The 58,782-nt window shown below is 37.8% G+C and overlaps 1 protein-coding gene across 1 annotated transcript; it reads left to right on the plus strand.

Annotated features, from left to right (window-relative positions):
* The first annotated feature begins 8,216 nt into the window (after positions 1–8,216).
* Positions 8,217–56,314, plus strand: LOC136827821 (PAT complex subunit CCDC47). Its single transcript, XM_067085284.1, has 12 exons — positions 8,217–8,447; positions 15,965–16,192; positions 18,610–18,735; positions 23,868–24,042; positions 30,952–31,076; positions 34,119–34,271; positions 40,666–40,859; positions 49,670–49,838; positions 50,104–50,238; positions 50,971–51,060; positions 52,825–52,854; positions 55,824–56,314. Exons 2-11 carry the CDS (start codon positions 15,965–15,967, stop codon positions 52,828–52,830), a joined length of 1,401 nt encoding a protein of 466 aa, XP_066941385.1. The 5' UTR covers positions 8,217–8,447; the 3' UTR covers positions 52,831–52,854; positions 55,824–56,314.
* Positions 56,315–58,782: the final 2,468 nt, after the last annotated feature.

Genomic DNA, 58,782 nt, shown 5'->3' on the forward strand with positions numbered 1-58,782 from the left:
AGAACATTCCCTTAAAAATTAAATCGATGTGGGTTGCGTAAATAAGATTGGTGGTGTTTTTGATCTTCCTGTTATTGATGATTATTTTTGTTAGATGAAAGTATTTTAATGCTTGTCCTGTAACGATGTTCCGGTAATACATGATAAGCGATAGGTTTAATTTGATCTCCAGAGACAAATGGTTTGTTCTTCCCTAATCCTTATTAGATTGCTTCACAAGGAAATTTTATCCTCTTTATTTGAAAATTTACCCAGCAAGTTAATTGCATAATTAGTATGGTGGTATTTGAATATTTTGTGTATAATCATATAAAAAGATGTAACATGAATGGTTATAGAGGGCTGTTTTTTTTATCAGCAGCCTGAACTTTTAATTTGAGAGTTAGTATAGATATTTTTACCTTTATTTTTTTTTTCTCAATCATTGAACTGTCCTTATTCAAAGGGGTAACATTTTGAAATTTCTGTTTTAGTGGATTTATTACGTGGAATTTTTGTCTTGAATTGATTGTACTGTATTTCAGTTGAGTGCAAGACAAAGCATTTTATATTTGACTAAATTTTTGTTTATTTTATGGCTTATACAATTTCAGTAGGGATCAGTTGCAATTGAATCATTTTCCTTTGGGAGTAAAAATGACAATACCTGTGGGTATTGCAAGGTCATTGTGGAAGTTGTGAGCGCCATATCCTGTGCCCTGGTCTTCACATATCTTGCTCACTTGTTGTACCATATCGCCAGCCAAAAATATCATTTAGAATAACAGCACCTGCGGGGTTTTACCTTGTACTTGAAAGCATTGTGGAGGTTAGCTTTTGTTTCCCTTTTGAGGTATTTGTTCCTCAGCACAGTACACAACCTTTTTTTTTTTAATGCTTTATACAGTCTTTTAGCAATATTTTTTTTTTTTGTCTGATGCATGTATATCATCTGTAACAACTGAGATAGTGTATTTTGTATTTATTTTTGTATAATTTTAATGGGATGGGCTGTACCTTGCTGTTGGCTTAAAATGCTTTAAAAGCTACTGCACTGATCGTTTTTGGTTTAAAACCAAAAATTTTATCCATATTTTGTTTGGGGAATCGCCCTGAACACTGAAAAGCACTGTGGAATTTGCCTACAAAACATTGTCCACTTGTGGGAAGGTATTTATGATTACTGCTATTTCTTGAAGTGAGGTCTTCAGATTTCAAGTACAAGAAATGTCCCAGAATCAGATTTATATAATTCTGTTATACTTTTGGGGAGTAACATAGATGTTTGTGAATTCTTTTTCAGTTAGTATGTTTTACTGGGTAATCCAAATAAGATTGTCTACTTCTAAGGACGTACCTTTTCGCTTATTTATTTGTGGAGGAGGCATTATTTGCATATCTATGTTGTACTTCTTTAGTGGTTGGTGTCTCTTTAGATGAGTGTGCTTTAGGGGATTTGCATGAACTATTTTTTTTTATAACCTGTTGTTCCACAGTTTTATTTTGAAGTAAATATGGTTAGATAATAATTTTGCTTCCAGATATGATGATGATTCTACAAAATGTTGTTCGAGTGTGGCACTGTTCCATATTCATATTTAGTTTTATCCCATGCTAGCATATCATAATAGTTTATTGCATACATATCTACCATATCATATAATTTTGTATTTAGGAAAATTCAGGCTACCCCACAAAATAAAGGATTTAACTTCAATTACAATATTATATGTGGGCACAGGATATGATGGTTTTGGACAGAATGAATAAATTTGATTTTTTTCTCTTACTTGGTGTTTCATTTACCAAAGTAAGAAAATTGTTACCGAGGGAGAGCCATTTGAAAATTGCAAAGATAAGCAAATGGTTCACCAGGCTGCTAATAGATTAATTTTGTTCATTATCCTATGAAACAAATAATAGATGTGGAGATGTTATCAAATCAGAAATACCAAATACAATTATGGTCTGGTTTACTAAAAGTCCGGTTAAATGAATCAAAGCATTCATTGCGGAATGAAGCGGAGAGCAAATCCGATCGAATCCATTTACTGGTTATGTCTTGACAGCAATACTAAGAGATGCACGGAACTATTCAATTAAAAATTTGACAAGATTTTAATTACTAGCAAACAATTGCCATTGAACACATTTTGTCCATGCTTTCTATTAAGCTTTAGTGAAATAACCATTCGTAGGAGAACTGTTTTCAGTCTTTAATTTGGTTATAAAAGTACCATGTAAACATAGGGGTAGTCCCCTCAGTGAACTAAACACAGTACACCATAGTCATTGCTTAGGGTTCTGCAGCGTCTCTTAGGCCCCAAGCTGTAACCCCTTTCATTTCTCTTGCTGGACCTCCGTCCATATTCCCTTCCATGTTGACACCCACTAATAATTACTCTTAGTGCAACAGGTAGGATTTTCCCCTGTTACACTTTTCAAACCTTTTTACTCTTTAATTCCCATTTCAGCTCCGGATGACCTCATAGGTCCCAGTACTTATTCTTTGGCCTAAATTTTATATTCTAATCAAAAGTTTACCATCCCAAAAGTCGTAGCACTGTAGATAAAAAAAAGGTTTTGTAAATTACGTGAATCGGCATTGCTTGTCAAAGCTTTGGAGGAAGTGAGGGTGGGGGAAAATATAAACTTCCTATGAGATATTCTGTAGCCTGAAACAAATTTATTTTCAGTTTATCCAAGTATAAAATTTGTGAGGGGGCACAATATAGATTTTTAAAAGCACTAAGGGCATCTTAAGGTTCTTTGCAGTGTCCCGTAGCCGTAACCTCTTTCATTCCTTTTACAGTACCTCCCTCCATATGCCATTTTCTTCCTTTCGACTTTTGACCCCTCTAACAAGTGTTTCATAATGCAACTGCGAGGTTTTCCTTGCTGTCAATTTTCCTTTCAGTGTTGAATCACCTCACAGGCCCCAGCCCAAAAGCCTAAATTCTATTCCATTCTGTTACTGGTAACTGAATAAATATCAGTCCTTTAGGAAAAACGAAGTAGAAAACAACAGAACATAAAACATCTAAATTCACTGTAGGCATTACTTAAGGTTCTTTGCAGCGTGCCTTCGACACCTAGCTGCAATCCCTTTCGTTCCTTTTACTGTAACTCCATTCATAGTCTCTTTCTTCCATCTTACCCTCCACCCTCCTATCTGTCAATTTCCGCTTCAGCGCTGAATGACCTCACAGGTCCCAGTGCTTGGCGTTTGGCCTAAATTCTGTATAGTAAGTAACAATTTACTGTCTCACTGTAACTGCGAGGTTTTCTTCCCGTTACACCTTTCAAACTTTTTTAGTTTCAGTGTCCCTTTCAGCACTGAATAACCAAATAGGCCCAAGTGCCTGGTCTTTGGCCTAAATTTTATATCCCATTCCATTCAACATGTTAACAGTTGACCCTATCCTGGCATACTGAGAGGCATTCACTTTAAAAAATGTTTGTGTGATCATCCAGTTTACAGTCGGCATCGAATATCAAGCGTATGAAACAAAAATGTCAATTTTCGTGTTAACAGTATGTTGATTTTTTAAAAATTTATGTATTAGAGATTATTGAAATTAACAGGGACAACTTTTCTGGCCAAGCCTGTGAATTAATAATGTCAACCAGGTTATCTGGTTAAACTTTGATTTAAAAGATGGTCTAGGTCATGCTTGAATACTCCCATGAATGATTGTCACATCTCTCTGTCTAGCATTCTGAATAAATGGCAGAAGGATGTGGAATGACGAAACTAGTATTAACAAATTACACCAAACTCGTCTAAGAACTGGACAAGAACATTAAATGTGTTTCTCTGATAGCCTAAGCACAAGGTCCTTTAAATATACTCTAGTATATTTAATGCATACTTAAATTAGCAGATATTTGAGTACCTATTTGTGTACTTTTAGACTACGTTCATTGTTGTTCTCAATAAAGAGCCAAGCAAATAGTCCGAGTTCTTATGAACGCAGTTACAAGTGAGGACTGGGCATACTCCAGTCAAGATAGAATGAATACGTCAACGCAATAAAACTGGAAAGTAGAGATAAAGTCATACAGCTCCTCGAATGTTGTGACGGGACCCTTAGAAAAGAGCTTAAGTGCTCATCTGCAAGTTGAGTATAAGAAAGTTGGTTGCATGTGGAGCAGAAGGAAATTGACCAGCCGGCATCTCGTCTCGGCCCTGGCACTCGCCTGCATAAGCCACGCCCCTTTTACACCAGGGAATTAGTCTGCTAAACGGATGAAGACGTCATACACAAATTTCCTTATGTTTTTCTGATTTACGCGGCACGTAGCAATAGCACAAGACACCATAATTTAGCTGTGTTAAAATGTCAACACAGTTAAAAAGACCTCCTTCCCACTTTGACAACTGACAGATGACGAGCATGGTGTAAATGAGCCGGAGCTTAGTGACGTCACCAGAGTGACATCATAGATAGCTAATCGGGACGAAGAAGAAGTTTTTAATTACGGCTTGTTTTTTATTTGTTAACCATTGTCAGTATCAGTATCAGGAGTGCAACAAAAATCCCACACTTTCGTTTAAACTTTCGAAGTTATTTTTATTACTGTGAGACTTAAAAAACAAACGGGTAATAATCACATTTTGGTTTGTGTTACCACAGCGCTCAGTGTGGATGACACTACCTCTTTCTCTAGATACCTTGATCATCTGGAGATGCTTACTAAAAAAAAAAAAAAACGGTTGATGAAGTGCTTGCAGCCATAAAAACACTGGCTATTAAGGAAGAAAACCAAATGGTTGCCAGAGTAAATTTGGCAAATATGCGACAAGATCGTGATGAGACTGTACGAAGTTTCGTTGCTCGCACACGAAGCCAAGCCATTGTATGTAAATATATAATTCAGTGTCAGAACAGTAACACTGGCGTGAACTATACAGATGCCAGCCTTCGTGATGTTCTTACTAAGGGGCTCTATGACTGAGATCCAATTGGACTTACTCGGTAACCCCAATCAAGATATGAGTTTAGAAGAGGTATTCAAGTTCGTCGAAGCAAAGGAGGCTGGAAAACTCTCCGCTTCAAGTTTGCTTGACTGCGGCAGCCGCCAGCAGTACATACATCAGTTATCGTCAGTGGCCTTTCCACATAGTAACTGTTGCGCGGAAGTTGGGGTAAAACCCGTAAAACGCCTTACAATGGACAGTATGAGACTACAAGGAAGTCTTGAGACCAACTCCTTCCAATAGACCATTTACAGTATAGAAACACACCAGATAGAGACACCAAATTGTTCAAAGTAATGCGTGTATTCGGCCGTCCTATTCGGGACTTCCCACTAATCCCACCTGGTCATTATCAACTACACGCTACCTGGCAGTTGGCACGACACTTTGACATTGAGTGAGGCAGCGCCACATAAAAGTGGCAGAGAGTCTAGAGCAACATACAAAACGACTACCTGCGTTGATCGTAGGGTGTCATGTGCGTATCCAGAACGAGACAGGTCCACCCCCACTGAAATGGGACAAAACTGGAATTGTGACTGAGGTCCGTCAGTTTGACCAGTATGTAGTTCGTGTGGATGGATCAGGCCTGGTCACACTCGGAAACAGAAAATTCCTACGACGTTTCATCCCAGTGTACCCTACACCTTCACTGTCTGTGACAGTCTGTTTACAAGGACATCAGATCGCATAAGCTCCACACGCCTTGACCTATGGAGCAGGAAGACCATTGCACCCAAGGACAATCATCTAACCCAACGCCCTCAGCAACACCTCGGAGCACAGAACATAGATCAGCTAAAACAACTCCACCTAGTTGTGATGTCACCAGTTCTCCTCGTAGGGATTTGCCTCTTCTAACTGCAGACATGCCGATAGAGGTGCCACCTACAAGTACAACCACAGTACGTAATGTCTCTCCACCCACGGATCAGCTAATCCTTTGAGTCCAGAGCAGACCGAACCACCCCAAAAGATCAACTCAGCAGACCAAAAAGCCCACGTGGCACGCTGACTATGTTATCAAGAACTAATGTCCTCAGGCAGAGAATGCCTTGCTGTGTTTTGATTCAATCTTACGTTTCCTTTTTTTATATATTCCATGTCATTCGTGTCGAACTCCAGTCACTATCACTACATCGCATTTGTTGTTTCATGCCTCCGCAAAACAGCCTTCGTTCCATTGTATTACAAAAGATTCGGGGGGAGATATACGATTATGGGCAATGCTACCTGAACGGTTACTTCCCTTTATTGTTTATACAGATAACTATGTTGTGGAGTTAGTTCCCTTATTAAGAAACTTCATATATGTGCTTTAAACAGGTATGTGTAACTAGGTTACCCTAGATATTGGCAATTTTATCACATACCTGTTTAAAGCATATTATGATTGTAATTGATATTGACATAGAAACTTGTATGCATTAAGTGACTACATTTATCATCTATTCACTAACAATGTCGAGTTAATTATTTCATATCTTTAATGCATACTTAAATTAGCAGATATTTGAATACCTCTCATTTGTGTACTTTCAGACTCCGTTCATTGTTGTTCTCAATAAAGAGCCAAGCAAATAACTCGAGTTCTTATAACCACCTGTTTTTCATCCCTTCTCATCACGTGTCCAAACCATCTTGGTCTTTTTTCCAACTTCTAGACGCCATATCTATCGCCAATTCCTCATTTTTCGTATAATCCTCTCACTATACTCTGGACATGAATTTTGACACTATAGTCACACACATCTTTTCAAATTCTCCTCCATTTTCCCTGTCAGTACATCTGTATCTACTCCACAGATGATGTACCCATCATAAATCTTTGCTCCCTCTATCAATGAACATTTTTATTTACTACTGGTTTAGCTCCCTCTTGCCATTTCAGTCATGCTGCAATTAACCTCAGTGTGTCTCTAAGGTGAAAGAAATGTTCCTCCTCTTCCATTTCCTCGTGTAGTACAGGCATCTAAAATATATTACATCATTTCCACCACATTTTCCTGGTATTCTGCTGTTAGCCCAAAGTTCTCTGCAGAAAGTAGCTCGCAAGATCCTCGTTTTCTACACTCCATCGTAGCTTCATCCATTACTATGCTAAACAACAAAGGGCTCAGCGCTGATCCTCGATTGATACCAACATGTGTATGTTAATTTCTACTGAGACACCTGCTCTGTCTTCCCTCTTAATCTAGTGGTACGGTAGAGTAACACCACTAGCTTACTGAGTCTTCTTAGTACCTTCTGCGTTGTTAATACCCATTACAGTATCTGTCTCGGTCCTCAGGTCCAATACCCTTTCAAGATCCACACACAGATATAGTGTAACCTCCTCTTCATCTGGTATTTACCCTGTAGTTGCCTTATTACAAAGACAGCATTTGCAGTTGTTGATCTCTCTGACAGGAAGCCACATCCACAGTTATCGATTTTAACTATTTTTCTTAGCCTTTCCTTCAGTACCTTTTCCAATATTTTCACTCCATACTCTAGGGGTCGAATCACTCTATAACTTCCACATTTCAGTACATCCATTTTTGTTTTGTATACTGTTGCTGAGTGGCTGACCAGGGGGTATAAGGTGCGTCTGTCTGGTTGAGGAAAATGTTCAGAAGAAATGAGTTAGAGGAATTATTATTTTGTGCAAGTGTGAAATGATATAGGAGACTAACAATATAGGGGTGTACTATTACCCCTACATGATATGGTAGATTTTTATTGAGAAAGCAAGACAAGAGACAAATATTGAAATGGGAAGTACACCGTAGGTTTAGACAAGGGAAATGGTGTAAAGGTCAAATGTTTGCTTTGAAACACTTCCAATTTCCGTGGAATAAATAGTAATATACATACATAAGCAAGACAAGTGACAAATATTGAAATGGGAAGTACAATACATCGTATTTTTAGACAAGGGGAAAAGGTGTAAAGATCAAATGTTTGCTTTGAAACACGTCCATTTTCCGTGGAATAAATAGCATTATACACACATAAGCAAGACAAGTGACAAATATTGAAATGGAAAATACATCGTAGGCTTAGACAAGGGGAAAAGGTGTAAAGATCAAATGTTTGCTGTGAAACACTTCCACTTTCCGCGGAATAAATAGTATCACCCACACATTTCCACATTCCGTCTGGCGTCCATCCTAAGCCTACAATCAAACAGAACTCTGAGGATGAATAATAATTCGAGTCACGACCTTCCATGACTCGACGTCTGCGCCCAATTGCATCACCGGGATCGCCACCCAGAAAGGGAAGAAGAAGAAGAGGGTGAAGTTGTCTGTGGTGGTGGGTACAACTTTCATTTGTGTGTACATCTGGAAGACGGTGGAACTTGACCACGGCGGAGGTAAAACCCCGTGATAAGAAGCCGACCAAGTGTCAGAACCTAATTTGAGCGTGAGGTTCCAGTTGGATGTCGAACCTCGCCACCGGTGCGCAGGACTTGAGGACGTTGTGATCAGTCTTAATTCGAAAGGTTCGTTTTTTTTTTTATCTTTCAGCCCCGGGGAGGAGAAATCCGTCTGCACGTCAAGGTTTTCGTAGCCGTGATCGGTGCTTCTTTTTGTCTTACGCTTCAGACTTAACTCCACATTCTCGTAGATCTCAGTCTTTTTTTTTTTCAGGGACCAGATTTCTTTTTTAGGTTAAGAAAGCCGTCGGATTGGCCAGCTTAGGCCATTTTCCTGTCAGGGTAGTTGGCAGAATGACGGGACTGCCTCCGAGAGGAGGCTGTGCTGAAGTCCATCGTCTCCTGCGTGCAGTATTACTTACCGGGGGGTCCAGAAGGGGCGAAATCCCCCCGGCCAGGTCAGGGCACAGCGCCCTAAGTGAGGTTAGGAAGGTAAGGTCTGGTTAGGTATGGAGTGAGGTTAGGAAGGTAAGGTCTTGTTAGGTAAAGAGTGACGTTAGGTAGGTAAGGCCTTGTTGGGTAAGGAGTGAAGTTAGAAAGGTAAGGAGTGAAGTTAGGAAGGTAAGGAGTGAGGCTAGGAAGGTAAGGAGTGAGGTTAGGAAGGTAAGGGAGTGAAGTTAGGAAGGTAAGGAGTGAGGTTAGGAAGGTAAGGTCTGGTTAGGTTAGGAAGGTAAGGTCTTGTTAGGTAAGGTCTGGTTAGGTAAGGAGTGAAGTTAGGAAGGTAAGGTCTGGTTAGGTAAGGAGTGAAGTTAGGAAGGTAAGGAGTGAGTTTAGGAAGGTAAGGTCTGGTTAGGTAAGGAGTGAGGTTAGGTTAGGTAAGGAGTGAGGTTAGGAAGGTAAGGTCTCGTTAGGTAAGGAGTGAGGTTAGGAAGGTAAGGTCTTGTCAGGTAAGGAGTGAGGTTAGGAAGGTAAGGTCTGGTTAGGTAAGGAGTGAGGTTAGGAAGGTTAGGTAAGGAGTGAGGTTAGGGAGGCAAGGTTTGGTTAGGTAAGGTTCTGGCATACTATGAAGGGTTAGGTTTGTTTACGTAAAACTGCAGGGTAACTCCGCACAGACTATTACCTTCGAAATTTATTTTTCCTATTCTTTTAGTGTTGCCAATGAATGAGGTTTTGTTGTTTATTGTCTGCCAATTATCATTAACCTATCTCTAACCATCATGGGTGGGAAACCTTTGGGAACGCAGGGTTTTTGGTGGGGGAAATCGCAGGGAGAAAGAGCGGACTGCCATGTTGATGTTATGGAATGTTTCCGTGCATGCGCAAGTCATCAGGGAGCCGTATGTTTAAGAAGTGATTGGCTAAGGAAACCTATTATAAAAGGAACTATAGTAACCTAACTAACCTTAATCAAACCTAACCTAACCTAGCAGGCCGTGTCAATCTGCCCCGAACCCCTGGTGAAGGAAACTCCACTTTTTACCAAAGCTCCTCTATAGCCTACCATTCCAAGATGGCCAGCATACAAAAACATGAGTTATGATGTTAATTACAGGTTAATTGCAGTCGACCAACAAAAAGTAACGGTAAATTGTTAATAAGCAACCAAAATATTATAGGAAAAGTCAATTTTTCCGACACGATATACAAACCGTCGGTCGCTTTACATTAGGAATTACTTACAGCACAGCTGGAAACGGCCACTGAACTTAAAAACAAGGTGGTTAGGCAGTTAACTACCATCAGGGAGGCAGGAGTCCCGCCTGCCCGTATGTAAACATTCCAAATTTGCTTCTGGCCATCGTGTGGTGCAGAAGCGTTTCTTCCCTCTCTGCCCTGACATCCTTTGAGTTGTTTTTTCCTGACGGGATCTTTCTCTTTCTCCTTTGTATGTTTGGAATGCAAGCTCACGAAGGTAATAAGTCTTGTAAGCCCACTTTCCCCCAGTGCCTGTGCCTTGGGTTGGCAGGAAGAAATGTAGTAGCTTCAGATCTAATGTTGGCGTGGGCCCGTATGCCCTTTACTCCTCTTGAAGGGGGCATGTGTGTTTTAGAGTTTCTACTTGTGCCAAGTGTTGCTCCTGGTTGGCTGAGCAGTGGGTGAAGTTTGAGGGAAGGAACCCCTTCGATTTTGAACCACCTTGGCGTGGTGAGGGGGCTCTTGAACCCCAGGAATCTGTTCCCGGGTTTGAGTCCAAGAGTCCCATATACTATTATATATTTCTTTGAATTAATTTTTGTGGAATTTTCCACTTTTGCAAAAATATATTGGTCCTGATAAACAGGAAAAGATATCATAACTTGGGTTTATATCCAAAGCTAAATAGTGGGAACTGTGGTAGGACTATCAACTGCCCTATAATGTTCGGACCTGAGAGATATCAGGCGGAACTATTCTTTAGGTCTCGACCATGGACTCCAGGGGTGTCTGGTGTTGGGATAGGACTCTCGGCATTCTATCCTGTTTGCCCATGACATGATTAGAGTGGGGATGATAGGATTCTCGTAATACCTTCGCTCCTAGCAAGCGGGTCGGGCTTACACTTAGGCCACTCTAATCATGTTGTGCCATCCCCTGTGGTGTAAGGTAGGGACGCGACATTTGGGAGTCGGTTCTCGCTTGTGCCATTGATGGAAGAATAAAACCCCATGAAAAGCTGAAGATATCTTTTTAAGGTTTGAGGTTAATTTTTTTTTTTTACCTCAAATCTTTATAAGTGACAATAAAGATTCAAGTACCCCTGGGCCCTTTGATGGTAGCGACTCAGCACAGTTGACAACCGCTGGGACCTCCTCTAATAACCTTTCTTTAAAAAAATAAAAAATCCTAATGTAATCATACTGGAACCTTATGCTCCAGTACAAAACAAATCCAAAAGAAGTAAATATCGTGACGACCCAACCTTGACTCAATTCGACTCCCTCTTTGGGAGTGGAAGTTGGTCAAGGTTTCTAACCAGGGAAACAGAACTAACAAATTTCAGCCCTAAAGTTGGAAACTTCTCATTAAAAAGACACTCAATGGCAGAAATGTCATTCAGACAAATGACAATAAAGACATGGCTTATAGAATCCACAACAAAAAACCAGTCAGAAGACTATTTATCCATAAAAAGTATCAACAGTGTGAATGTAAAAGTAAAGAAGCATGAGACACTGTGAACAGCATTCAGGGTATTATTGTACTTCCTGAAAATGACAAACTGGTTGATAAGAATATGCTCTTAGACTCTCTTAAAATGAGATACAGTATACCAAAGTCCAAGATTGTGAGGTGTATGTAATACCAAGTAAACCAAATAATAAAGTATTTTCTGGATCGGGGACCCGTGTCAGCCGGTGAAATTAGCAACAGAATTACCTAGAAATAAGTGCTGAATGGATTATTTCACCAGGTGACACGGGCCCCTCCCCAGAAATAGATTTTTCCTTTGTCAAAATCCTTTAAGAATTGCAAAAATAAAATTTAAGGGTTAAGCTCTACCTCAAAAAATAAAAATTTTGGGCCAAAATAGAGAACTGAGACCTTATGTTCCAAAGCCACTACAATGTCAAAATTGTAGTAAATATGGACACACGAAGAAAAACTATCGAAATGAACCTATTTGTGCTTATTGTGGTTCTGATGAACATGCCACACAATGGAAATGTAGTGAGCCAAAATGTGTAAACTGTGGACAAGATCATCATGCAAGGTCCAAAGAATATATGTACTGTATATACAATACGGAATTGAAAATGTTACAAGAAAGAACTGGGATGTCTATAAAAGAGGCGAAGTTGGAATTAAAAGTGAGAGGAATTCAAGATCCATCCAAGAAATGTACATACTCTTCAATAACAGGAACCGACAATGAAACAAAAATGCATAGAAATAGGAGCAACGGAGCACGGAAAAGTAAATTGCAAGAAGAAATTAATGCTCAAGGGAAAAAAACTAAAGTGGTAAAGAATAAAGAAACAGGTACAAATGATATGGATAACATTTTATCAAATTCATTTGAAATATTAATGCAAATAACACAGAAGGATGCTGTTGATCGAGAAGTAACCACAAAATGAAACAAAATCCTTCAGGTAAATCGCCATAAATCCCAAATTACGAATTACAACAGAGGAGGGTCGTGATAGGCTGGAAATTAAAGATAAAAAAAGGCCTTTGGAAAGACCACCACCCAAAACAAAGAAACCAACAATTGTTAGAGAAACATCGGTCAAACCAAAGACAAAAGATATTAAGAAGCAACAAAAACAAGTTAAGAATATATCATTATCTCCTAAAATAATAGTCAAACCTATGGACACAGATATCCAAAACACTGAATTGGAAGAGAACAATTACCATAGATAACAATGACAATGTCAAGGGAGAAGAGATTACCCCATAACCAATAATTGGTACAACAAGAACAAATAAAGAAAAAATATACATAACACATGTGGATGTAATGATTGTTTCATTGCATTGTGCAATAACAACAAAAACATAACAAAGATAGTTTAACAGACATAAGAAATTTTATGAAATATAGAAAAAAAGAAACCACTGATTTAAGCACCCATGAAAAAGGTTGCATGTGCAACGAGCACTTAATATATTATGAAGATAAACAAATGAATGTTATGAGTAAATTGTTAGAAAAAACCAGGTTGATAATACAAAAAGAGCAAAACTCAACTGCTATAACAAAATATTTTCAGTAGCTATAGTATACAATGGAACGTAAATGGTCTACAGACCAGATTACACATAGGAGAAGTAGAACGGTTATTAAAAGAATACGAACCAATGATATTATGTTTACAGCATGCCAACAAAACTGTGTCAACAATAGGTAAATATACCGTAGCATCAACATCACGAGAGGAAGTAGGAAATTTAGGTACAGCCATGTATGTACATAAAGTAGTTTGTGACAATATACCTGTAAACATCGCTGACTTGCAAATATCAGGTATTAAAATTCGAATAAAAAATGATAATCATGTAATTTGTAATTCTTACAACCAACCTAATAAAAATTATGACATTGACAAACTTAAAGAATTACTTGGGACTGTAATTATACAGACTCAAATAGAGCAGGAAGTAAAATAGAAGAATTCATAGATTCATATGACATGTGCTGTATAAATGATAATGAAATCAACACATATTTTTCTAAAACACATGGAACATTTTCCCCAATCGACTACGCACAACAAACATAGTAGACAGGTTGGACTGGAATACAGTTAATGACTTGCATACAAGTGATCATTTCCCAATACTGTATTGTCAAGTACATTTCCACTTGAAAATGGTATTCCTCAAGGAAATGTCCTTAGTGGCACTCTTTACTTTAGCAATAAATTATGGCAGTAATAATCTACATATCAGAATTAAAAGTAACTTGTGTATGGATAATTTTGTCATATATTATTCAGCATCTTGCATAAAACTTGCAGAGTAATCATTGGTAAAACTATAATAAAAATAGATGAATGGGCCTCATCTGTAGGCTTTAAATTTTCTATACAAAAAACTCAAGCAGTAATGTTTTCTAAAAATAAAAAGTGGAAAAAAGGTGAAGAAATAGATTTAAAAATCAGAAATCTTTCCATTCCAATTTGCCAAACAGCATAATTTTTGGGATTAGTATTTGATACTCACTTGAACTGGAAAGCCCACATAACATACATGAAATCAAAATGCAAAAGAGCATTAAACCTAATTAAAAAACTATCGAACACTACTTGGGGAGCCGATAGACATACCCTTACCGTACTGTATAAAGCAACAGTGCTGTCTATCATTGATTATCAGATGCAATGCTGAAAACGTTAGACCCAGTTCATAATGAAGGCTGTAGAATATGTTCAGGAGCTTTTTGATCATCACAGAAGTCATCTTTACAAGGTTGAATTTGGTGAACTACCTCTCGCTCTCCATAAAGAACTAGTAACAATGAAGAGTGCCCTGAGAATTCAGACAAATGATTCCCCAACCAAAAAATTTTTGTATTAAGAGATGTGTTCATAAACAATCATCCATCTCCTTTCCCAATTAGAGCCAGAAGATTGTTTGAGTTGCTAAATATAAATATACAGTTACCTTTAATAGCAAAATTACCTCCTCCTTGGATAATGAATAAAATGAGAATTTGTACACCCTTAAAATATTTATCAAAAAGTTATTCATATACCCCAGAACACCATAGACAACATATAGTAGAACATATAATCCGAAAAGGTCCACATTACACAATATGCGCTGATGGATCTAAGTCACAATACAGAGTGGGATATGCTGCAGTATCCCCAGACAAAACGTATCAGTTCTCTTTACCAGATAATGGCCTCAGTATTTACAGTTGAGTTATGTGCAATAGCATCAGCCATAAAAATAATTAAAGAAGCCTCATTTAATAATTTTGTGATTTATAGCATTCCAGAAGCGCTATAGAAGCCATTCAAAGCTATAATAAAAAAAATATTAAACAACAAATTAAGTTTTCATTCCATAAATTGTGTAATAATGGAAAAATATTGAAATATGTTGGATCCCCTGCCCATGTGGGGATTTAGGGAAATGAAGAGGCTGATAAAGCAGCCAAAGAAGCAGTTCACATGATGAGCAAATGTAGACATCCCCATTAGTGACTATATAAGATATATAAAAAGAATCATTGTAAGTAAATGGCAAAAAATATGGAATGAAGAACCTGAAAATAATAAATTAAAACACAAAATCCAGTGTTGGAAAATGGAGTTCATCATATCAGAGAGAGAGACACAGATAATTCTGAAGTGTCTTCGAATAGGCCATACCCGTTTGACACATGGACACTCAATGAACAGTCCATGTGGCCCTCCTCCCAAATGCCCAGATTGCAAAGAGTTGATAACTGTCAAACATGTATTGTGTGACTGTCCAAAATGTAACCTGCAGCGATTATCAAATTTTGGAAATAGATCAATGAAGGAAATTTTGTCAGAATCTATTACATTTTCAGTAATACCAATTTTAATGTTAATGAGGAGCGGTGATTTAGTTGTTAAAATATAAAAAGTAAATAATGGAAATACGAAAACCCTTAGGCATCTAATGAATTTTAAAACTACTAAATTTTGAAGTTTTGCTTAATTTATTTTAAATTTTAGTGTACCCTTTTAGTGAGTATGTATGGAAACAAATGTATGAATGTATTTGTTGTGTGAGTGTGTTCCAGTATGAGAGGGTATGCCTTTGTGCAATTTTTAACTTAAATTTTCATTCATTCATCACACTACCAAATGACCTATTTGGTCCCGGTGCTAGGCTTCTAGCCAAGACCTGTCATTTCATCCAAATCCTTTGGGCCAGCCCTATGAGAGCTGATAGTCAGCTCAGTGGTCTGGTTAAACTCTTTTTAATAATAATAATAACGGGTAGCAGTTTCAACAATGAAAGAACAGAGCCTAGTATCAGATAGTTCAGTGTCTCCAGGTTTTGATGTACTTTGATTTTCTCCTGGTAAATTACCTAATACATTAATAACTTAAAATCATCACTCTTGTTTCCCCTTGTTTCATATTCATAGTTTGTGGTAAGAAAAATGTTTGTGTTCTGGCTCTTATGAAACTTTTTATACCATTTATATAGACTGTACTGTGCATATTTTTCAGATGAAATGTCTCATCAGATGCCTGTTGATGGCAAGCATCATATGCGCCGTCCTTGCAGCTGCACAAGAGTTTGAAGACAATGACTTTGCCGAATTCGAAACTTTTGATGAGGGTCAAGAAGAGGAAGAGGAGGAAGATGTACCACCGCAGACGGGTGGCGGCAGTTCTCCGACATTGAAACAGGGACTGGAAGAGGAAGATGACGAAGAAGAAGAAGCAGTTGTTGAGGTAATGGTTTCGTGGTAACAAAAAAAGTAAATAGAATTTTTTTAGAAATAAATGATGTTTTCATAGATAGATGTTGCTGTCTAGCAGAACTTTTTACTGATAAGAAAGGGTAGCTGTTTAGAATGTTTTAGGCCAGCTTTTTTCCAGGGCGGGGGTGGGAGTTAGTTAGGGGATGCTCTTCAAGTGAGGTGTATCCACTAATCTTTCTCTCGGTTATTCCCTCTGAAGCCTTAGTCAGGATGTGAGTGAGTTGGGGCTGTTTTTGTTGACTAATAAGAATGCTAAATTTAGGCAGTGAGTCCTGAAGAATGTATATATATATATATATATATATATATATATATATATATATATATATATATATATATATATATATATATATATATATATATATATATATATATATATATATATATATATATATATATATATATATATATATATATATATATATATATATATATATATATATATATATATATATATATATATATATATATATATATATATATATATATATATATATATATATATATATATATATATATATATATATATATATATATATATATATATGCATGCAAATTTTAGGTAACATATAAATCAAAGAGAGGACATTTCTATTGATTTTATTATATTGTAAATTTCAGGGCTTATTTCTTAATGACAAAATAGTTTTAGTGCAAAAATCAGCATTCTAACTCATAGTTTCATAGTTATTACAAAATAGGCCTAAGTTTTTTTTCTTTGTTGATTTTTCAAAAATAAATGCTTATATCTCCAAGAGGACAACCAAATTCGATGAGGCTTTTACAGAGTGTTGTATATATCTTGATTGTGTCAGAGGGAAATTAATTTTTTAGTGAAACTTATCTTTTTTTTTTGCATGTTTCTGAAAAATTTAAAGAATTTTTTTTAAATAAAAAAAATAAACTTAGAAGTCGAATTTTAAAATTTTAACTTTGTGAGAATTTTCAGTATTAGTTTAAGAATAAGTGGTAAAAATTTGAAGCAAATCCTTTCATTCATAAGGTGGCTATAAGCACTAACTTTATGATGGGGCCTTATGGAGTTAACTCAGGTGTAAGTTTAGTTAGGATTTGTTTCAGACCTCTGAACCTTTTAGGTTAATTCAGGTGTAAGTTTAGTGACCCAGTTCTTTTGTCATACCTATCTTTCGACCTTTCAAGTCCTTGACACATCCAAGCAAGGAAGAAAGAGACACGGTTTGGTCGTTTACCCTTGGTTTTTTAGCCTAAACGGGGAACCATCCAAGAACTGTGTCTGCTTTTTCTCCCTTAAGAACTTTACGGACATTCTTGACTTCCTGGATCGCCAGCCAGCCCCCCCCCCAGCTCCTAGCTCGCCCGGCAGCAGCTCATGCTCTGAGCGGCCAGAAGCACTCACTAACTCGGGGGAAGAATAGAGAGTTCTCTCTCCAGTTGGAGTTTTCAGGTATTACCTGAAAGGGACTGGAAGTTCAAGGGCCACCCGTAACCTATGGGGTTATGGCAATACCTCCTCTTGTCCTCCGATGAAGAGTGTGTTGTCCTTTATCCTAATGGACTTGATGTCTAAGACACTCAGATTTAGGAGAGCATTTTACCTCCTTTTAAGTGAAAGCTAAAGACATCAGAACAGCTTCTACCTCTTCACCCTTTAGGTAATATATACCCCTTACATCCATTCTACAGTCAACTTACTTGAAGTTTAATCGATCTTTGCCTCTCTTTGTTTTTTGAGGAAAGTTTAAAGTTAAAATCTTTGTATTACCTTGTGATCATTATTAATAACTGGCATGCTGTAGCGGAAAGAAGCATAGGATTTTCCCCTACTATCTCTTCACCTCGTAGTAAGGTGCCGAGTTGTTAGGAAGCCAGGGGCCACAATGTACCTGGAGTTCGAATTCATTACATGACTTAATGTTTTGGAATAGAATATGTCTATGTATCGCACCTCCTGCCAATGTGGAATTCAACTATGTAATTACTTGGTAAGTTACTTGTATAAAAATGACATTTTTATGATAAAATAGTTTTATGTATACTTACCAAGTAATTACATGATCGGAGCCCTCCCTCCTCCCCTCGGATGGACATAAGGCATAAACAGAAAGAGGTTGTCTGCTAAGCCGTTTCTGATATTCTCGTTAGTGGGCAAAACTAGTTGTCTGTACTGACACATAAGAAATGCTACTGCAAAATTTGAATTTAAGCTGCCGCACAAGTTTGAAACTGTAGCTATGTAAGTCTGAAACTGTAGCTATTTTATCATAAAAATGTAATTTTTATAAAATGCCTCAGTCATGTTGGTCGAGCTTGATTTGTGTTGGTGCAAGTTTTCTTATTATTTTTATTGAATAATGTTGATTGTCTATTTTCTCTAGTATTGTATTTTGCTCTATTTACTATATACAGGATGAAGAAAGCGATGAATTCAGCCATTTCAGTGATGAAGAAGAATTCATAGGCTATAACATTGATCGAATGCAAGGGTCACGGCAGTCAAAGGCTCAAGAAGAACCCAAGATTACTATTGCTAATGTAAGTAGGGTAGATATTTGTTTTTTTTTTTTATTTTAATATATTGAAGTTAGTTAAAAGTACTTAAATACTGGTTTTCTGATTTGTTCCCTTGCTTGGAGGTATGCTCAGAAGTACCGATTTGAGAGAATTTTAGATTTTTGTATAATACAGTAGTCTTATAAATCCAGTTTCTTAATATGAATTATTTAGGATGAATCTTACCTACTGTTAAAGTTAGCTTATATCTCCGCATCGATTGGCGAGTCGACATTCAAATGAAAGATCGAATGGCTGCCCGGATGACTGTCTAGTGCACCTGTTCTCCACTGGGTGTGTTTTGAATGTTTTAGCTCATGTCAGAATTCTCCTTTCCGCCACTGTGTATAGGCGCTTATTGGTAATTCATGGCTGTTTGCTGCTATCATAGTACAAGATAAATCTTCTGGCAGTAGCTGGAAACTGGTAAAAAACAATAGGAATTGTTTATGCAAGGAATTGGTGGCATCTGGCATCAGTCACGGGGAAGAGGGAGGAAGAGGCCAGCGACCTAATCTCAACCCTGTGACGTAGTTAGTTTTCTTCCAGCCCGGGTTAAAGAAACAGGTTTGTTAGCTATGCAAAATACACACCCAGGTTTTTCTTGAAAAATACACACCCAGGATTTCTTGCCTTATCATCTTTTCTCTGAACTTGCATAAGACAAACTGGAGAAGAAGGAACTATAGTAGCTTTCTTCTCAGAACAAGATTCTCGAAGGCGAGAGGCAGACGGGTGAGACACATCTCCAACGGGAACTTGTACATGTTCGGGAGAGTCACAGACATGGTCTGAAGATGAGGAAGTAGAGGCGATAGTCCTTTGCTTCTTGAGGCGAGAATCGGAACAAACAGGAGGAGAATACGAAGAGGATGAAGAAGACAAAAGATATCTTGCTTTCTCTTAAGAACATGTCTGTGCCTCTGTTGACAGACCAAGTCGACTGTGTCAAACATAGCCTGAATGAGGGAGTTCGCAGTTGGAGCAGCAGCAATTGACATCATAGCAGAACCCGAAAATAGCTTTGATGTCACAGGAGCAGACAAATTGTGAACAGGAACTGTTGGTACCGTCGTAGCCTGAACGGGAGGTGACCCAAGATGATGTGCTGGAAGGACTAAAGGCATTGCACGAGGGCAAACAGTGTGAGAACCAGCAGAGTGTAGGCCAAGAGGGCTAGGAACTGTCATGCCGGCAGACACGGGGACGCAAGAAGAGACGAAGTGGGATAACAGGCCATCTAAGGTTGGTACCCCTGACAAGCCTAATGAGGCCCAAATAACCAGCATCTGTGCATCTGAACCTGGAACAGGAACAAGATGGCACTCCCTTCACACTCCCAGGAGGGGAACACCCCCCTCCCCAGGAGAAAGAAGAGATTGCATGAGGAATAAAATCTCCTGAAACTTCCAAAGAAGAGTCAGTGGAAGAAAAGGAAGGGGAAAAACCTTCCAAGGAGGCAGAAGCAACTGGAAGAGGCCTAGGCAAAGGAGACGCAGAACAGTGAGGAGCCTGAGAAACATCCATCGAAGGAGGAGAGAACCCTTCCCAAGATGGCGCCTCCAACTTCCTCTTGTGGTGCTGCTTTTTGGCGAAGATCCTCCATTGTTCAGGAGACCAAGAACAACACTCAGGACAAGGGTTAGTTACGTTACAAGCATTAGATCTGCATCTACTACAAGTTGAATGGGGATTGGTCTCAAAGGGAGCAAGAAAATGTGAACATGGATAGTTGTCTACACCAGGACATTTCCTCTGAGGCCTAAGGGAACTCTTAGCTTGGTTTTGGGTGTGCACATCAAAAGCCAAAAAACACACACAAAAAAAAATCACTACAGGCAGTCCCCAGTTATTGGGGGTTTCCATTCTGACAGCATGATGATAAGCGAAAATCGTTGATTTTCAATTATCAGTGCCTTTGTTAGGTATGTATTGGCGCTGAAAATTGCTGAATTTTGTCACTAGACAAACATCAAAAAACTGGATCGCTGATGGGGACTGCCTGTATACACAAAAACCACAACCAAGAAACATGGACAATAAGGAAAAACTAGCTTTGGGAAAGGAGAGCAAAGAGTCTTCCTTCTCTTAAGGCAGTAGTAAGAAGAAAACAACCTCTTCCTCCCTCTCCCCCATGACAAATGCCAGATGCCACCAATGCCTCGCATAAACAATTTCTATTGTTTTTCACGGGTTTCCAGCTGGTGCCAGAAGATTTATCCTAATGTTAAGACTGCAAGTTTGTTAGCTATGAAAAATACAAAGTAATTTAAAAATTTGTCATTTTTCCTTAGGATGCCTCTGCTGGAATCAAGGTTAAGAACGTCATATTCTGTAGGAATGATTACTGTGTTAGCAAGATGATGATTCTTTAGGAGATACACACTGTTTATGCTGGATGCAATGGTATAAAGTGTGATCTTGAGAATAGGTGTGGGAAGTAAGGATTTTCAAAGGTCTTTTGGCTTAAAGTTTTTTGGCATAAGAAGAGAAGAGAAGCAGATTGGTTGCAAAGCAGTTACTGTAGTTAGGTCAGGTTATCCATACTCAGCCTAGGCTTTTTCCTTTGCTAATCCTTTAGTTAGTACTAAGGCTTCCTCTTTAGCTCTGCCTTCCGCTCTCCTTTCTGTTCAGGAAAAGCGTATTGAGAATTTGGAACAGGATGTAAACCTTATTTTGGTCAGTACAAGGTTTGTTTGAATTGGTTAGGGAACTGGTCCAGATCTCCCCATAGAGTGCGATCATTTTCGCATTCCCTTATAAGAGGCAAGATGTCGGTGCCCTTGCCCATCTGTAGCCTGATCCTAGGACTGCCCTGCAACAGTTGGAAGAGTCTGCTACCAGGGAACCGAGTCAGTTCTCTGGGTGATGTGTTTCTGTGACCTCCATCACCTGCCTCCATTTTTCATGCTCATAGTCTTTGTATGATTTAGTCTTGTTGATGCCAAAAGATCATTTTGGTGAACGTTAATCTTCATACATATGCGACTGCTGCTGTTGTCGGCACCTAGGATGAGGTTGTTAGCACTTATAAGACTAATTATATAGGCAGTAGTCCCCAGTTAACAGTAGGGGTTCCCTTCCGGCTGAGCGGCGCTAACAGAAAATCGGTGATAATAACACTAATACTCACTTAATGGCGCTGTTAACTGGATATCAGCGTCGCTGCTCAGCAGAGATTGGCGCCGTTAAGCGGAGATTGGTGCCACTAACAGGAGATCGGCGCTGTTAACTGGAGATCGGCGCCAAAAATCCAATTAATGGCATTGCTAGACAAGCGCCGTAAAACCAGATTGCCATTAAGTGATGCCGCTGGTAAGTGGGGACTGCCTGTAGGTGTAGACAGTTTTATTAAAAATAATGTGTCTGTAGCAAGTTTTACTAATTCTGATGTTTGTCGAATTCAGTCGATTGTTTAAGCAATCTCTTCATCCTTTGCTCATTCTAAATCCTTGTCTGCTAGCCTATTCCTCTTTCTGCGTCCAAATGCACTTTTTGTTCTTTACATACTTTTTCTTTGGTTGTTGGCAGATCTCTTACATATGTCTCGATTGATGTTTCTCTTTCCAAATCTACCATGGATATAGTATTGTCTGTTGTTTCCAAGCTAGATATTATTCTAGCTACATAGCTTTTAAAGGATATGTCGTATGGGAATGCTCTCAAGTATGTTAACTCGCTTTCAGATTAGGCAAGAGAGTTGTCGTAACTCCTCTTCCCCCCCTCCCAACATTTCCCATTTTCTTTTGGCGCCTCATTTTCTTTCACTCAGCAGACTCGTGTGGACTCGGCCGAGTTGCTTCGGACTACATTTCCCTGTTTTCCTTTCATCGATTCATGGGTGCGATGCAGGTACTCGGCTGCTGTCGCCTCCTGTTGCCAGATGTTGCTTTGTGTCGCCAGCTGTCTCCTCCTGTTGCCCCCTGGTGGAAGAAGAGTTTGAATCGGAAGATCTCCTTCAGTTTGATGAGCGTTTGCTGGAGCGTTGCGCTTCGCTGTATCCTCATTTAGTTGAGGAGAGGCCACATAGAGTATAGGTCTGACTTTTCTTCAAATATTTCGGTACTCTTTTAAGTATTTGGAAAAGAGAACCTAGGCTTTCTCCTTCAATTAGAGTGTGTTTAATGTTATGAAAATTTGTCGCTTCTGGATGGTATTAATGTGGTGCAGTAGAAGTGCAGTTGGGTTATGCCCATTCACTTCCTTTAGTATACAGAATCGTGTTTGAAAACAGGTAAGCCCTTTGACCGCTACTAGTAGCAGGTAGTCTTTCTCAACTGAAGAAAGAACAATCCTTTAGGCTCTTTGTTTCAAATCCCAGGTTTTAATATTTTGGGGAGCATGAAGGTACATATATTGTATAGGAACGTACCTTTATATCATGAAGGTATTTATTTTTAGTGGTTGTCATTTTATAGGGTTTTTGGACCCAGGGCTCAGGGGTTCCCTCAAACCACATCTGTTTCATTCTGGCTGAATTGAAGTGGCTTTCACCACACGGCTGCTCTTCGCTGCACACGTATAAGAGCCTTGCTCCCTGAATGGAATCCAACTTCTGGTGGCATTAAGAACCAGAAAAGATTCCAGACCAGGTAAGAATGTTTTGGGTTTCATGCAAGAAACCTTTAGCCTGATTGAGCGGATTTTCTAGCTGCACTACCCACCATCCTCCTCTCAATGTGGGAATCAGCTAACTTTAACAGTAGGTAAGATTCATCCCAAATAATATGAATTTTCATAATAAAGTTTATTATTTGGATACTTACCTACTGTTAAATTAGACACCACCCAGACTCCCCACAACTTCGTGGGCTGTCAAGGAGAATTTTGACCAGAGCTAAAACATTGGAAACACACTTAGTAGAGAACAGGTGTACTAGACAGTCATCCAGGCAGCCATTCAATCTTTTGTTTGAATTCCGACTCGCCTATTACCGCGGAGATGTAAGCTAACTTTAACAGCAGGTAAGTATCCAAATGATAAATTTTATCATGAAAATTATGTTTGTTAAATGGGCACCCCTTGTTGCAAGTCAGGACCTTTGGGTCATTCCATGAAATAAGTTTTCATTATAACTAATTATAGTAATGCACTGCTATATTTATCGTCTTAGGTTCCACCTCATCTGCGCAGCAACTGGGACAGTTTCTACCTTGAAATGTTGATGGTTGCTGGTCTTGTGATTTACTTCATCAACTTCATTGTGGGCAAATCAAAAAATCAAAAACTGGCAAATGCTTGGTACAACACCCATAAGAGCCTTTTGGAGCATAACTTCGCTCTCGTCGGTAGGTTGTGATTTTGTTGTGATTGTTGGTTAGTTTGTTTTAGAAAATGGATAAGAAACAGACTGTGTTCTGTACTGAATTTATTTGAGTTCATGCATAAGTGCAAACTTCAGTGTTGACAGAAATTGGATTTTCATTATTAGTATTGAATCTGAGGAATATTCTAATCCATGATACAAATGCAGGCTTTACTATTTGGAAAGGAAAAAGTAGTTGTATAATAGCATAATTAGTTATGTAGTACAAAAATATTGTGGATACATGTAGACTTTGAATTAATAACTTTTTAGTAGGTTAAAATCCTTTTATGAATGTAATCTTTCCAACCACTTGTAGCCACAACATTTGAGCTTTTAACAACAGTATACGAGTAACGTAAGACCAGGGGCAATAGTGAACTACAAATTCAGTTAGTATTTGTATTACATTGATAGTGGACTATGTATGTTTATTATATATATTATGAGAATTTATATACCGTATGTACTCGCGTATCATGCGATTTTTGAAGACCTAATTTTGAAGCCAATTTTAAGGGGGTCACATCATACGCGAGATATAAAATTAGCGTATGTAATATTTGCACATTAGTGTGGTATTATAAAATACAAACGCAACAAACATGCATCTCATCCATGGATCTTCTAAAAGTTATTATGCTTTACTTCACTGTACCCAAGAATATTGTATGTATTCTCATATTACTATTGTGTTAAAAAATACAAATGTAGTGATCAAGTGATCATTGTTTTGGTTTGGAAATCTAATTAATTTTTTTCATTGGGGCAGGGTTTTTGTTTACAAAAATCAACAGATTCCATTCACTATTTTCACTTGATGTCATTATAATATGAGCTTTACATATTTATCTCTTATTGGTGTGAAAACAACATTAAAATGTGTTCTTTCATGCCCAGTACTTTTAATTAAAATACTTTTCTCTCCAGTTTATTTACAGTCGAGCATATCGAAGTTTACGAGAGTTTCATCCATGTTGCCGATGCACAGTAATTTATAGTCTTTAGCAGCTTGAACATTACTTTCTCAGCTTCAGCTACAACTTGCAGCTTAAATTTAATAGTATATTTCCTTGCGGATCGTTTCTCCATAGCGAATAAGAGTGTAATGTAAAAATATCAGTCCAGTTGTACTTAATGTCATTTATAACATAACTATGGTAATTTACTATTGTACAATGCTTGAAATGCAAGCAAAACAGCTTATGTTATCCGATTCGGTTGTTCATAGCAAAACAGCTGTTTCTCGTTAGGTTGTTTATGGCTGTATGTGTTTATGCAGCAAGTATAACATTACAATATTTTTATCTTTCTCTTTTACTCTTTTAACGTATTTAACTAGAAGATGGGATAGATAAAGAGATGGAGAAAAAGAAGTTAGTCTATTGTAATTTGGTCTATCAAAAAGGAACTTGTATGATACGGGAGATACATGATAAAATAATTTTTTAAGGGTGAAAATTTGTGGGTCGCATGATACGCGAGGTCAGGCGTTACATGAGTTTACATGTACTGTATTTTGTAAAAGTTACCTGTTTTATTGTATAATACAGTAATATACTATTATATTAAGGAAAAGGGATATACTATGTGGAAATTAGTGAGATTAGTAATGCTGGAGTATTGGAAAAGGTGATGGAAGGAAGAGTGAGAAATATTGTTGAAAATCAACAATTGTCAGTTAGGCTTCATGCCAGAGAGAGAGATCAACAACGTATGCCGTCTTTATAATGAAGCAACTACAGAAGTACAGTCAAAGAGGCAGAAATTAACATAAAGACTCATGAGGCTAGTAATGTTACTCTGTCATAACACTAGATCCAGTTGAAGTTAGTTGCAGGTGAATTAGAAGGATTAGATAGATAAATGTTCGTGTTCACCAAGAGTCAGTGCTGAGGACTTGACTGTTTGGTATTATTGAAGAAGCTACAAGGGGTGCAGGAAAAAGGAGACCTTGGGAGCTGTTTTATGTTGGTGACTATTATTAATAGCAGAATCTGAGGAATAGGTGATGGAAAAGTTTAAAAAATGGAGAGTGGAATGGAAAGGAAATTACTGAAAATAATTATAAGCCAAATAAAACTTGTGTCAAGTGGAAAAGAAGCAAAGGAGAATGTACAATCAAGAAAGTGGCCATGTGGTTGTAGTTGAAAATGGTTTTGGGGGGTGAACCCTGTACATGTACCAAATACGACAGATGGTGTCATGAGAGGTGTTCAGGATTACAAAATAAACATGTAATCAGAGATTTTCAGGGTCCAAAATGTATTAAAAAAGCAAATGAGTAGGAAAGGGAAGTTGAGAAACCTCCTTTTGACAGATGGGAAAGTTTTAGAAGAGAGAGAGAGAGAGAGATATTGATTAATCAGTAAAAATTTCTGCAGTATGTTGCAGAAACAGGCACTGACAAGGAAAATGAAGATTTTTGAAATGTGTATCCTTGGAATGGTAAGATTCATAGCTGGAGTACAGTGGGAAGATCTTTTTATAAGTGAGGAATTGACATATGGATGTGGTATTAGCAGGCTTAAAAAAGCTAGTTGTTCCTACACGACATACAAATCCTCGGTCCTTTATGTTAGGAATTACTTTCAGCGAAGCTGGAAACGGCCATTAAACTTTCAAACAAGGTGGTCAGGCAGTTAACTACTGTCTGGTAAGCAGGAGTCCTGCCTGCCCGGATGTAAACATTCCAATTTGCCTTAGGCTGTTGTGCTATGCAGACATGTATGGTACCCCTCTGTCCTGACTGCCGTTATGTTGTTTTCCCGGTGGTATCTTTCTTGTTTTTGATTGTGTTTTGTATTTTTGTGTGTTTGATATTGTTTTTAATAATGAAGACCCATGAATCATCTAATCCTGTGCAGAAGGCTGTCACCCCCCAAGCATGTGTGCCGTGGGGTTGGTGGCAAGGGTTGTACCTGCTTCCGTTCTCCCTACGATGTTGACCCTCGTGCCCTCTGTACCACTTGCTTGACTGTAATCCTAATTCGACTTGTGCTGAGTGTTGCTCTTGGTTGCCTGCACAGTGGGCAAAGTTTACTGGGAGGAAACAGAGTAGGAGGAAGGCTGCCAAGGTGTCATCGGAAGGATATACGCCTCCAACTACGCCTTTGGTAGCTAACCCTTCTTACTCGTTTCTCCCCCTCTGGGGGCTGGGCGATCAGGACGACCTCTTCTCAGGGGCCTCCGCTCGCTCCGAGGGGTAAATTTTTCCCTTGGAGCAAAGGAGTCTCCCCTCACTCACCTGACTTTTGCTTCTTCAGGTTTGGCGGCTGAGCATCGTGAGGCATGAATTTCCTTAGGGCCCTCGGGCTCTCCATCTGTGCAGGGTATCTTGGGGCACCTGAGGTGTTTTCCGGTGGTCACACATGCTGCTGCCACCTCTACTACGATCAGAGTGACCATAACAGCTTTCGCCAAGGTCCCCTCCATGGTATCGACCCACTTTCCAACCTTGACGACTCCGGAGGTGGTGGACCAGTTGGCTATGCATGCTCCGGCACCCCAGTATGCAGCGTCCCTGCCCCCGGTTCTACCTCTGGTCCAGACTGCTCCTGTTCCTGCTGTGCCTCCTGTGCTGATTGCTCCTGCTGCTCCAGCTGTTTCTGCAGTCCCTGTTGACCGGTCTGCTTTTGTTGTGCCTCCTGCCCCAGCTTTCCTTGGTTGCTCCTGTTGCTGCTCCAGCTGTTCCTGCTGCTCCTGCTGCCCTTGCTGACCAGGTTGTTCCTGTGGTTTCTGTTGCTCCCTCTTGGATAGGGGACCTGACTGCCATCCTGAAGAAGATGTCAAAGAAGAAATCAAAGAGGTTCTGTAAGGTGTTCTCATCTTCGACTTTGTCGTTTGCTGCCTCCTCCCCATCTTCTTCTGAGGCTTGTCAGTCGAAGAAGAAGGAGGAGGTTGCCTCTCCTCCCCAAAAGAAGCCCTGCCTTGAGACTTCGAAGGGGCTGCCCTCTCCACAGGGGAGGTAGTGGGATCTCTCATTGGGTCTTTTCTTCCCGGCCCTCGGGCTTGGGATACGGTTCCCATACCCTGCCTGGGGTCTCGTGTCTCTGGAGCCTCGGGTGCGCGGTCTCCTGGCCCACACTCCCGATACCAGTTTGAAGAAGTTCGCTTCTAAGGCTGGTATTGTGCTCGGGAAGAGACTGCTCCCGTTTGTTGTTCTGTATGAGATTCAGGAGTGTCGGGTGCTCAGCCAAGCCAAATCATGCTGAGTGCTTGGGATTCCGCGGAATCTCAGGCACCCCGAACCAGCACTGGCGAATCCGCTCCCCGGTCTGGTTCAGGCACAGGTGTTTCGACACTTCTGCCAGCACCTGGACCCACAGAGAGGAGGTCCCCTGTTCAGTCTTCTTCTCAGGAGGTTTCAACCTCAAAGAAGACTGGATCATGTCGTGAGGACGGCACAAGTTCATGTCAAGCAGCTCCTGAGCACTCGACTCCAGCCAGCCCTGATTGCGTGATCGGCCTCGCTCGCCAGAGGGGGTTGCTTGGTTGTGCTTGGGTGAACCTCTGCTCTCCTGAGGATTCACCGAGGTGTAAGCGCTCTCCTAGGCCTGTACTGCCATCACCACCGGTGGTTGGTGAGGACCCACAGCCTGCCTCTACTGCTAGTTCTGGTAGGACAGGTAGGAATGCTCGATGCAAAAACTCAGAACCTGTCAGTTCCTGATGCCAGGTTCAAGTCCTTCACGATCCCCTCCCTAGAGAACCTTGTTGATAATGATCCAGACGAGATGCTACTTAGTCCTGTTAGAGTGCTGTGGTACTATCTAAAGAGGTCTGGACATCTCTGGCCTGTGTGTCGATGAGTCTTCGTTAGCACTGGCTCGTCCAAGAAAGAAGTGTCCAAGAACATGATTTCTTTTTGGCTTTGTGAGACAATCAGGAGGGCGTATCGTGCAGCTGGCGAAGGTGACCCCGGTACCTTCCGCCCTGAGAGCTCACGAAGTCAGGGGCATTGGTCCAGTCCTCACATTCCGGAAGAGTCTGCTTGTTCCTCAGGTACTGAAAGTGGGGGTGTTGTCTCAACAGACCACCTTCACATCATTCTACCTTCGGAAAATTGCCAACAAGCCCTCAGACACTTTTTCCTTGGGACCTGTGGTGGCTGCTCAACAAGTTGTGTAGTTTACCCAGCTCCTCTATTGGGACAGGTAGCATCTTGCCTAAGGTGTTTGGGTTTGGAAGTGACAGTGATTGCATGAGTGACTGGCTTCTCCTCCTCCTCCTTCCTTATCCTTCTATCTCTTCCTTCGGGCAGAGAGTGGGATTCGAGCCAACACATGCTGGAACTGGCAGCCAGTGCAGGTAAGTCAATGCTTCAAGCATCCTTTCTATTTTTCTGTCATTAGATTTATAGAAGCAAACCCACTCCTTCCTCTAGCAAGGGGAGGAAGGAGACTCTGACGATAAGACAAACCCAGTACAGTACTTATATTTGCCTTACTGTCACTGACTTTTGGATTCATCCTAGCCTATTTTCTTATGAGGTTATGTTTGCCTCATTCGAAAAGGCCCAGAGTTCTGACAATTGCTCTTGCAGTTCCTATACTCTGATCAATATGTCTGAGGCACAGTACTCTTCCTTGCTCTGTCGACCAGGAAGAGAAACCAGGTGTGGCAAACTCCTGAGAGCTCAGAGACTCATTCAGATTCCCTCCTCCAACAAGTGAGTCTTCCTAATATAAAGGACCGAGGGTTTGTTTGTCGTGTAGGAACGAATCACAAATTTTTAAAGTAATTTGTATTTTTCCTAACTTTACAAACCTGAGGTCCTTTACATTACATTTCATGCCCACCTCATGTCATCCTTCAATCTGATACCTGGGCCGAAAGGCAAAGTGGAATGTTTACATCCAGGCAGGCAGGACTCCCGCTTACCAGACAGTAGTTAACTACTTAACCACCTTGTTTGAAAGTTTAATGGCCGTTTCCAGCTTTGCTGAAAGTAATTCCTAATGTAAAAAGGACCTCAGGTTTGTATAGTTAGGAAGAATACTATTACTTAAAAGATTTGTGATGTCTCAATGATTGAGATGGTTGGGACATTTGGTGAAAAACCCTATAGGAAGGTAGTGCAGTCAGTGAACCTCACAGTGCACTGTAAGCATTACTTGAGGTTCTTTGCAGCATCCCTTCAGTTCCTAGCTGTAACCCCATTCATTCCTTTCACTGTACCTCCATTCATATTTTCTTTCTTCCATCATGCTATCCACCCTCCCCTAACAATTGTATCACAGTGTAACTGTGAGGGTTTCCTCCTGTTACACCTTTCAAACCTTTCTACTCTGTTTCCCTTTCAGCACTAAATGACCTCGTAGGTCCCAGTGCTTGGCCTTTGGCTTAAAATCTATATTCCATTCCATTCCATATGATGAAAAGGGTAGGTTCATTTAGTCAGAAAAGCAATAGATATGGAAGTAGACTCAAGAAATTGGTTTAAAGTGGATTGGTGGAGACTCAGGCAGACTAAGCGTTTAGGCAGAGTGCCTGGCTAGGAAGAAAATGGAGAGAACTTACATCCTTTAAAAACCCGTAAAGGGGAAAGCTGGTGTAAAACCATTCATGATGAGGATAATGCAACCCTCCAAGTGTGTGGCACCCATACAACAGGTACATTGTCACATAAAAAGAAAAAATAAATCAGCATGATTGCTGTTATCGTATAGTAATCTGAATGTGTCCCATTGCTTTCTGATGAGAGGTCTGTTTTTGTTTTATGGTTTTTAGTTATTCAAGATGCTTGCTTTTGCTGTTGCTAGGTTTAGATTTAGTGATTCAAGATGCTTGTTTTCACTGTTGCTAGGTTTAGATTTAGCGTTTAATGTTGGATATGCATGTTCCTTTTCAGTTTTGCATAACAGAATTTATATCTAAACAAATTTTTCAGGTGATGACAGTAAGCAGGCTGCAGAAAACAAAGGGCTTCAGAAGGAGTCGGAAAATGTTTACACACTTTGGTGTTCTGGCCGTACTTCCATGGAAGGGATGCTAGTGGAACTCAAGTTCATTAAGGTATCATACATTCATAGCTGTCTGTTTACAAAACTTTTGATTTTATATGTGTAACTTACCAAGTAATTACATAGCCTATGTTTCTAACTTGTATGGCAGCTAAAAATTTGAAATTTGTGGTAACGTTTTATTGTTTTAGTATAGGTGACAAGGCCCAGCCCACTTTTGGGGAAGGATAGGTACAATTGTCTCAAACAGCTTTGGTTTGAATTTGGTTGCCAGATGGTTGTTCTTAGTCTCTATTTGGTGACATTCTCTGATTTTGGTAGCATTCACACTATTTTCAGATAGCTTAGGTTATTTTAGACCAATTTTTTCTCGATTTACGACTTTTCCCAATGATGTCTGACACTAGTGCTTCTAGTATCCAGGTTTGCTGGAAAGGCTGTGAAACTAGGTTGACGAAAACGTCTTATGATTCCCACACAATCTGTAGCAATAGTAGGGGACAGATTGTTCGATTGACTTGACTTGTATTGAAACCAGGGACTGGGATCAGAGGAAGTGGAAAACATGAAAATATCATTTGGATAGTTAGAGAGAGCCTGAAAAAGGAAGGCAACTGTTAGAACTGAAGCTAGGAATGTAGCTAGCATAGAGTGCACCCCTCAATCTAGAGTAACTGATTGACCTGTTCTGTCTTCTACTCCTACTGCTGTATCCCCCTTAACCAGCCCTCTAACTATTCAACCTACTCCTTCATCCAGCCCCCATGCTTCCAACCCTAATGCCATTGCCAGCCTCGAAGCCCATGTTGATAAGAAGTTTAGGCTCATAGTTCATACTATGGAACATTTAAGTGCCCCAGCAAAAGTCCTTATGGACCAAGTCAGTGCTAATTGAAGTGTTAGTGGAGGAGGTGTCTACTTGTCCTGCCGGCGCTCGTAGACAAAGGTCACTGTCAAACTCCCATGCACCAGGGAGGAGGCATACTGGTAGTCCACGGGAGGTCAGTGGGGTTTGTCCACAGGTAGGCGCTCCCTTGACCGAGCCTGTTGAGCAGTCCCAGGACTCAATGGACAGCTGCTGGAAAGGCATCCGAAAGGAAGTGCATTGCATGAAATGCAAAGCCTTTCCTATGGTTGTGGCTGGGATGCTTTCTCCTGAACCAGATATGATAGTAACCTTGCTTTCTATCTTCTCGTTAGTTGTTAGGAAATCCTGCTATTGAATTTGGGAGCATGAAGGTACACATTGGTGTATATGAGTGAACCTTCACATACGAAGGTGGTAGTTGTCTTTAGTTTTGGACTTTCGGTTATGGCCTATTGACTCAGGCACAGTAGTCACTAGTACTCTATGAGATAGAGTCCTTTTTCCCATGTAAGGATCCTCTAACAAGTCTCACTGCAACAGCCTTACACCCTGTTGTTGTTCCAACATCTGGCAACTACTTGCCATTCAGGACAATAGGCAGGAATGTTGAGAAGCTTTTTTCCCCTCATTATAAAGCTAGTTGTTGAAGACTAAACAATGGGTATGAGTCAGTATATCCTTATCTAGTGACAGGCTTAACTCTTGGCTGATGTTCACAGTACTTGACATTGTAGTATAATTTGTAGCACATGAAATTTATTTAAGTTGTTTTTATTTTTGAATTAGAATCAGTTAATAGTTTTGCATATAGTATTAACATGAATAAATACTTTTGCTAAGTCTGAAGCTTTAGCTATTCTAGGTGTAACTTTTGACTCACATCTTGCTTTTGAGAAACATCTAATGAAAGTGTCAGGAAATTCAACACAAAAGTTAGGTGTTGTATGTAAAGCCTCATAAATTTATAATAGTGATAAAATCAGTGCTACCTGTTTTAGGTCATATATCCCTCCTTTACTAGAATACTGTTCTCGGATGTGGATATCTGCTTTTGCCAGAAATTTATCACTTTTAGAGAGAGTTGTTCGTGATGGTAGGTTTCCGTTTCCTAATATTAGCAGTTATGACGTGGACCATCAGTGGATAGTCTCTTGTTTGTTGATTTTTCATAAGTTGTATTTTAGCAGAGGTCTTTCACCTTCACAATTGATCCCAGATCCCCTTTTCCTGTCTAGAACAACCAGATTTGCTGAACAGCACACCAATATGCAGTTAATATGCTTCGCTCTTGAACTTCTCAGTTCCAGAGGTCCTGTATTCCTTACACCATTGGTCTGTAGAACAGTCTCAAGGAGGATGTTGTGCAAGTTCAAGCATTTTTAGCTATTTATGTATTAGTTAAATTTTTTCTTTTTTATGAAGCAATCTCTGCCTTTTGCATTTCTCTTTACCTTCTGTTATATCTTTCTAATGAACACCATATTGATTGCATGCTTGAATTTCAAGTCGGTGGTCTCTGTGGTCTTGTTCCATATGAATAGGGTTCATCATCTGAATAATAATAATGGTTTTTTATTATAAAGTTTGGCTTTTCAAATTTATGCTTAAAATGATTGTGAATTCAGTTCCAAATAGGTGTAATGTAAAGAGTCTGAATTTATCTGCAGCCTCTGCCAGGCAGCTTGGCATTGGCACTCCTCCAAGTGCATTCAGAGCATTGTAGACTAGCTGAGTATTGACATTTTTTATTTTTCATCCTTCCTTGTTTAAATGAAAATTGAAATAGAAATAAATTTTTAGTACGCTAGAATCTTTTTAACGTATCATACATTTGGATGGAAGTCATAAAAGTATATATTCACAAGAAACCAATAATGACAAATCTTAGTAGCAAATTAGATACAAAGTAGTATAACAAATGATTGCTTTGACCCTCTTTTTGTTTTAATCTTATTTGCCAGTAATGTTCAATATTGTAGCCATACCGTGCCAATAGAATCTGGAATTAGTAATAGTGCTTCATATTCCAGCATTATTATACCAGTACAGTATTTATCTAGAATTAGTAGGAACTTTATTTTTGTAAATTATAAACAGTTATGTATCTGTTACTTAAAAGTAAGCTTATCATTTCGTTTGTTTTCATCCTAAAATTGGCTAACTACAGCAAAAACAATTTTGTAAAAAATTTTATAGCTTTTTTTAATCCTTTAAATTTTTCAACAGAGACAAGATATGATTGGAGTTGTGTCACAGTTTATCAGGCCATCCAGTGATCAGTTGCTGGTGAAGGTTCACATGGATGAGATGGATACCTTTGTTTTTTCTTTGGCAACAAAGAAGACTGCTGCTCGACTTACAAAAGAAATGACTGACATAGTAAGTACTTCATTTTTATGAAGATTCTCTGTAACAGTTATGATTTTCATTGAGAGTTAACAACATGTATATGTTCTTTAGCATAGCTTTGAAATAGAATGCGCAGTAAACTGCACTAAATTGTATGTTAGATATTGGGCGTCTTGTGCAATGTTAAAGTTGAAAATCTACTCTATGAAATAAAGTTTGAGTAATTTTCATGGAGAACCTACTGTCTAGTTCTCAGTAAACATCTCATTGTATTAACATCATTTTCACACAAACTCAGTAATTGTTTTATCCAGCATTCTTGGTCTTTGAATGGTCAAATTATCCATCTGTAATTTTTAGACAAAAGAAGACTGGGTTTAACCTCCTGCATATATCTGTGGATCCCTCGGGGCGAGAGAAATTTACCTCCCCTAACCCGACAGTTTCTTCTTCAGGTCAGGAGGATGAGCTCTGAGAGACTTGGGTCTCCATTGGTCTCTTGGGTGTTCCTTTGGTGCAAGGCTTGCTCACGCACCTGAAGTCATCTTGTGTGCCCAAGCTACCTGTGGTAACCCGCACCTCCGTCATTGCTATCACCACTACCGTGATGATGACGGTGTTTGCCAAGACGATCACCTCCGTTACCATGCATGTTCCAGTCCTGATGATCCCGGCTGTTGTGACCATACTGTGCCCCATGCTCCTGTCCCGGGTTGCATGGTAACCCTCCCGCTTGCTGTTCCTGCTGCTCTCTGCTGCAACCTCCTGCATCGGGGACTGCTTGCTAACCATGATCCTGAAGATGTCCAAGAAAAAGTCAAAGAAGATGACTCGTAAAGTGTCATCGTCATCATCTTTGTGTTCATCATTGTCTTCTTCTACCTCCTCCCCTTCTTCTTCCGACACTCGCCGGCCAAAGAAGTAGCAGGTTCATTCTCTCTCCCTAAGAAGTCCTGTCATGGGGCTTCTAAGGGGCTGTCTCCCTCCACAGGGGTGGCAGTGGGATCTCTTGTTGGCTCTCCCTAAGTCTTTGGACTCAGGGGCTGTTTCGTGTACCTCTAAGAGGTCTCGTGATTTGGGAGCCTCGAGTGTGCAAGTCTCCAAGGCTCATGCGCTCAGAACCAGTTCTGGGAAGTCTTCTTCCAAGACTGGTGCTATGCCTGCCTCCTCCTGAGTTTCTTCGGACACTCAGGTAGGAGGGGCTACTCTTGGTCATCCTGGACGAGATTCAGGAGCATCGGGTGCTCTACAAGATCAGGTCACTCCGAGTACTTGGGTTTCACCGAAACCTTGAGTTTCCGAAACCAGTACTGGAGAGCCTGCTCCCCGGTCTGGTTTAGGCACAGGACGAGAGAAGTTGTCGAAGCATGCAGGTGCTTCTTCACCTCGTACCGTTACTTCTTTGAGTACACAGCCAGGTTCCCAACCTAGTGCTTCAGACTCGAGGGTCCAAGCACCTGGAGATGCAACAAGGAGGTCCCTCTCTCAGTCTTCTTCTCACCAGGAGGCTTCAGCCTCTAAGAAGACTGGAGCATGTCATGAGGATGGCACAAGTTCACACCTGGGAATACGTGACCCCTATCCTCTGGCTACCCCTCACTGACCACCTGGTCCATCTCCTGACTTAAATACCCAGCTCAGCAAAGAATCTCACCCTCCAGCAGGAGGTGCAGGTGATGCTGAAGAAAGGCGCTGTAGAAGTCTTGACAGGTTAGTCCCCAGGCTTTTACAGCTGTATCTTTCTTGTAGAGAAAGCTTTTGTGGGGTTGGGGACTGGTCATAGATCTCTCTCCCTTGAACCAATTCGTTTGCCAGACTCGGTTCACGATGGAAACGACACGTTCTGTGCTTGCATCCATCAGGGAAAACAACTTCGTGCTTACGGTGGACTTGAAGGATGCATATTTTCAAATACCCATCCTCTTGCAAGTACCTAACTTTATCCTCAGTGGGATGGTACTCCAGTTCAGGATACTCTGCTTCGGGCTCTTGACCGCTCCCCAGGTGTTCATGCGATTGTTCACCCTTGTCTCAGCTTGGGCCCATTCGCACAAGATACGCTTGTGGATTTATCTCGATGATTGGCTCGTCCTGGTGTGCTTCCGCTCACAGTTGCTTCAGGACAGAAATCGACTCCACAAAATTTGCCACAACCTAGGGGTCTTGGTGAATTTCAAGAAGTCTGATCTCATCCCCAAGCTTGCTGATAGATATGGCAGCAGCAAGAGTCTTCCCTTCAGATTTGCATATCAGCAAGTTCAGGAAAACAGCTCAATTATTCCTGTCTTGACGGGAGCAACCAGCTCGGCAGTGGCAAGCCATCCTTGGTCACCTGTTGTCCTTGGAGGAGCTGGTCCCTCATGGTCAGTTTCATCTTCTTTCTTTCCAGTGGAGAATGAAGGAGCTTTGGTCTCAGGCTCGAAATCCTCAGTCCTTTCCTATTCCAATCTCGGAGGAAGTAAGACAGGACCTAGACTGGTGGATGGGCAACAGGAACCTCGTAGTGGGAGTATCTCTGCATACTCCCCCTTCCGACATGCTTGTATAATTATGAAAAATACAAATTACTTTAAAAGTGTCATTTTTGTGGTTTTAAGACTTTGGAGAGTACAGGCAGTCCTTGGTTAACAGCAGGAGTTCTGTTCCTGGCCGAGTGCCACTAACTGAAAATTGCCAATAATTATGGTAATAAATGGCATTTACAATGCTGTAAGCCCCAATAAATTGCTTAACGATGCTGATAAACCACTTAACAGCACTGTTAACCGGTTATCTGCGTGGATAAACTGCTTACCAATGCTGATAAATCGCTTACTGAAGCTGATAAACTGCTTACAGGTATTATCCTACTTACGATGGGGTTAGGTTTAAAAAAATCCATCATTTGTTGGAAAAAACATATCTAGAATATAGCCTAGCCTACACAAGGGTATGCACTATCATCTATACATATATGGTAGCCTAACCTACATTATAATGTATACGCTATACATATATGGCATAGTAATTATTAATGTCAGCTAATTTTGGAGGATCACAAAGATTGACTTATGATAATTCAGTACAAAGAAAAATTGAAAAACAAACAAGAATTAGCTTAGCCTACACTATGGTATATCGTATACATATACAGTAGCATAGCCTACATTTTACTGTACTCTATATTCACACATTAATATCGTATTATACAAACATTAACATTACGAGTGTGCATCTTTTCCATGGATCATTTAAAAAGTTATGCTGTACTTCACTGTATCCAATAATTTTGTATTATTATAAATTGCGATCATTGTATTTTGGTTTGGAAATCGATTGCGCGGTAAGTTTATTTCACCCTATTTAACTCAGTTCAGAGTGCTTTTCTTGCTTCTAGTTAACGTAAATGAATCTGTAGATACTTTATTTATATGGGACAAGGTTATTTTTCATTTTACAAAGTGTTTTTAAGTCGAAATATAACTTAAATACTTTTTATTGTGAAATTAATTTTGCTGTTTTTTCGTTAATAGATGACGTTGGCCGTTGGGGCATGTTTGTTTTGTGTAAAAAATCAAGATTCCGTTTGCTATTTTCACTTTATTCCATCATAATACGAGCTTTACTTATTTATCTTTTATCAGCGTGAAAACAACAGTAATATGTGTTCTTTCATGCCCAGTAATTTTGATTAAAATACTTTTCTCTGCACTTTTATTCGAGTTTCATCCATGTTGCTGATGCACGATAATTTTTAGTCATTAACAGCTTGAACATTGTTTTCTCAGCTTCAGCTACAACTTGCAGCTTAAATTTATCAGTATATTTCCTTGCCTATCTTTTCTCCATTGAGAATAAGGGTATAATGTAAAAATACATCATTTCTATTCTACTTAATGTCATTTGTAATATAACTACAATAATTGTTTACTACCATACAACGGTTGAAATACAAGCAAAACAGCTGTTATCTGATTAATTATTAGCAAAACAGCAATTTCTCATTTGGTTGTTTATGACTGTACGCATTTACGCAAGAGTATAACATTACTAACAATACTTTTATCATTCTCTTTTACTTTTTTAACTAGAAGATGGGATAAAGAGATGGAGGAAAAGAAGTTGGTCTATTGTAATTTGGTCTCTCTCACTGCCTGATTATATGTTGCTGCTTGCACCTGCGTGAAATTTAAAAAGATTTTCTAAATATTGTCTTATTGGTATTAATTGCTAACCCCATTGCAAAATCAAATTATCGTAAGGCGAATTATCATAACTCAAGCACAACCTGTACTGGCACCAAAAATCTGGTTAACCACGTCGCTGGCCGAGCGCTGTAACACTGAAACACCATAACCAATGCCACCAGTAAGCGGGGACTGCCTGTACTAGTCATTTAGTTGTAGCAATGTATATACTTGAAACCTTATGGCCTAGAAGGTGGTGTCATGTAAGTATGTTTTCAGCATCTTTAATCGTCTTGCTGCCAAATTTGTACCAAGTACCAACTATTTTTTATATTTTTGTAAAATTGGAGCTGCAGTGTTATTGTTAATATTGACGGTGTACAAGTAAAACTTAGATAACTTAATTTCTATGTCTGGATTAAGAAGCTTTGTAATGCTAGTTCATGGGACTAAATCAGTCATTCATTGGCAACTTGGTCCAAAGTTTGCTGGCAAGATGCTAAGAGATGGCAGAATACATGCTTATGTGACATTCCTTAAGGATGCTATGATTGAGAAATGAGAAAGGCAGCTATTAGCTGTCCCACTGCTCTACTAATCTTACAAAATTGTCAGACCTTATACACTTCAGATCCCTGAGGTAAAAACTTGCAAAGATAGATTAGCGCCTCCAGGTGCTTGCCAATAAAATTGAGATGTCAGAATTATCAATTAGATAGATTTAATCTTGTAGACAAGAACCTTCACTTGTGCTGCTTTGCCATTTATCACATTCTTATTGTTTCTTCAAGGTAATTGTGTTCTCCTACACTGGTTTGCTATTCTGTTTAAGTGGAGGAATAAATGGGAATTTTTCAGTTCAGATTACCTGCCTGCCTTTTGATTTGATCTCTGAAGTCTCATTGGTCACTGGAAGGGCAATTGGTAAAAAAAATATTTGTTATAGTGCGGTCCAGGATCTCAGTGAAATGAGCCTCTTCTTGTTGCACCAGCGAGACCTCTGGAACATCACCCTCATGTGAATCCAGTAAATGGACCCTCCTTGGGTTCCTGCCAAATAGATGAGGCCAGATACTCACTCCTGATCACAGCAACTGCTGCACAGCTTTTGTAGGTCTGTCAGAATCAGCATTAGGATATTTTAATATTTTTGAGGCATTTCAAAACTCTTCCTGCTGTAGTACTAAGATGACAAGAGGCTCACAGAAATACAAGAGCACATAATGTATAAGCAATGCAGAATACTGATTAGTGGAGCATTAGGTAGCTAGGTGCCACAATAGGTATAAATGAACAAAATAATAAATAAACATTATATACCTTCGTGTTGGAAGGATGCTTAAAAATAGGGTGTAAAATACACAAAAGATCAAGTTCAGATGAATAGTTGTCAGGAGTAAAGCATATAGGTACTCTCTGTGTAGTAAACCGAATACTATTTTAAAGCAAACAAACGTAAACATTGGTGGACTAACAAAAAACTAACAAATGAAAATGTTAATACATGACAATTGAGAGAAAAGCTGAAAGCTAAGAATTAGAGGAAGAACTAGCTTCTTTAAGAAAAGTATAACTAGTTGCCTTAGTTAGCAAGATCTTAGAAACACGCTAACTAGTCTAGTAAATGTAATTATTGTTACCCCTTACCGACATTAATTAATGCACTAAAGTTGAAAAACATTGTAAGTATCCCAACATAAACATGTGAACATGGCAAAGCTAACTCCAGTTGAAAAAAAAGTTGGTGTTCTACCTCTTGAATTAGGAGAACAGTGTATAAAAAAGTTTCTTAATTATTTGTCACTTTGCCAGATTTGAAAATCACCTTGGTAACGTAACCTAACTTCCATAACTTAAAACTGTACTTTTATTCTTTTGTAATTTCAAAATTTCTATAAATGTGAAAATGATGTTGTAATGAAGCAAATTAAGCAGTCCTCTGAGAAAGCGGCAAATAAGTCCGCATGAGTAGCATGCTCAAACACAGATGCAAAGTGAGTCTACCTTTCTGCTGAATGCCCAGGGATTTGAGGGAATCATGTACTTGTCTATAGCAGTATTCTTTTAAAAGGATTAAGTAATTGGGACATCATGCTGACCTTGAAGTTGAGTTCAAACCAAGTTTAAACTTAATATTCAAATTGATCCAAGAGTTTATGTAGGAGTATATTTTTAAATTTTAACCATTTATGTTCCTGATATTCAGATTGTTTACTGAAGGTGAATGAGTAAGCAAAAATTTTTATGTACTTTTGCAGAGTACTTTTTGCCCTGAGAAGAAGTCTGTGGAGAAGTTCAGTCTTGGAACACAATTTGTTCTCATGAATGAACTCGGAGAAGTGTCTATAATGATTCTAGGTGATCCAAAGGTGACTGCGGTGTTGAACAAATATTCTGCCATGATTGATTTCTTCCACTTTTCTGACCAGTATTCAGGACCCAAACAACCAGAGTAAGTGTGCATGCTTCAAGATTTTAGCATTTTAAAGGTGACTTCTTCTAAGTTAGAAATTACTGGTTGATAAGTAGACTGTAGGCTGATATGTAGATCGTAAGGACTCATTGTTTTAAAATATAGTTGAAGTAAGATTTCCTCAGTATATTAAGAAGTGCAGTAATGTACATAAGTAACAGTGAAGTTGAATGCCTATTTTTCTGAGGAGGAGTGACATTTTTGAACACTTCATCTAGTTACAATACTAATTTGAATTGTTGAATGGGTACTTAACAAGAATTTGTATTTTTCTTAACCAGAAGAATGTTTTTAAGAGTGAGAAGTTGACATAATATTTTCAAACTACAGATTATCCTTTAATGCTCTGAATTCAGAAGATAAACAATTAATACTGTAGATGTTCTGAATTGAGAAGATAAACAATTAATACTGGAGTCCAAGTTTTGTTTATAGAAAGCTTGTGAACATCGTTAAACATTGAGAAACTACTACTATTTATAAAATTGGTACTTCAAATAACATTTTTTGAGTTAAACTGAGCCTAATTAAGAAATAGATAAGGTTTGAAGTGAATGAAGTATACATTATTCTCATATAATTGATGTAAAAGGCCTCAAATAGAAGTTACCATCTTTTCTAAAGTTAACATACTATAATTGAATCGTAACAGCCTTTTGAGATGTAAATTATTTGTCTCCTGGTCACAGTGTACGTTTTATGCACTGTCCTAGTCAAATGAAAAAGTTTCATCTCGTATTTCAGATATTTTAAGATGCACACGCACACAAGGAGTATAGATAAATGCAAGACATTCTCATTCTTGCAAGAGAACCATACTAAAACTATTATTTTGTGTTGTTTAAAAAATTGTATTTCTGTTCTCAGTGACTTTGCTAATTAATTTTCAAGCCAGTTATTCCATGCACGTTCAGCAATGGCTTTTAGTGGTCAGTTTAATAATTATCAAGTGTCTTAATTTATGAAGGGTATTTTAATTGGGGAATGGAAGATGGTTATGAAATGTGTGGAGATGATGGACTAGGATAACATTGTTACTTTCACAAATGTTTTTGTTCATGTTACTCTCACAAGTGTTTTGTTTATAAAACATTATACCAAGAGGGAATATTTGTGTGGAATCCAAGATGAAATTTTTATATAGATTAACTTTTAGATATACATATACTTAGGCATAAGTTGCCATCTTGTGTTGTTTAGCCGTTGTGAGCTGTTTGGATGTTTTATTAGATGTGATGTTTGCCGTATTCTCCTCTTTTTCTGTTTTTTTTTCTAAAAGGATTGCGTCTCCTTTGGTTTACACTAGACACTCTTGTTGGATGTGATAACACTACTACCTGTCTAGGCTGTACTATTCTTTTGCTCTGTTCTAACACCTTATTAATTCCTTATCAGTTATATAAAATGAGTTATATCAGACACCACTGTATAAAATGCACTTCAGCTATAGGGAGCTTTTTGTGGAGAAAACAGGAGATAAAAATGTATATGTATTGTTGCTCATGACAGAGAAGACAAATTACTACTCATCTAGATTGGAGACTTAAGTTCTTAAGTTTTGTTAGGTTATACAGTAGTGTTTACCATTTTTCATTCTCACTCTCTCTCTCTCTCGCCTGTGTGATAGATTAACTTGGGTCCATCTCTCAACAATTGGTTTATAAAATGTAGGATTGAGGTAGAGAAGTTTTGAGAAAGGTTTTGTCGGTGATAAAAGTATTTCTCTGATGTTTAATGATTAAAAAATCAAGTATCTGTGTACAACATTGTGAGTTTTGACTAAAACAACATTACCTGCAAATCGACATTGAATATGTATGAATATACACGCCTTCCTAACCCAGGAAAAGCTTGGACAGTGATTGTTTTGCTTTTTTTTTTTTTTTTTTTTTTTTTTATTAAAATGGGTTTTGAGTAGCAGTTCAAAATCTACCTCTTGTCCCCCTCCAGTAATGGATATGAATAGACTTGGCTGCATTGGCTTTCATGATTTTTAAGGTATAAGAGCATTTACCTTTGCCTAGAATCAAACTTTTACAGTAGTTTGCTCACTGTAATTTGGAGTCTTTAAAAGTAATGCTATAACAGTATTTAGATGGTGGATTTCATTGCCATATGCAATATTAAACATGCTTTAGATTTGAATTTAATTATGTTGAAGTACTGTACATTAGTTTATTCCATTTTGAAGTAATGTAGATGTATAGTGTAGCAGTCGTTGTGGCTTTTCAAGTGTTGCACATTCGTGCTGTAAGCGCTTGTTTGTTTACCTGCATTTTGTTTAATTTCATGTCTTGTAGAGGAACAGAAGGAAGGTAAGATTAAAGTAGTTGTAAACTCATTGGTGCTTATATGTTATTTTGATGTCAATTAGTTTTTTTTAGTCAGGAAGAGGAATTTAATATTTTTTTATAGAGAAAAAGATTTTCATACAAACCCATTAATTGTATATCTGTATGTTTGCATTCTACTAACATCTCCAGGTTCACCAGTCATTTGTGTGTTGAACAGAAAAGGGTAGTCTCTATGCTAGTGCCTTGGAGCTAACCTCACTTTTATTGTAACTGTATGAGTAAGAGACTCATGGGGCTGCGAGGAGGTTACTCATTATATGATTAATGGGTTTGTATGAGAATTTGATTTGAGTTATGAAAATGTAGTTTATATAATCATAGACCATCAGTCATATATTAGCATGAATCACCAGTTCGGAGGGAGGCTGAGGAGCTGAATATCCGAAATGACTGTATATTCCTGAAGGTTCCAGTTGACAACTTGGAGACTGAGAGTCAGGAATCAGGTCTGTAATAGCTGATAGGGTTATAAGTATTAGTGCCCAAGAGAATCTTTTATGTATAAGATAATGCATTTCTGTAAGAATCTTTATGAATGGGGAAGGAAGCACACTTGTTGTGATGCAGAAACCCATAACCTAGAAGTCTTATGTCTCATGGCAGTGCCACAGGTGAGATCTGGATTATTCAGGTAAAACATAGCCCACCACAACTATTGGTTCTAATGAAAACTAGTCTATACATTTATACATAACATCTCTGAGATAAAAGGTTGCTATATAAAAGCAGTGGAAACAGGGCTGCCCCCTGTCCTGTGGGTTGAAGAAATTGTCACTTGATCCAGTGGATGTGTACCCTAATCTTAACTAAACAGATGTGTAATCATTTGTGCCTGTGAATTGAGAGGAACCAGTGAGACTTCCGCAAGAAGGTAACCAGGGTTCTGCCACCTTAGAAGGTCCTCTAGAACATCCTCTAAAGTTGCAACTGAGTAATTGCCCAGTGGAGGTGCTGCTAATCATGACCTTGCAGGTTGTATTTGAAGCAACTGCAACTAGAAAAGGATGTGTGGAACCATTATCTCAAGGAGGATGACTTGCTACTGATGTTATAGTGTTGCTATGGTCGCTGTTGAAAGTCGTCTTCTCAGACCACCTGTATGATGCAGCGTGAAAAAGGGAATAGTTTCAGAATTTTCAACACCTGAAGATCTCGATTCCTGGGAGACAAGTCTGAAAGGTCCATAGTCATGACTTTTTCTTCAGAAGCACATCTGCAAGATGGTATGGTACCACAAATGTAGAAGCATGTTGAGGATGCTATGAAGTCTCCCCTCCACCAACTCCATCATCACCATCCTTAAGGTAGTTTCTCACACAAACTACTTCAGATCATTGGGCTAAAGTCAGTGGTTGGTCTCCAACTCCCATTACTTCTGTAAAAGCCTGCAATATGTCTGTGGACTTCTCATTCAATTGTCATATGGTCTGTTGGCTGCAACAAGGGAGGGTTGTCCCTTGTCTCCAGAAAAAGTAGTTGATAATTAATTCTTGACAGCTACCCAGTGCTCTGCTCAGCTCTCCTGCCAAGGGGAACAGATTTGTCGAGGATGTCCCTGGCATCCTATATGCTGTAGGGCACAGAAAAGGAGACTGTCTTGGAAATTCAAGTCTGTCTTCTTAAGATGGCCTGCTAACTCAAAGATGATGACTTGTTGCCAATGTTAAAAATCTCTTTTGTGGTCTGTTGAAGTCAGCTTCTCAAAGATCTTCCATACAAGTGTCCTTGGAATTTGGAATGAATTGAGAGGAGCTGACATTGAAACATCCATTAGATCAGAGGAAACAGTTAGAAGGTCCTTAGTCTGTATACCCCTTCTTGGGAACATTTGGAAGAAGGTATAGCACCATGTAAATAAGTAGGATGGCAGCACAGTTGAGCAAAAGCACAATCCTTCTTGCTGTGGTGACTTTTGACATCTTGGTCCCCTCTGAAAACAACAAACTAATGACTAACTGTTCTAGCCATTTGTATATGGAGAACTCCCTGAGAAATCATTCTGTCTATGTATGTTATTTGGCAGTAATGGCCAGGGGTGAAGAGAGCCAAACTGAACATGATGGTAGGTGATAAGCTTTTAATGAATAGCCCTAAGTCTTTTAGAACCATTGAAGTGGTTGGTCTGGAAGCAAAAACAAGTTGAGATACAATCATGGGTCAGTCAAACATGTTACTGGTCCAACATCTCTCCATCCAAACTCCCACATTAGCGACTATATCAGAGACAGCAGCAGTTATGGGCAGTCCAAAGACGTAAATGAAAAGGTCATCCTTGCAAGAATAACTTTGTAGATCAGCATCTGAGGGTTGTTTCTAGGGTTTTTGAGGTTTCTAGCCAAATCATCTTGTGCCCTCAATGCAATAACCCAAAAAGATGATGTCTTACAAAGTCAGATCCATGTTATCCTCTTCTATATACTTAGTGAGCATGATAGGATCCTTCAAGAGTGTTTTCTCATCATCTTAATAGGAGACAAGGGTGTCTTCGGCAAGGAGAGCTCACTTCAGAGAGTTAGTAGGTAATTCATTAGGTAGTTAGCAGTAAGACTTGACCTGTGAAACCTCCACCACAACAATAACAGATGATGAAAATGGTAAAGTAAAGACTTAAAATGAAGCAGATACTTTAAAAGGCTAAATTCTTAGGGTTATGAGAAACCATAAACTACTTGCAAAGAGTGGCCTTAGCAACTGAAAAACACCTGCTAATGTGGAAATAGAAGGGAATAATGATTAATTAATAAAGAAAGCTGGAAAATTATTTATAACTGCTATAAGCATGATATGTGCCTGAACAGAAACCCGTGAAGTCTCACAAACAAGTGAGGTTGTATGCTAGTACATATTGAGGATCCACAAGCTGCTTGTGTAGTTAGACTACCTTCTGCCTGACAAACAAAAGGCAGGTGAACCTGGGAAAATGTATGGGGGAAAGTATAGGCATGTGTTTGAATAATGGGAAATGATTTCACAAAATTTTAGTTTCCGTTACATTTTTGTTGAAGTGTTTTACTTGTAGTTTGCTCTGCAGTAGAATCAGGCACTGTTACTTCCCAGTTCTGCATATTCAGGCAGTTTGGAAATATTTTTATTCATATATAGAAACAATAACGGGGAAATATTTAAAGGATAAATAATAGTGAAAAATCATTTCTACAAGAGCAAAACAGAAGCCCCATCATCATCACAAAAAATATGGTGCACATGAAATTATTGAGGTAAAAATGAAAAAAAGGACCTCAAAACTGACAGTAGGCCTTTACAGATACAGTAGTTATGTGTTATATTCTTAGCACGCATCTATCTCTTTTCTCACTTTTCATTCAATCATCTTGAATAAAGACTGCTATATGCAAGTGGGTGTGACAGTTGATTGATAACTGCTAACAGAAGGTTCAGTTGGCTCTCAGTTGTTGGTCTGAGGTAATGAAATATGGCGAAATATGAACATGCTGAGATATCTTCCAGGTTTAAGCAAGTAACAGAGTATAGTTTGAATTTATCCCAATCCTCTCTGAAGGTGAACAACTGCTTGTATCATTAGTCACAGTAACTTGACAAATAAGGTGATTGTGATTGTGAGCATTTGGCATGCTTGAAGGGAGAAGTTTCAAACAACCTTTACTGAGTTAGTGGTCCTTAGAACTATTTTTAGTGTAGAGGGGAGAGAAAGGCTGCATTCCTATTTCCATGCAGGAGCAATCCAGAAGAAATTTATATGCATGGGTATCAGAATCTATAAAGCATGAGGCACATGTAATTACAGTACTAGAAATTATGAATTGGTGGAAGAGCTTTCAAGACTATAAATGAACACGAGGCCATCACTACTTAAAAACCAACAATGGCAACTTTAGACTTGTTTACAAGAATGACATATTCAACCTTGACACTTTGTAAATTTCACATTTTTATTTGCTACTTAACCTGTTGCCAACTTTCTTGAGATCTAGTCAGAAAAACATGATCACTGTAGGAGACACCCAGGATTTCATGGATTAGCATGTAGGATTTAAATCTAAAACACTGCCAGTGAGGATGATGTTAGACTTAGATATCTCACATAAACAGTTAAGATATTGCCCGTTGGTATACTACTGCTCTACAAAAAATAACTTAGGTTGTATTAAGATAGATTAACTAGTTTATTGTTCATAAGGAAGAAAGTCTGTTGTGCATGTTTCAAAGAAACCTGTAGTTGCTTTGACCTCCATCCAAGTGCATACACAACACAACAACTTTACTGTCACTTACCTGCCTTGGGGGTAATATCTTAATTACAAAAAAGATAGACATATGGCAGCACATGAAACTAGCACCATATAGGAATATTAATATAAATGGTGACATAAACAGTAGAAAGTTAAAATTTTTGTGTGTTGACAAAATCTCAGTAAATGTTAATTTCCTACAAAAATGGTATTGAGGAAAGCTGTTCAGATTGTTTAGATACAAAACCTGACTGTACAGGAGTAATCCTGAAACAGTAATACCCCATGTCCAGTATACTGGAACATAAAAAGCAAACGTATTTGTAACGCAGTCTCTCTTGCATGGCTAGCCTAACTTAGAATGGTAACCACTGTAGTCAGGAATCAAAGATAGTTGAAATGAACATGTAGTTTTTCATGTTGAAAAGTTGTAGTTTTTCACATTATTGATGAATATTAGTTTTCAAAAATAACACTTTTTGCTTTGTAAAATGTTAATTTTCTGCATTTAATGTGGTCTTGGTGTAAAGCTAACACTAATCTTGCTGTAGGCTAACTTTTGTGTGTTTTTAAGAGTAGCCATGACTTTTAGCCTAAAAGTATCAAATATGTGTTCTGTATCATTAGTTCCAATGGAAAGATCCTTTCCTGTAAGCACTGTTTAGGAAGAATTTAGTTATGGGAGTTGTTGGTTTCTGGTACCTCAACTTAATAGACTTAAACTTTTTGGATTTTATTATTTATCAGGGCCATTCAATAGCAGTAATTCATAATTAATGGAGTAATCCAGTAAGTACAGTAGATTTATCAGACAGGGAAACAAACACAACTGACACTTTCTTTTCTAAGCCTGAAAGCAGGGGTTCTTTATTTCTAGGGTATGTTACCGTTCAAGCCCCATTCATTGTACACTGGAGTTAGACATTCTGTATTTGTTGGGTGTTAAAAGTTCAGAACTGCATTATACAGTATAGTTACTTCAGTAATTTACTTGCAGTACATTGGTAAATTTATACTTAAAATGTAGGGTTTTTTTGGAAGTTCTACTCTTTGTTTATCCCTCAGTCACTTGCTCTGAAACAATGATAAATTTGGTCTAATAAAGGTTAATTGCATGCCTTCTTTTTAGGGATGGGGGCTTACATGTGTTTAATAGAAACTCATAAATGCTCATGGCTTTTTACAAATTTCATGACTTTTTAATTGCTTGTAAACATAATTAGATAGAGCTATTGTAATCAGCTGCATTTTTGCTAGGTTATACAATATTGTATGTATTTTTATAAGCAGTTCATTTTGCTGATAAATCTCAGAAGTGAAATGATTAGTTATTGAATCTTTTAAATTGAATGATAATTACAAAATACTGGGTAGGATTGGTTATTAATTATTAATTACTCTAAATAGAATTGCTGCACACTAGAGCTATATGAGTTGACTCCAGTGTATTGCATAGACTATATGCCATTCTTCGTGACTTATCAGATTTTGTTACTTGGTTTGGAGAATGGCCCCCAGAACTGTCAGTTAAGTTGAGGTGTCAGTATTCAAAATGTCATTGACCAGCGTTTGTGGGTTGATTGACGGTTAGCCAGCTTTATCATCATTCACTTTGCCTCTGTCTGGTAGCACTCTGATGCCTCTTGAGTATGTACAGTAATGCATTTTACAGTGGCTTAATTAGTTTTAAGGTAAGGGAAGAATACCCTTTATCAAAAATGCACCTTTTACTTTGCAACATAGTCAAGACAGAGTACCTCCTAACATACGTGAGACCTTCAAGTGTCCATAACACTATCTTTATAAAGTCTCCGGTTTGATGAAATAGGGTTGAAGATCTAATTGTATTGCCTACTAATGAGGTTATTTGGCATAAGTAGTAAGTGTTTCTTTTACTGGCAATTACAGGATGCAAGTGATTATAGTGGTAGTTCCAGCTGTGTTGGTATTACAATATATCAAGTTGGGTGAGGCCTCACCAAGGGAAGATTATTGTCTTTAAGTTGAAGTGAGGCATTTTCCATATATGTCTTCTCAGATATTTTTCATTAGTAAAGTACAAGGATTTTATCTGTGAAACATGAAAAGAAAATTATCTGTACATAAATGAGTTGTAGTATGTTGAACTACCATATTTATGTGAAAGTTGCAAATCAGCACATTACTTGGTTTAAAACTAAGTACATCTCGAGTAACTATATTGGCTATGTATTGAACTTTTCAGAGATACCCAGCCTACGAAACTGCCTGAAGTGCGAAAAGCGCTTGTGTTTGGCTTCAACTTCCCGGGACGTGGGAATCCCTCAATGGAAGCTATTGAGAATATGAAGCCCTTGTTGCAACTTGTTTTCCACCTGACAGACAAACTCCGTAGGTTCAAGCTCAGTAAGGAGGTATGATCTTGTTTTTCAAGTTTTATTATCCAGATCTGGGCTAGTTGCTCAAGAAGGGTGTCTAGAGCTGTCCCTCATCAGAAGAGAAAATAGTAAAACCTTAGGAACATCATTGTTTATATTTAAATTATTTTTATTTGAAATGAATATGATACTAATATTTAGTGTGTTTGTTTGCACCTGTCAAATGTAAGACAAACATTTGTGCTTTGTTCATGAATTTCGTCAAATTTTGTTATGTACATATTTGTTATTTTTTGTGTAGGGTAAGTCGAAAGCAGAAAAGAACCGTTGTCGAGTAGAGGAGGCATTCTTAAAGGCGACTCATGCAGCTCGAGCTGAAATGGCACAAGCAAGAAGGGAGCAGAAGAAGAGGGAAGACAGAGAAAAGATGCTGGAGGTAAGGTTGTTCATGAAACTTAGAAATACTGTTTCTTGCATATTCAAGTTTCCTTGAAGAAGAAGTCTTTTCTTTGAGGCTGCTAACTCTTGCCATATTAACAATATACAACAATACTTTTAAAACAATATATATGTTGCTGAATTCCATTTTGATGATGGAATGCTAAAGATGCTAAAAAATAATTTATTTTTTCACAAAAATATAAAAATAATTTATTTTTTCACAAAAATATTTTTGATGTCCATTTCTCAATCAAATGATTGCCATTATGAGGCACTGCTAAGAAGAAAAAAATCACACGAGTAATTAAATTGGACCATTGAGCTATATATGTGTTTCCAAATGAGTGGCCCATGGGATATTTTCTCAGTGAGAGTTGAAACCTATGGTGAGTAAAATTCAGCAAGAACCAGGGTTTGGGCCAAAGGAACATTATGAAAATACTTGCTCATCTATCATGTATACTCCACATTACAGTTCAAAATTTTTTATTTTCATATTTAAGTGAGTATACACTTAGCGCTTTATAATTTGTACACTTTCTTTTATACGTCTGCAACCATTAATTTGTTCTTATATTTTTCTTGAATTTTGTTAGTTGTCAGTGTGGATGGATAGATAAGTGGGTTGAAAGGAGGGGAGCCTTTGTACACTGTCTGAATGTTTTGCTTTCCATGTTATGATTATAACAGTATCATCACAGGTAAATAATAACATGTAATTTTATAGATTGATGATCCTGATAAACAGCGTAAATGGGAGGAAAGAGAGCAGCGTCGCCAGATGAAACGACGTGCACCCAAGATGAAACAATTGAAGGTAAGAAAGTTATCAGTTTGGATGCAGTATTGTCACTCATCAATGATAGAAACTATATTCATATTTTTTCATCAGTTAATTTGTTGTCTCTGGGATTATTAACATTTAGCAGCATGTGCTGCTTGGATAATTTTTATGCTTTCCAAAACTTTTATGAAATATATTTTTTCTTTATCGAGAATTGTGAAAAAGCCTGAAGAATTGACTGCCAAGTAACTTTGTGAGAAAGGGGCAGTTCTGGTTGAATCCAGGGGCTTAATTTCATTTAACCTTGGAAATGTTTAATGTAACATTGATATTACTGCATAAGATACTCCATAGGCTTTTTGGAAAAAATTTCTGAAGTAAAATTTTCACATCTGTCAGGAACTATATTCAGTTTGAGCTTTTTGTAATTGGCTTCATTATTGTCTCCAACACTGTGCAAAGAAAAGGGCCATGGTGAAATTCTGCTACTCATATCTTTTTTGTGCTTTCACTTCTAAAATCTCCTCTCAACTTCTGCTGCTTATATTAGTTCTTATCCAAATAGTTCTAGGTCTTCAGTTTCTTCTATTTGCCACAGAAGGCCAGGTTTCACTATAAATTACTGTTCTTCTGGGGTGGTGCAAAAGACAGGTCTAAGCATTTTCATGTCATATTCATCTCTCACTTACTGAACTTCTATAATTCCCTTATGTTGTTATATCTCACTCTATCTTACCATCTGATTCTTAGTATTCTTCATAACTTTTATTCTCAAATTGGCAGAATCTTTTAGTTTAGTATGTCAAAGTGTAAATGTATATTCTTACTTTTTTTTTATTTCCAAATCTGGTTTAGTTAGCCCATTGTTTGAGGAGTTAGTTGTTAGTTATAAATGATTTGTTTAACCAGACCTCTGAACCCTTTTAGAAGCCTTTGTTACTTTTTATTTAATTCCAAGTTGTTGGATGTAATTTTTCAAATAGTTAAAAGGCTTATCCTCATTGAGTATTTCTCCAAGTGTTGTTTAATCTGTTTGTGCATACTTTGTCTCATTATTTCTGTTTTCCTTAGATTTATTTATGTTAAGGCACATCTCTGTAAATATTTGATGCATTTTATTGAGCAAGAATTAAGATCATCTGGTGTTTTTCTAATAAACCAGCGTCATCTGTATGGTCAGTCTGTCAACACATATCATTACTCTCATCCATCCATGAGAAGGCAGAATAAAAAAGATGATATAACATATCCCTGTGGTACCCCATTGTTTGAAGCAGATTCACCTGAAAAGACTTAGTCACCATTGGTTTAATATTTGCTTCATTCATGGATAATTTTCATTAGCCATTATGTATTTAGTGCAAATACCTGCATTGGCAGCAGGATGATGGATATGGTTAAGGCATTGATTGCTTTGTCTCCTTGGATACAATGGAGTATGTCTGGTGAATGATCTTGGTTCAAAACCAGTAGGTATTTGCTGGGGTCGCTGTCCTTAGTCAGTCGGAACTGTGTTTTACCAAGAACTGGCTATCCTTAGTGTTTTAAGCTAAATCCTTCATGGGTTCTACTGTAATAATATTTTTGATTGTACAAGAAATTTATTTTATTTGCATTTCAAAATGTCCAGTAGGATATCTTGCCTTTTTCTCAGTCTTAGTTTTAAGTATGTTGATGATATGTAGTATACAGTACTCGGATATTTTTTGTTTGAAAGTTATTTGTCTTGTTTTGATGTTAGTCCTTTCTCACAGGCTTAGAGGCATGTTTTTTAAAAATTTCTTTTTCTCTTTCTAGGGATGAAGTCATGAATCCTATAATAATAAGGTAAGAAATCTTGTGTGTTCTGCTTTACATTAAGAAAAGTTTCTTGACAGTATTTAGCAGTGGCATAGTCAAGATTTTTTCATGGCACTGAAAAAAGTTTTTATTTTGGTTATTAGAGAAGTCTCTGATATTTTATTCACTAATTCTTTTACAGCAAGTTGCCCAATCAACAATATCTATTATCTAAGTATGGAAAATTAGGATAAATTTAATTTTGATAGGTTTTGGAAATTTGTGGCAGTTTGATGCCTTTTATTTTTTTAATGGTTTACTTTTGGTGTTGGCAATAACAAATTTCTTATTGATGGTAAATTTCATTTTATATATATACAGTGCCTATCATAAGTAAAAATTATAAATACCAAATAAGGGATTTTAATAGTTATACCTAGAAATGAGTGCTATTGGAACCATTTCACTGGGTGACACAGGTCGAGCCCAGAAATGGCAGCTGTCTCACATACCTTATGACAGTTTGGTAATTCTTCATCTTTTGGTTAGGTAATGGCAGTATATGTAAATCTTAAATGATGTTTACTAATTACCAATATATTTTAGTTTTTAAAGCATATGTTATTTTATAAACTAATGAATTAGCGCTAGACTTCTGACATTGTAACACAACAGAAACAAAACTGACTCAAGCTTTATTCTGAGAATATGATGAACATGGTTTTTGAGGATAAAAAAGGGAGTTGAATATTGTAGATATGGTGTGGATAAGTATTCCTGTTACAGACACTACTTTGCAGGTTTATGATGTTGACATAGCTCCTATGCCCCTGTCCATATTGCTTGCTTTAGTCCAAAGAATTTTAGAATACGGTAACCTTTAAATATTTTGGTATGTAAACATTAATTAATAATCTTTGTAGCATAGTGTAATATATTTGGTCTAGTATTTAATATGGGATAAGACATTTTTAAACTTGAAACTACTCTTTTACTCGATTACACTGCATGTAATATTGATTTTAGTCAGAGTTTAGGGCATGTGTATTTTCAGAGTTGGTATACTCTTCTTATTCAGGTCAGTATAAACAAGTAAAAAATGCGCCTAAGTTTCTTTGGCCCAATCGAGTTTTCTGTACAGCCGCTAGAGCCCATAATCAAGGCCACCAAAAATAGATCTATCTTTCGGTGGTCTTGGTATAATGCTGTATAAGCCACGGCCCATGAAACTTTTACCATGGCGTGTTGGTGGCCTATCCTCTGTCGTTGCCAGGAGCATGATTATGACTATCTTTAACCTTAAATAAAATAAAAACTACTGAGACTAAAGGGCTGCAATTTGGTATGTTTGATGATTGGAGGGTGGGTGATCAACATACCAGTTTGCAGCCCTCTAGCCTCAGTAGTTTTTAGGATCTGAAGACTGACAGAAAAAAGTGTAGATGGACAGACAAAGCCGGCACAATTTTTTTTTTTTTTTTTTTTTTTTTACCGAAAATTAAAAAGGGAAATGTTGAATGTGCACTACAGTAATACCTTGATCTTATGTACTTTGAGTTACGCAAATTCACAGACACGTGAACTTTTCATTGGAACATAACTAATTGGCATACACAGTTTTTTCACAGACATGCAACATTTGCAAAATCCTAGAGAAACCCTGCAGAAGTGGTTATGTTTAATTTTTGAAGTAATTTATAAGTCTTCATGCTTTTATGTGTAAAATTGGTAAGAAAAATTTTTATTTTTATTTTTGTACATAAATACTGTATGGTACTAGCATACTTTACCTAAAATACAGTAAAATCAATCAAAATCACAAAACAACTGTTGATGTAAACATCTCTCTCTCTCTGTGTACTTAAATATTTGCTTTGAGGTATGAGTTGTATTTTTATTCTCTCTCTCACTAAGATAAGATAAAGGTTTTTTATGCATATGTAACATGTATGTTTATTTGTTTTGTGTACTGTATTGTAGTTTTATAGATAAATGTGATGTTACTTTGTTATTAATTTTTTCATATTTTCCATGGTATAATTACAACTTTTTGCATTTCTGCAGAAAATTATTTAATATTTCAAAAGAATAAATGTGGGTTCCCAGTCTTTTCTCCATCCTTCGGAGCGAGGAGGGGTGTAAACTGTCAATTATCTTGACATATTGGCTGCGAAGGGGACAAAATGTTGCCCACTGATGGTTAAATAAAATACCGCTATGGGAGGATACTGAAAAGTCTCTCTCCTCTTTTTCCTTCATAAATCGTTAATTTCCATCTTTTGATGTCTATCTATCTCTATTATAATCATGAATAATTTCACTCTATTTTTAACGTAAGAACAAACCCCCTCCCCCTATTCTCTGTGTCTCCGTAATAATTCATAAATAATTTCACTCTTGGTATTTAATGTAAGGACAACCCCCCATTCTCTCTCCCTCTCGTTACTGTAATGAAATATGAATTAAAGTACGGTGTTAAGCTAACTTTTAAATGAAATTAAAAGTGCTTTGTGAGCTTGATTTTGTCATATTTAGGGTTTAAACTCTAGAAATAAGCATTTACTGTATGTAAGTATTAGCATTTTTAGTGACCGTACCAAACTTTCACGACCCCTCACCTTACACGAGGGGTTCTGGAACCTAACCTCACGTAAGTTCGAGGTATTACTGTACTGATTTTCTTAAGCAATGGGAAAACTTTGCAGTACTAAGGTAGTGCAGAATTCAAGTAGTTTCATTGGGTATTTTAGATATAACATTGACAGAAAATTTCTAGACCAGGAAATTCAATGCAGAGTGGATCTGTTTGATGTAACTTCTGTACGAGCTTATTTTCCAAACTAGAAGGTGCCGGAACAACAGCCACTGCAGTGATAATATCTGGAATCAATTTTTTTTCAGTGTAATAATCATAAACCTTTATGATAACAGGTAGTATATTTTATGAATACCCTTATATGTTTATGGTAGTATCTCACTCGGTGATAAATATCCTAATGCACCATTTCCATTTTCAGGACATACTGAAGTGTTGCAGAGGACGTGTTCAAGACAAGGGTTTTAAACATTTATTATGTAAAACTAGTGTTTCCTTGCCGTCCTTTCTGTTTGTGCTTCTGGTCACTCTAATCTAGGATAGGAGTTGAATTTTAAATTAGTTGCTAGTATTGTATCTTCAGATATCCAAAAAGACAAAAATATTTAGATTTACAGTATTAGAACTCATGCTACGTCATCTTCCTAGTACAGTACGGTAATTGTTTGAGCACAGGAAATGGTTTCTCATATCCATTTTCTTTTTAATGCAATCTTTTCAAGTTTCACATAGAGTAGAATAATTGACTAAAAAATTGATAAGGCAGTGTAATACATTGGAGGGTTCAACATTGTCTGGAATAAATTGTTCTCAGATTGGTTTAATTATGCTGCATTTGTTGGCTTGTGAATCAGGTGAATTGTGGTCATATTGTATTACAGATTTTTATAGTTTATTGTTTGTATTTCTTCATAATGTGATAAGGAAATTTAAGAGATTATTAGTATTATATATAATGACAATGAGGTTTGGCTTAAGGTTTCATATTTTATTGTAGTGAACTGTGTAAACAATTTGTAACGCCAGCATACATTATATATAATATATATATATAAATTATATATATATATGTATGTATATATATGTATATTATATATATTTATATAATTGCCTCCCACTAACTTTTGAGATGTTGTGGAATCATTTTAGTTTTTCGTAGCAGGAAAATATAATTGTTTTCAACTATTTAACTATGTAAGTGCCGTTCGGGTCATCTTCCAAAAGAATGCAGAACTTGAAAATGAAAAAAGACAATGATAGCAAAACTTGGATAACTGATTTCATGTAACGCTTGTTTATTCTCCAAAATATTCGAGATTCATGTATTGCTTAGTTAGAATGTTCCTTAAGTCTGTGTTGATCTTTTGTTTTCATGTCAGTGCTATAAGATTATGGGTTTAAATGCCTCGTCAGGGATTTCATGGTACCACAGCTCATGATGTAGTCTGGTTACTTTGTTTTTCTAGTGATTGTTGCCATATCATTCCATGCAAATTGTTGAGTTATGTACATAAAATGGTTTTTACCTGTATATAGGTCACATACATGACTGTGTTTGTATAGATTGAATGGGGCACATAGCAATAAGAGTAGAAAACGAAAGGACTGTTTATTAATACAATCTTAAGACTAACACATAGTCCGTATACATTTTTGTATCCAATTTAACAGTTATAGAGGCAGGAATAATTGTGCTTGTTTGGTAGTAAATCTGGAATTCACAAATGCATTAAAAGTAATACAGTAACTGAAATGCTGTTTGCAACTTGACAGCCAGCTGAATAGTAGTCAATTTAAAGTGCTGGAAACCATTTGTTCCATTTTTTTGTCATCTGTTGAAGCTACTTTTAATTTTTGGGTAATTTTTGCAAAGTTCCCTACGGCCATAATTTTGCTTATATAGTGTTCTTATTTTCACAACTTAGCATAATTTAAGTCTTTGATAAAAAATTTATTTTACCAGTGATAAGGAGCTTCGGCAACCATTACTTACAGCAATCAAGAATGAGCGTATTCATTCACTAGTAACCAACTTCCTATACAGTACCGCAAGATTGTTTTTATGAACAAGATGAGAGTGGATTAGCCGCCTTTTTTTTTTTTTTGTCATCAGTCACATATGTTAGACTGGACAGTTGTAGAGAACTGATTCTAGGAGATTCTGTTCATAAGGTTGTAAATAAAATCTTTTAGGAAGAAATGCAAATAGTGTTTTTACTGTTAGACTGATAGATTGACAATAGGAATATACATTGCAAATTGAATGATGGTAGGTATATACAAGTTGGATGACAAGGTCTGTATTTACAAGTATGCAAGCAGTGCATATTTCATAATTCAGTTTTTAGACTAACATTGCTTACTGTGTATTTTTTTTTTTTTTTTGAGTATGCCAGATGTATACAGTATGCAGAAAATAATTCTATAAGCTTTAGTTTCTACTTGTCATTTTCAGATTACATACCGTTTTAATAGTTTGAGGTGGATGTGAGCATAATAGGATTTGGTAATTTAATTCTATCTTGGTAAGAGAACAAATTAGGATTTATTTTTTGTTGTGCATATTTGTACTTCCATATGATGGTACTGTCTTGGGTCATTACAGCATAATTGTCAAAGGCTGTGAAGTTTTTGCTTTTTTTTCCACTATTAACTAGTTTGTTAATTCCCCATGACCACCTAGCTTTTGTCCCAATATTTCTTCTGAAACTGTAAACCTTTTGAACAATATATGGCAGCAGAAGATTGAAATTAACTTTTAAAACAAATAATTCATACTCTGGTAAAGGAACAGCAATTTTACTATAAAAAGATATCTGCTGGAGTTCAGAACATGCATTATTTGGTTCATAATGCAGGGTAATGAGTTGTACTTGACTAAGTTACTGCAGAGGAAGGCACTATACAGGTTAATTTTTTATATTAAATGAAGAAATACATGTTTTATAAAGTCAGAAGTGATTTTTTACCTTAATGTTCTTTTTGTATATACTAAATATTTATATCTGGAAGACATGAATACAGCAGTATTTATCAAATCATCACTGGAAAGCTAAATTTTTATATGAACATACTGAAGAGCAGCAGCTTATTCGTAAACATAAGACTAAAAAACTTATGTGAAAACATTTTCCTTTCACTTTGATCCTTTAAATCAACATGAAAACACCTCAGCAAGCACTATGTCTTTGCTAGTATTTGCCTTTGTGTGGAAAAAGTACTGACATTTTTAGGTAATTAAAAAATACAATGGCACCTCAACTTAATGGAATTCATTACATATCAGATTTGTACGAGAGTGGAATAATGCTGTAAGTGAGCAGGAAACAGCAAACACTTGAACAAAAGCAACCAATACTTGCCTGTCTGACCTTGTAAAG

This window comes from Macrobrachium rosenbergii, chromosome 3, assembly GCF_040412425.1.
Source record: "Macrobrachium rosenbergii isolate ZJJX-2024 chromosome 3, ASM4041242v1, whole genome shotgun sequence".
In the NCBI taxonomy this organism is placed as follows: domain Eukaryota; kingdom Metazoa; phylum Arthropoda; class Malacostraca; order Decapoda; family Palaemonidae; genus Macrobrachium; species Macrobrachium rosenbergii.

What these genes read in the sequence shown, in the direction of transcription:
- LOC136827821 (XM_067085284.1), top strand. Translation starts at nt 15,965, where the DNA reads ATGAAATGTCTCATCAGATGCCTGTTGATGGCAAGCATCATATGCGCC. An exon ending in AAGAAGAAGCAGTTGTTGAG is followed by an intron (nt 16,193 to 18,609) that starts GTAATGGTTTCG and finishes TACTATATACAG; the next exon opens with GATGAAGAAAGCGATGAATT. An exon ending in TGGAACTCAAGTTCATTAAG is followed by an intron (nt 31,077 to 34,118) that starts GTATCATACATT and finishes ATTTTTCAACAG; the next exon opens with AGACAAGATATGATTGGAGT.